Consider the following 72,089-nt stretch of genomic DNA (forward strand, 5'->3'; position numbering starts at 1 on the left):
CACTAACAGATAGTAGCATTCTTATGTTTAGAGATAGTCTATGTGTTCCCAAGGATGATCAGCTAAGAAAGGAAGTGTTGGCTGAGGCACATGAATCTCCTTACTCAATTCACCCAGGTAGTACTAAAATGTACAGGGACCTGAAAGGACATTATTGGTGGAGCGGAATGAAGAGGGATGTAGCTGAATATATAGCTTGGTGTCTCACTTGTCAGCAAGTGAAGGCGGATAGGCAACGTCCCCATGGCCTGTTGCAGTCATTACCTATGCCAGAATGGAAATGGGAACTTGTTGCTATGGACTTTGTCACAGGATTACCCCGTATGCCCAGGGGCGTTGATTCTATATGGATCGTTGTGGATAGGTTGACAAAGATGACTCATTTCATCCCCATCAAAGTCACCTATTCTATGGATAGATTGGCCCGCTTATACATTGATAACGTGGTTCGCCTTCATAGAGTTCCAGTGAGCATTATCTCAGATTGGGATCCCAAGTTCACTTTCAAATTCTGGGGTGGATTTCAGAGATCTATGGGTACCTTGTTGAGCTTTAGCACTGCCTTCCACCCACAGATCGACGGTCAGTCGGAAAAAATAATACAGACATTAGAGGACATGCTTCGAGCTTGTGCCATCAATATGCAGGGCAGCTGGGATGAGCACATTTCACTTATCGAGTTCGCCTATAACAACAGTTACCAAGCTACTATTGGGATGGCACCCTTTGAAGCACAGTATGGGAAGAAGTGTCGAACTCCCTTGTATTGGGACAAAGTAGGTGAGCAGCGCATTCTTGGGCCGAAGCTAATCCAAGCAAAATGTGGAAAAGTAGATTTGATCTGTGAAAGAATTAAAGCTGCCCTATCTAGGTAGAAGGGCTATGCAGATCAAAGGCGAAAGGATCTGGAGTTCCTTATTGGTGACAAGGTATTTCTCAAAGTGTCACCTACAAAAGGTGTGATGCGGTTCAGCAAGAAGGGCAAATTAAGCCCGAGATATGTTGGGCCCTATGAGATTCTTACAAAGGTTGGACCGGTGGCGTATCGGTTAGCACTTCCACCATCTCTCAATGGCATACATGATGTCTTTCACATATCTATGTTGCAGAAGTATGTACATGACCCTAGTCATATCCTATCTCAGGAGCCACTAGAGCTGGCGACAGATATGTCTTATAAGGAACAGCCTGAGAAGATTTTAGACAGTAAGGTGGTGAATCTCCACAACCGACCTATTCATTATGTGAAAGTAAAGTGGTGCAACCACACGGAAGAAGAAGCCTCTTGGGAAGCAGAGGTGGAATTGCGAGTGAAATACCCTTCCCTTGGATTCCTATAAGGTACGACAATTTTGAGGATGAAATTCTTGTAAGGTGGGGAGGATGTTACACCCGCGCCTGGATTTATGATTTAATAATGTTTTCTCTCTCGTGTGACATGTAGATTCTACTGTCGTGTATGTTGGCAAACTATTTTCGCTTGTGGTCAAACTTAGCCACAAGATCGTTGACCACATCACGGGCCTACCTGTGGAAGAGAGGTTCCTTAACTAGCAGTGGGGAAGATTTATCGATGGTGATTTCATCGATCATCCTCCCAGCACAAGTTTGCAAAGTGAGGAGTACCGAAAGGAGTACCCCGTGTCCCCACAGTTAGATACCTCCATTGGCGATGAGCTTAGTATCGCGATCGAAAAGCTATTTGGGATCACGAAGGATACATTGTGACGGTCAAGGGGTAAGATTTTAATCTTGTAAATGATACTGTACCTTACTCTACTTGACCTCGAAGTGTGGGCCAAAGTCCGACCCTTTTCCCTTATGTTTTTGCCCTTATAGCAGCAACGAACGCATGAGCAGACTCATCAACACTGCATCCGTCCGTTAGTCTGCCTGTGCTGTCTTTGGGTTTTGTGCATTTTCCTTGTGTGGGACCTATACCCAGTACCTAAGACACCCTAGTTCAGTCTCTTGGACGAGGGTGGTCTCATCCTTGTCTTTCCTTGGTTTGTAGGGTTGCCTTTGGGTGGACCCATTGGCTAAATAAGCCTTTTAATGAGTTTGACTCATTAAGCTCCAGACCAAACAGGCCTTAAGAGGGAGATTAGTCTTAAAACCAAGACATAACCCCCAAGTCTCAAAACACTTCTCCTTTCACCTACCCAAATCGTTGGAGCAGTGGGAGCATTGAAGGCTTGGAGAAGAAGGGCTTGAGAGGCTGTGGAGGTGGAAGACATCGATTGGTTCAACCTTAAGGTAAATGACCTCACCTACCTCTTCCTCTCTCCCATTTCTAGGTTCAAAGATTCCATTGGGATCAGTTCTAAGCCCGAGGGTTCTCTTGGGAACACATCAAACTTCATTAATTGATCCCTTTGAGACCTATAATCCCTCCTCTTGGTGCATTCATAACCTTGAATGACCTTATACTGTTAAATCATTGGACACCTAGCTTAGGTTGGGAAGAATCTTGGGAATGGACCTAAAATCCCCAAATCCCCTTATCTTTGCGTATGGCTACATGTATGGGACCTCCTATGAAGGTTTGAGCTCACCTCCCCAACTCTAAAACCCTAATAGATCCATGAATAAAGGGCTAGAAGTGATGCTCTTCGTAGTTGTTCAAATGAGGGTCAGCAGACGAACAACCGGACTCACTGTTGTGTATCTGTTCGTTAGTCCGTTCAGCCTAATATGGCTCTCCTCCTGAGCGGAGTTATGAGCGGACCCACCTAAGTGAATCCGCCTGAAACCAGAATCCTTAAGTTGCTCTCGGGCGTGTCTCAGGGTTGGAACGGATCTATGAGCGGACTCACGTTCTGCATCCACCCGTGAGTCCCTTCCATATATTTTCAGGGCATGACCTGGGCGGATCCACGATCGGATTCACCCGTCTGGTTCCGTTCCTTCATCCATTCCTCCTGTCTTGACCCAAATCCCATTCATTTGTAGGGATCTTTTATGGGACCCACCTATACACTTCTAACATCGTTCCCATACATTCACAGACCTTAGAATCTGCATAAAAATGTGTGTCGTAGAGTAAACCTTTCCAAACACCCCGATGGACAATCAAGCAATCGATGAGTGGGCATTGGGTGATGTTTGGGATTGATATATATGATATAGGGATGCATTATCTAGATTAATATATTCTTTTGTGTGATTACATTCATTCTCGTTATGTTGCACCTTGCATATGAAACCTGTGGATATGAATTGATGAGATGTGAGCATGATGTTTTATATTGTGACATTGGGTTACGGTGCCGGTTACATTGGTACCAGAACCCCGTGACTTTTATAATTATAATAATTACTTATTTGCCATCCTGGTCTATATGTGTCGTGCCATGCTGGTACCCGTGTACTAGATGGAATGGGACATTGATGCACCCAGAATACCTCTCAGGACGATAGAAATGCATGTAGTATATTTGTGGTTAGGATCTACCGTACCCTATGCTACGACCCTTGCCAACAGGGGTTTAGGTGTTGGATAGTCTGAGCACCTGTGGTCTGTGGAGGTGGGAGAGGCCAGGATAGGGTAGTGATGGCTATCGAGGTCTACCACTGGGTGGTCATGATGGCTTCTACCGGCGCAGGTCCCATGTGATAATTGAGGTTTCACTGGGGTGATAGGATAAGTGACCCTCAGTGACTCCCGAGTTATTACAGTAGCATATGCCATGACTTAGATTGCTTGCTAGGTGGAAAATATGAATTTAACATTTCATGCATTATGAACTATGTGTGATTGTATGTATGTGCACTCTCCTTTCCCCTCACTAGCTCAGTGGAGCTAACCCCCTGTGTACACAACTTTTTAGACTTTGATGCAGGTGATGGATACTTAGCCGGCCTGGATGTACAGCCGGCGGAGTACGGTTGCCCCTGTGATGATTGTGCTTACGGGCACTGACACTTTTAGGGATACTTCCCTAACTTTTGATTCTTTTGGGGTATTGTACCCGTTATAAACTTTTCTGTAATAACTTATTATAGTTTTGAGTAGTTATGTCATGGTCAACTGGCGTCAGTACTACTACTATGTTATCACTTAGATGGCTGAACATACTGTAACTGCTTATGTAATTAATGCTTCTGCTCATTATTGCTCTGACAAATATTGGAATTGCATTTCTTTTTACTCAATGTATATATATTGGGTAGGTCCTTGGGTGATGATCATGCGCTAGGACACTGTGTCGTTGATCCTAGTAGGTATTGGGGTGACGTGTGCATCCCAATCACCCTCTTGACTGTACTTGTAGCATAAGCTCAAGATAGGGGTGTGACATCTACCTTCCTCGTCCTCGTCAGACCCCTCCTCCTCATCATCATCGTCACCATCTTCACCATCCTCGCCCTCTTCATCCTCTTCGCTCTCCTCTCTCTCCTCGTTGACCCTCGCCTCATGGCCATCAATGGGATCATTGATCCCAATCATTGGAGACTGTGGCACTTGAACCTCTATAACTGGGGCAGGTTGAGTAGCAACCAAGGCCTCATCTCTTTCCTTTTAGAGCCGGTAAGTAGTTGCCTTATACCTCAGAATGTCACCCTCCTACATTACATGTCAAGCACTAGCATTATCATACATTTCCTATTATGTACTAACCATGTAAGAAGCAACACAAGAGAACAAACAACTCACTAGCTGGAGAATCCGCTCGCTCTGAGAGGTAGCAAGCTCCTTCAGACCAATGACCATCCCCAATAGGTCATCGTACCTATAGCCGGGAACCTACACCAAAATCAATGGTTCGCCTATCATAAAGAAAGGAAGATGCAAACATAAAACAAAATACATTGCTTACAAAGTCAAATCCGCAAGGTTAGCCGGCCATGGAAGAAGAAGGACAAGGAATGGGCACCTCCCTCCCTTGATAGATGAACAACCACCCTAGCACCAGGAAGAAAGCATCCAGCACCTTGTGCAAACATGAAGGTGCTGAAGATGATCTAGCCCCAGTCTCACCAGTTAGAGGGCTGTCGTCCTAGGAGTGGACTCAAACGAGGTGGCCTCACGAGTCGAGGCACCACCAGCAACAGCAGCATTAGTCGCCTCCCTAGCCTCGTAAGGCTCAACACCAGTGAGGGCCTAAACACATATAAGAATAAGTCAGAAACAAGTTGGGAATCCGAGAAGCAAGAAGCAAAAGAATTAATGACTTACCCGTGGACCCGAAGGAGTGAGCCAAATGCACACCAACTCCTTCGCCCTGTACCTGCAATAACGTCCCCATGAGTTTGCCTTAATGAAGGGCCATGCATCGATGCCCTTCAGGGACCGGTTCATCTCCTTCTTAGAGAGTCTCTCTGGCTCGAGCATGAAGCGTTGAGGCCTCATAGGAATGAAAGGCCTCTCGACACCGGGCACCTGATAAGCACATCAAAGTCAAAACCATGCAAAGAAAAATAGAAACCAGAATCCAAATGGATTTTACCTCCTATGGGGAAAGTCGGTCCAACATCTCTCTGACCATCAATACCGGAACAACCCTCTCCTTGGGACGGGCATTGTCAGTTAACCACATCCCCGCCCTCAAAAAGTAAGTATCATCCTGAGATCTCAGTCTGGGAGCTCATATCCTAAGATGGTCATAGGACCAACACTACAATCAAGTTAAAGGAAGAGTAAGAATAGAAGGATCAAAATAGAGCAAATGCAAAACAAATACAAGGAAAGAGTAATGGATTACCTCTAGTACAAACCAAGTGCCATCAATGCATTGGGTGCACCGCAAGGCCCAGGAATCCAACATCCTCAGCATATAGGCGTATGTAGACACCTCATTTTGTCTTTCCCCCTGGAGGTTTCCCGTAACGATGATGAGCACCCTCCAAGGCCTAGAGCCGGCATATCTGTGGATGTAGTGTTAGTGTACACTGCCCGAACCCATCTACCGATCACCCACTCCCCTTGTTGGATCCCGAACCAGAGCCTCCAAGCCCTCCAAGTACCCCTGGAAGGCTAGCCCTGACCCAGACCCCTTGGAATCAGCCTGGCTTAGCCCAAAACCTGGCCCCAAATAGTCAAAACCATGCCCATCGACACCTAAACCTACCTCGACACTCAAAGGTCCCGAGTCAACACTAAGCCTACCCAGCCTCGACATCGAGCCATGTCCTCCCATTCTCAAACAGTGCATTTTTACTATCTATCTCACTTCAACATTCAACCTATGGCACTCGACACCAGATCCATTTCCCTCAATGTCGAGTCATGTTCATTGACAACCACTCGATGTCAAGTGTACCCCCCTTCGATGTCGACTCAGGCACTTTCACTGTCAAATAACTGCTGATCTAAGAAGTCCAAACCTTCCATATTTTGCTCCGATTGTAATTCCTTTTGTGTCCCAGCTTATTTTTAGCACTTTAGATCTCAATCTTGGCTCCCTTAGGCCCCAAGAAACACCCCAAAGGTAACTAAACACTTACCATCCATCCATTGGTCTTTACCTTGGCTTTACACCTGTCGTCGATGTAAAGACCCCCCATTTGGACGACCTAGATTAACCTGACCATAACTACACGAATTTGGAAGTGCACAAACCCCTTTACATCTATAAATACACCCCCTCTCATGTTGAGTAGGGTTACACAACCCTTGCATAAGCTAGAGTTGGCCATATACACCTTGCTTGCACCCCCTCTCAAGTTTTTTGGAGTCCCATGCCTTGGCCTTGACTCAGCTTTAGTTCATTGTCTCTCCAACACTTAAATACCACAATCCACCATTGAAACCCCCCAACACCAAGACTTAAAGACACCAAATCGAAAGTTTTGGTGCTTGGTCAACGAAGCATTTAAGTACAAGAGACAAGAGAACCCACAACAAGCGGCGAAACTTGCTCCTACGTACGAATCTCCTGAGTTTCACAAGGGAAACCTCAACATCGATCTCCATTTTGATCTCTTTCAACTAGATAGGTCTCTCTTTCTTTTAATCTTATTTGACATACTTTGACTTTGCTTTTTTTCGTTTTGCATCTTCGGAGGAAAGTGGTCCCACCTCTCTAGGTGGCGATCACCTTACTCCCTGTTGTTCTTTTGTTTTGTATCCTGTTATATCTCATGCATGCATCTTCACATGATCCCTATCCCTATTCCTATATTCTCCTTTCATATGTGTTAAATTACCATCTTTGTTCACATGCATTCATCATGCTTAACTTAGAGTCGATCATATTTAGATTTCTTTACTTTTACATTCCGATATACTAACTGTGCCTTGCAGCCAAACCTCTGGGTATGTATTCTCTTCGTTCCCTCCTTGTATCTTACTTTCCCATAATTTTACTTGCATTTTGTACTCTACCAAAGCATGTTATGCCATTCCCTAATGCCTAGCAATAGAAGATCGGCAAGTCCGGGCGGACTAGGGTACCTAATACCATCCCCAGACCATAAATTGACCCGTTTACCCAAACCAATGGACCATTTGTCCTAAAAGGGCATTTTATGAGAGTCATTACATTATAATCTTTGGTCCTAGACCCTCCTCTAGGTGGCCACTCCAACATTCAATTCACTTCTCTCTTCTCCACAAAAGAAGGATGAAGTGGAGGACACGTGGCGATCCCCCGCCATGCGGTCATTGTCCTCATAGTGACGACTCCGTTGGGGACCACTTTTACTTGTGTAAAATAGGTCAGATACCTCTAATGAATTCTGCTAGGCCACCTCTCCTTGCACCTTATCAGCAACCCCCTAGGTTTACCAATGTTGGAGAGGTGGCAAGAATAAGTGAGCTTGAGAAAAGCATGGCCCTTCTCATGATAAGCCATAACAATATGGAAAAGCAACTCACCCAGCTTGTTAGAATCATACATGAGAGGGAAAAAGGGAAATTGCCTAGCTAACTTGAGCTGAATCCTAGACATCAGGCTCTGATTCAATAAGGAACCCAAGCTCCTCAGCTCAATGTTGCACAAGGTTAACAACATCTAGGGCCCTCCAGCCAGATTAATGCAGTGTATGCTTTAGGGAGTGGCCGTGAGTATCAACAGGTTAGTACCCCTCCGTCTTTACCATCTGACATTCCTGTTGACTTTCCCCTACTGATGAGGTTCTTGTAGTGCCTTCTGTTCTAGGTTCATCTGATGAGCCTGAAGAAATTCAAGATGATGTGGTTGAGGAAACCAAAGATGATTCTTTTGATAATGTGAAAAGGACCACCCTGGAAAGAGTGTATACCCCACCTGCCCTATTCCCAAATAGGTTGGTTAGCAAGAAATCTCCTTCTGTGGAGAAAATTCTTGATGTTTTTAAATAGGTTTAGGTGAACATCCCTTTGTTGGATGCTATAGCCCAGGTCCCTGCTTATGTTAAAGTCCTCAAAGACTTATATACCCAAAAGTGGACCACCATTGTGCCCAAAAAGGCATTCTTGGCTGCTCACATTAGTTTTCTCATTGCACAGCCAGTAGCAGCCAAGCATAAGGATCCAAGAAGCCCCACCTTATCTTTCACTATAGGCAACACCACTATTGATCATGCTTTATTGGACCTTGGTGCACATGTGAACTTACTACCTTTTCATGTCTATCAACAATTGGGATTGGGAGAGCTGAAACCCACTATAATCACCCTTCAGCTTGCGGATAGATCGGTAAAAACTCCTAAGGGGATGATTGACGATGTCCCATTTACGGTTGGGGAATTTGTATTCCCTGTGGATTTCATTGTACTAGATACCCAACCTACTACAAACTTCAAGGATCAAATCCCTATCATCTTGGGTAGACCATTCCTTGCTACCAGTAATGCTTTAATCAATTGTAGGAATGGTCTCATAAAATTATCTTGTGGCAACACATCTGTGGACTTTAATGTGTTTAGGTTGGGCAAGCAACCCGATATAGATGAAGTGGCGCATATGCTTCAGGGACTCCTCGATGATGTTGAGACTTTCTTTGAGATTGATTTTGATTCTGGATTTCAGGAGTATATGAAGGAATTAGAAGGTGTTGATGATATCACCTTATCCAAGGTCTAGAGCATCCAACCACCATTGGAGCCCCTTGGACCCCTATCAACCTCCATTCCTAAATCCTCCATTATTGAGCCCCCCCCCCCCCCACATTAGAGTTGAAAGCGTTATCCTCTAACCTAAAATATGCCTTCCTAGGACAAGATCAAACTCTTCTTGTCATTATTGCTTCTGATATGATGTCTAGTCAAAAAGAAGAGTTGATTAAGCTTCTAACAAAAAAATAAGAAAGCCATAGGTTGGACCATGTCAGACATCAAAGGTATTAGTCTCTCCATTGTTCAGCATCATATTCATCTGATGGAGAGTTCCAATCCTTCTAGAAAACCCCAAAGAAGGGCTAATCCTATGATGAAAGAGGTAATTAAGAAGGAGATCCTAAAGTGCTTGGATCATGGCATAATTTATCCCATTTTTTATAGCCAATGGGTGAGTCCTGTGCAGGTTGTGCCTAAGAAAGGAGGAGTTACTGTAGTTGATAATGAAAATAATGAACTGATTCCAACCCGTATCCAAACGGGATAGAGAGTGTGCATTGACTATAGGAAGCTGAATGCGGCAACATGGAAGGACCACTTCCCCTTACCTTTCATTGATCAAATATTAGAGAGACTAGCTGACCACGAGTATTATTGTTTTCTTGATGGATATGCTGGCTATAACCAAATCCCTATTGCTTTGGAGGACCAACATAAGACCACATTTACATACCCTAATAGAACTTTTACTTATCGGCGTATGCCTTTTGGGCTTTGTAATGTCCCTGCTACTTTCCAAAGGTGCATGATGAGTATCTTTTCTGATATGGTAGAGCATTTTTTAGAGGTGTTTATGGATGATTTTTCTATTCACGCTTCTACTTTTTCTAATTGCATGCACTATCTTTTCTTGGTTCTCAAGAGATGCATAGAAAAGAACTTGGTCTTGAACTAGGAGAAGTGCCACTTCATGGTGAAGCAAGGCATAGTTCTTGATCACATTGTTTCCAAAGATGGGATTCAGGTTGATAGATCTAAGGTAGACCTTATTGTCAATTTACCTCCACCCAAGAGTGTGAAGGATATTAGATCTTTTTTGGGTCATGCTGGCTTCTATAGAAGATTCATCAAAGACTTTAGCCAGATAGTTAGACCTCTAACTACCCTATTGGTAAAGGACCGCCCCTTTGGTTTCTCCTTTGAGTGTCATAAGAGCTTTGAGCAATTAAAAAGAGAGTTGACCTCAGCACCCATTATTCAAGTCCCAAAATGGACAGTGTCATTCGAGCTTATGTGTGATGCCTTTGATTTTGCTATTGGGGTTGTTCTTGGGCAGAGAATCAATAAACTACCCCATGTCATTTATTATGCAAGTAGGACTCTAGATGATGCATAACATAATTATACCACTACTGAAAAATAATTTTTAGCTGTTGTATTTGCATTAGAGAAGTTCAGGCCCTACTTAATAGGCTCACATGTGATTATGTACACTGACCATGCAGCTATCAAATATCTTGTGCAGAAGAAAGATGCCAAGGCTCGACTCATTAAGTGGGTCCTCTCGTTGCAAGAATTTGATTTTAAAATTAGGGATGAGAAGGGTAGTGAAAATTTGGTTGCAGACCATCTATCCCGGGAATCAAATTCCTTGACTGATGATTCTCCAATCAACGAGAACTTTCTTGATGAGTATCTGATGATAATATCTAGTAAACCTTGGTTCGCTAACATTGTTAATTATCTAGTTACGGGTGTGACACATGCACATTGGTCCACCCAAGATAAGAATCGTTTCTTTTCTCAAGTTAAATATGTCTTTTGGGACGATCCTTATCTTTTTAAGACCTGTTCGGATCAAGTCATCCGAAAGTGTGTTTCTAATCATGAGCAACACTCTATCTTATCTTTTTGCCATGATCAGGCTTGTGGAGGTCATTTTGGGCCCAATAAGACAGCGATCAAGGTTTTATAATACGGATTTTATTGGCCTAGTCTTTTTAAAGACGTTTTTACTTATTGCAAGGCGAGTTATTCAAGCCAATCTTTAGGGCGTCTCTCCAGGAGGAATATGATGGCCCTCAATCGAATTCTGGTGGATGAGGTGTTTAATGTATGGGGTATAGATTTCATGGGGTTTTTCCCTAATTCTTTTGGTAACCTGTACATTTTACTTGCTGTGGACTATGTGTCCAAGTGGATTGAAACAGTTGCTTGCAAGACCAATGACCACAAGATGGTGATCAAATTCCTAAAGGAGAACATTTTCTCCCATTTTGGTACTCCTCGCGCTATCATTAGTGATCGGACCAAGTATTTTTGCAACCGTCCCTTGGAGGCTCTCATGAGAAAATATGGTGTCATCCACAAGTTGGCCATGCCCTACCATCCTCAGACCAGTGGCCAAATTGAGATTTTAAATTGGCAAATAAAATAAATTCTTGAGAAAACCATGAACCCGAACCGCAAGGATTGGTCTATTAATTTGGTAGATGCCTTGTGGGCCCATAGGACCACCTTTAAGACCAACCTTGGTCAATCTCCATACTGTCTGGTGTATGGAAAGATGTATCACTTACCTGTTGAGCTAGAGCACAAAGCCTTTTGGGCTATTAAAAAGCTTTACTTTGATCTACCTACTGTGGGTACCCTTAGGAAACTCCAACTATCTGAGTTAGAAGAGCTGAGAAATGATACATATGAGAATGCACAGATTTACAAGGTGAAGACCAAGGCCTTCCATGACAGACATATTTTGAGAAAATCTTTTGAGGTAGGTCAGAAAGTGTTGTTGTACAACTCTCGTTTACACATCTTTCCGGGTAAGTTGTGCTCTAGATGGGATGGCCCTTATATTGTTCAAACTATTTATCCTCATGGGGTTATTGACGTCATCAATCCAAGTACAAGTGCTACTTTTAAAGTGAATGGCCAACGTTTGAAGCCATGCATTGAGATGCCCATTCCAGTTGTGGAAGAGGTCATGGATCTCCATGGGCCTCTTTACCTTGATGATTGATCTCCTGGTATGTCTACCCTCCCTTGTCCTTATTCTTTATTTTTTCCATGCATTGAGGACACTGCATGAACTAAGTGTGTGTGGGGGGGGGTGTGAACTTAATTGCTGAATTTTGATTGTGGTGGTAATTTTGGTTTTGCGCATACGTTTCTTTGATTGTGAAGCGAGAGAACGAGGGAATTAGGTGCCCTAGCATGCGAAATAATAAAAAAATCCCTTTTTGAGGATGGTAATTAGTACGTATCCAATGATGGGGACTAAGTTAGAAAATATGAGCACCATTTCATTTGATGGCTAGATTCCTGTGTGTGTTTTATGGACCCTTTGATCTTTTGGCTAGAAGCTGAGACTAATTTGTTTGTAGCAAGGCATGAAAGAAAAAAAAAATAAAAAAAAAAAATAAAAATAAAAAATAAAAAAAAAAGAGAAGAAAGGAAAGTGGAATTCCTTGAAACTAGACAGGGCACTGGTGCCTCAGGAAGCAGGGTGACTTGTTCGAAATTCCTAGGAATGAAACTCAAAAAAAAAAAAAAAAAAAAAAAAAACTCTAGCATCAATGTCTAAATGTCTTTATAGATATATGCAAAAAGCGAAGCTACAAAGTACTTGGGTGTCTGGTGTATGCTCCACCATGTCATTCAGGGAACAGTAGTGGAGTAGAAATAGAATTCACTGTTTGAAGAGAAAGAAAAGCTATTACCTTAATGCCTGAAAAGAAAGTATGATAAAAAATGCTCAAAGCCTGAGTCTTTGGTTCCATCGATGCTATGACTAGTTTACCTAAAGGTGAGTAGTGTTCAAAAGATATGAGGAGATCCCTTAATCTTGATACATGCTTGTTGCTTGAATTGATGCGGGATAATAAAATTCAAGTGTGGGGGAACCTTTGGCTCCTTTATCTTTAGTTGAGCATTTTTAGAGATTATGTGCACTATCCTACCTATGCCATAATTAAAATTTACAACATGTTTTTTTGACTTATTGAATTTTGGGTGTACATTCACTACAAACACCCATGAGACAACTCGTCCATTAGGGGTAACCTAGGGGTTTAAAGGCTTATTGCACATGCTAAGTGCAACCATGATTCCTACAAAAAGTGAGTTAGGGCTTTTGCATTTTAGGATAAGTTTTGTTTTGTTTACTTGAGGACAAGCAAAGTCTAAGTATGGGGGAATCTAATGAGCACATTTATGTGTGAAATCTTAGGGCCATAAAACATGCATTTTTATACTTGGAACAGAGCTACTCGAGGTTTTTGTTTGTGTTTTCAGGTTTTAGGTGAATTCTTGTGAAAATGGAGCAAATGATGCTAAGGAACCATTTTTAAGCTATTTAGTGGTGTTTGGCAGTAGCCGAAAGCGCCCAGGAGTCGAGAAAATCAAGTTTGGATTGAGCACTGAAAGAATCACGCTAATTAGTCAAATTTGAACATGAGTACAGTGGGCCCCTTAGCATAATTTTGAGGTGTTAATAGTATGGATGCATAGCCCGTCGAGTTAGCTTTACAACGATTTAAACGGCACTTGATTCCGAGTTGAAATGAAGAAGTTACGGCCGTTTCCGTAACAACACGCGAAAATGGCATGCCACTGTTTTCATTTTTTATGATAGGGGTTTATTCGTAATTATCAAAAATCGGCCGGGGATAAAGTAAAGTGAAAGTTCAGATTCGAGGGGCCATATTACAATTATCAAAAGTTATCTTAAAATTCAAGTAGCCACCGATCCGAAGGCTGATATCAAGTTCGATTCTTAGAGGTAGATCTGACGGCCCAAAATGGTGCTATGGTGCAAAAATTTCACGTACGCGCCTATATCGTGATAAATCCGGAATTGACTTTTCTGTGAGCCGAAAGATTCTATTTGAAAGGCTCTGAAGCAGTCCAACTTCAACTTGAGATATCGTGGGCTCCCGAATTCCAAGTTGGACGAAATTTGGGTCTATTTTGGGTGATTTTTTGCAAGGGACGTAACAATGAGGCCTGTTTAAGCACCCCATGAGCCACATTTTTTTGAAGGACAGAATGGGAATTTAATTAATTCTTGAAGAAAGGAATCCCAGTCATCACACACTCTCTCTCTCTCCACCAAAATTTTAAGGGCAATTATGGAAATTTGACTAGTGATAGATATCTTGTGAGGAATATTCTCTCATCCTTAGAAAGTTGAAAAGTCAAAGATTGGAGATAGCCTTGTTCACATTACTTGGAGAAGACACCTGGAAGAAAAAGGAAACACAAGAGTCAAATTGGAAAGCACTCTTTTTAAAAAATAGCAGGTATATTAAGCTAGGAACTTGTATCTTCTACTGTCCATTTTTTTTTATTTTTCTTGGCAACTAAGCTTTGATGTAAATGGAAGTTGGGGCCCACTCAAAATCGTGGAGATCCTCCTTTTTTTTCTCTCTCTTCCCCTCTCTTCCTTCTCCTTTAACTATAAATACATAGGGGGTTGGGGCTGTTTAGAGTGTTCATTGCTATGAGAATTCTAGTCTTCTTCTTACTTTTGGCTTCTAGTTTTCTAGCTTTGTTTTTCTGAATTTTACTTCAATGGTTGTAATTTCTTTTTATGCAAGTTTAATTCAAGGTTTGTTCTTCAATTATGGTTGTAATCTCTTCAATATTTAGCTTCTAGTTTTTGTTTTAAGCTTTTTAGTTCTAGATTTCTAATTCTTGTAAGAGGATTTAGAGATTTGGAAGAGGAAGGGATGCAAGTTAATTCAAGTTTTTGAAGCTTCATCAACAACTTTCATCCAATGCTCATTCAACACATTCAATTGCTTGTTTGGTAGAAGGGAGTATCGATCCTTTTTTTTTTCTTTCTCTTATTCTTATTCTCTTATTTCTTCCATTCTCTTTATTTTATTCTCACTCTCATCCCCTCCTTTTCCTCCATTCTATTAGGATTTCATTTTATTTTTTCTACTCTCACCCTCATGTCTTATGTTAGATTCTTAGTTTAATAATTTTTATTTTATTTTTCAGATTTGGTAGATGAGAATTCAAGTGTGGTAGAGAAAGCTAATCAAGTTCAGTCCAGTCAAACAATCTTCGGGTTTTATTTCTTTGATCACTTGGATTTATTTTTCTTTATTTGTCTGTGGCTGTGGTGATTTTAATTCGTCAATCTCATAATCTGCGTTAGTTTTTAATAGGTTAGATAATGAATGGTTAGGATGTCAATTCGGTAGATGCATGTGTAGGACTGTTAATTTAGTTTAATCATCTTAATTTGGTTCACTTTACGTCACTTTAAATGAGTAAGATAGAGTAGCTTATCTCCTTGTGTTCGACCCGTAGCTACGATTGACCCGTATGCTTGCGATATTATTTCTTGACAAACATTGGGGAATATATCTTCCAATGGACTGGTTTCAAGGATGGGATGTACTAACAAATGATCAGCGATTGCTCGTCCTTTAATTGACTTTTGTGTCATATGTTTGACATCAAACTCTGATAATAAGAGCAACCATCTTGCTAATCTCCCTGTTGCGGGTTTCTTGAATAAGTATTTGATCTGATCCATCCTTGAGATAAGAAGTATTTGGTGGGCTATCATGTAATGCCTCAACCGCCTTATGGACCAAATCAAACAGGTGCAGACTTTCTCTAATGGTGTATATCTAGTCTCATAGTCCACGAATTTCTTGCTCAAGTAGTAAATGGCCTGTCCTATCTTGCCATCATCTTGGTGTTGCTCTAGCATGGCTCCCATGGTTGTGTTTGTTATGGATAGGTACAATAGCAGTGGTTTTCCAGATATCGGGGGTGCCAATACTGGTGGGTTGGCCAAGTATTCTTTGATTGCATCGAATGTAGCCTGACATTGCTCATTCCATTCATTTGGCTCATTCTTTTTGAGTAACTTGAAGATTGGTTCGCACACCATGGTTAACTGGGAAATGAATCTATTGATGTATTGGATTCTTCCAAGAAAATGCCTGATCTCTTTTTCGATTTTGGGTGGTGGCATGTCCACAATCGCCTTAATCTTGGTAGGGTCTACCTCAATGCCCCTGTGGCTGATTATGAATCCTAAAAGTTTCCAGCTATGGTTCCAAACACACACTTCTAGGGGTTGAGCCTTAGTTTGTATGTATTAATTCTTTCAAAGAATTTTCTTAAGGCTTCAACATGTCTTTCGCGTTCTTTTGACTTGAAGATCATATCATCAACATAGACCTCAACCTCTTTATGCATTAGGTCCTGTAAAATGGTGGTCGCCGCCCTTTGATAGGTTGCCTCATTATTCTTAAGTCCAAATGGCATTACTTAGTAACAGTATGTTCCCCACTAAGTTATGAAGGATGTTTTTTGCATGTCTTCGGGTGCCATCTTGATTTTTTTATACCCTGAAAACCCGTCCATAAAAGATAGAAGGGTGTGTTTGGCTGCATTGTCCACAAGTATAGCAATGTGTGGCAAAGGAAAGTCATCCTATGGGCTTGTTTTGTTCAAATCCATAAAGTCTACACGCATTCAGAATCGTCCATCTTTTTTGGGTACCGGCACAATGTTGGCCAACCATTCAAGGTATTCCTTCACTTTTAAGAATCCTGCTTCGAGTTGCTTAGTGACTTCTTCTTTGATTTTTAAGATCCATTCTGGTCTCATCCGTCTGAGTTTTTCTTTTACTGGTTTCATCCTAGGGTATAAAGGTAGATGGTGTGTGACAATGTTGGTATCAATTTCGGGTATGTCATCGTATGACCATGCGAACACTTCCATGTATTCCTTTAAGAGTTCAATCAGAGGTTGGACCACTTCTTCGTTCAAAGTTGAGCTGATTTTTGTTTCTCTTGGCAATTCTGGTGATCCTAAATTGATGATTTTAAGTTTTCAGGAATTGGTTGAGCTCTTTCCTCTTCATCTTATTGTATTGTTTTTAGGAGATCAAGTGGAGGATCACTGAACATTTCATCTTCATCGATGTAAGCAAGAAGAGGCACAATATAACCAGAAGAAAGTAATTCATTGAAATCAAACTCAATGTCTACATTAGACTCTGACATGGACTCGAAAGAACTAGAAGAATAACTGGATTCAGAACTGGAACTAGAAGAACTGAAATGTAAACTAGGACTAGGGCCAGAACTGTCGATGCCTCCATAGAAGCGGTATTCTAAAAACTGGATCCAATTGGGGATGACTCCTTTAGCTAGGTAGATCATTGTTTGCGGATTTGGGTTCCAATCTTTAAGGCCGTCTAGTGTAGCGATCACTCCTTCAAATAGGACTTCAAGTTGGAAAGAAGCCTCTTCATCTTTTCAGTCTTTGTTGGAGTCCACACGACCTTCTTGCAGGATCTCCAACCAGCCCGTTTGATCTATAAAGAAGATTTCAAGACCTGCCATTAGTCATTGAGAAATTTCATAGTACCATGGTTTGTTAAATCCATAATAAGGGAGGATATCCCCTTCTTTGATGAAATATCCATTAAGAGTTTTTGGGTAAGGTGTAATGATGTTTACCTTAGCTTTTGGGCTTTTTGACTTCTTCACCCTCTTGTACTTCTCGGGGTCCTCTTTATATAGCTTTTTCATGTAAGCTTGGCTCCTCTTCTATTTCTATTTCTGGACCCATTCAAAGAGATCCTCTTTGGTTGGGTTGTAACCTAGACCATGGTACTCTTTGTTATAACAGGGTAAGATGAGTTCTGACATTCCTTGGTGAGACTTTTCACGGCCCATAATCGGAAAATACCCCATTTTCTTGAGCATGCTTGGAACTACTACATTATGGCTATTCAAATGGGTAAGGGGAAACCTTTCCCTCAAGGGTCATGCCGGGTATGAAGCACACATAGTGTTGAACTGAAAACCAACTAGATGGGAGTCTGATTCCTTGCTAGTTTCTACGTTGGCCAGCATGCTTATCATTTTAGGATCAACTAGAATGGTGACGACCTTATTGTTGATTATCAATTGAGCTTCTGGTGGAGAGAAGATGGTACTACACCAGCTACATAAAGCCATGGCCTTCCGAGGAGCATGTTGAAAGATGAAGGTATGTCAATGACTTGGAATTCGACTTGGAATTTGGTTGGGCCCATAGTAATCTCAATGCTTAGAATTCCAATTACATTCCTTCGAGTGTTATCGTAGGCTCTCACTCCTTGTGTGGAAGGCTATAGCTTTGATGGGTCAATCCCTATGTGCTGGATGGTGCGTAGTGGGCAGACATTTAGGGCTGAGCCATTGTCCACTAAGACTTGAGGGATTCAACTCCCGTTGCAATCAATGGTGACCTAAAGTGCCTCGGTATGATTTGGTCCTTCAGATGGAAGATCCTTGTCAGAGAACATGATGGGCCTTAACCGCATAGAGAGCTCCTACTATATTGGTTAGTTGGGCTGGTTCAGTTTCAATCGGCACATGTATGCTAGGCAATGCTTTTAGGATTGCCTCTCTATGGGTTCGAGAACCTGTTAACAACCCCCAGATTGAGATATTGGCTTGAGTTTTCTTAAGTTGTTATAGAACCTCATTTTTTGGCTTGATGGTAGCATGTTTCTGGTTCTAGTTCTGGTTTCTCGCCAATTCAGAGGGGTTGTCAACATGGAGCCGGGCTGGTTTGAAAATTTTCTCGCTTCTAGTGTTGGCATTGTTACATTCTTCATCATATGGGAAATAGAGCTTAGAATCAAACTGGGCTAGGAGGTGGTCAATAACTTGATCAGACTCATCCGATTCCCCATCACTAATGATGATCATGTTGATTTTGGGTTCATTGGTAGTCGGAGTGAGTTCTTGAAGCCTATCGCATAATGCTCATACCATAGCTTCAATTGTTCGGGTTTCCTCATCTAATTCTTTGAGTTGATCAAAGATCTCATCTTCATGGCAAGGAAAGGGTAGGCTAGTTTGCCACCTCGAGCTTAAATTAAGTCCTCTAGGCACATTTCTGCAAATGTATGCATTGGACCCTTGGATTAGTTCATTGATGGCCGTGATTTGATCTCAGACACTATTCCAAAGGTAGGTGTGCCTATCCCATAGTCTCCAATATCGTTCGTCCATCCTTCAATTGACATCACAGAGTTCTTCCATTCGCTCTTTTTGGGCCGCAATAATGTTCCAGCTCTCTTAAACTAATTCCTCATTTTGATCCCGACGTTCTCTAAAGAATGTTCGCATGCCTTGCCGATGATTGTACATGTCCCTAGTATGTCCTCGAATGAATTGGGTCTGATTCTTTAGTTCTTGAGCTATCCCTAGTAAGGACCTTATGTCTTCGACTCTCTCATATTGCTAGTATGCTCTCCGACTATGGTGTCCAAATGGATGTGGGCTCTTTGCAACATGGGCCCTAAGAGATGAGTCGGCTTCTTTTATGATGTGGTAAGTCCTTTCTAAGATGTTGTACAGGTTCTCATCTTGTTTGCGATGACCATGATTGAGTGCTATGATTGCATGTCTCAGTTGTTGGATGGTTATGGCAAGCCCATCCCTTTCTTAGGTATGATCATGTAACATAGTAACTTCAATTGGGCCAAAAGGTGGATCACGAGGTGGGTCATAGAATTGCTCGTTAGTAATAACATCAACATAGTAGCCTTCTTGGCCTTCCTCATTTAGGCATCTTCTGGTATTGACTCATCGGGGATTTCTTCCTCTGGATGGGATCCTCATCAGATTCATGAGAATCTTCATCACTGTCAACTCCTATGTTTATCATGAGGACATCATCAAGTAGAGCTTTTTCCAAAATGAGAGCGGTTAAGGCTTGGACCAATTCTTCAGTCCATTCTGTGATAAGAGGATCAGGTTGGTTCTCGACTGGTGTGATCAGGGCTTGCAAATTAATGGGCCAGTCCTCTTCTTCAAGATTGTTAATGGACTTGGAATTTTCGTCATACTGCAGAAGGGGATTGTTTTAAACATTGGGCTGATTTGGCTGAACTGCAAACTTCCCTTCATCAAGCAGATCTTCAACCGCATGTTTTAGTTGGTAGCACTCATCGGTTGAATGCCCATTTTGTTGATGGTACTCACAGAAGAGGTTGGACTTGTACCATTTTGGTAATGGGTTCGGCAAGTTAGCCGGGTGGATCTTGGTTAGGAGTCCTTTTTTAATCAACTTCTTGAGGACTAAACTCAAAGGCATGCCTATGTCTGTAAACTGTCTTCTCTGTCGGTTCGCCCCTGCCCTTGGGGCATTATTCTCAATCATAAGTGGAGTCTTTATGGTCGATGCTACCGCATTAACCTCAGTATTCTTATTTGGGAAAGTTTTCTTTCTAGCCCCAGTTCGCTGATTATTCAGAGTCACACCTTGTTTTGGGTTCTCTTGGATTAATTTAGGAGGGTTTAAGGAGTCTTCAACTTGCTGACCCGCTCAAACAAGGCCTTAAAGGTAATCAAAGGTTGAGCAAATAGATGAGTCGTGTAGGACATTTGGAGATTCTTAATGATCATCTTAACCTGTTCCTTCTCCGTGGGCCGGTCCCACATCAACACAGCCTTGGACGTGAACATCATCAGCTATTGGGTGAACCCTTCATTAATCTCTTATTTGGTAGTTTCCAAATCCTGACGGGTTAACTTCATCTAGTGTTGTATGAATATTGGTTCTTAAAGGCTTTCACCATGTCATCCTAGTGCGGGTTTGAGATGAGTCTAAGGACATGAGCCATCTCAAAGCAGGCCCAGTTAGAGACATTTGGAATGCTTGGCCCATCTGTTGTTCAAAAAATTTTTAGATTCTCATCTGGCCGACGTACGCTCTAAGGTGGGCTCGCGGGTCTCCAGTTCCATCAAACTTCTTAGATTTCCACTTGAAACCCTTGGGCAGTCGTGCCTCAGGGATGAAACAGAGTCCCTCATCATCAATCATTGGTCTTCCATCCCTTTCACATTTTTTATGGCATGCTCTACTTTCTCGACCTTTTGTTTCAATAGTCGGGTTTCGACTGAGTCTAGTCCAAAAGTAATGACCTCATGCTCTAAGGCCAAATTAGGGTTTTTTGAGGATCCTCCATGAAGTCGAGTACGACTTTGATCTAGACTAGTTAGAACGGGAATACTTGTTGATAGCTTCATCACTAGGACCATTAACTGTTGCATCTGGGTCTTGAGTTCCTCAAAATCAGCCTGGATGGCTTTGTCAAGCATTTTCGATTCTAGTGAATAGAGTCAGGATTAGACCAAAAGGTAGGTAGGGAAAGGAGTGGTTCTGTGGTGAACCTCGTACCCCTAATACGTCATCCTAAGGAGGGTATAATATGCAACATGATGCGCAAACAAATTCATAACAAACACGCAAATCCCAAACAAGGGTTAGTAAGTGTAGGCACTAAGTTGATCAAGTTCTAAGTTGGCCCAAATGTCAAAGGCTGCAATATGGCGAAGCAAGCCCAAGACAAGATCAAGGTTGATTAGGCCGGTTAAGAACGAGTTCAACAAAGTGCCAGTTCAGTTCTCAAACAATATTACAGTTAGTGTGTCATAACTTAAGCGTTGGGCTCTAGATCCCTACATGATGTATGCTGGTTTAGAGGATAATAGGACCCAAAAAAGGGTTCTCATAGTAAGGTGCTCCTATATACCTCTCACCACTCCTACAAGTAAGATGATCAAACGGTACGGTGGTGCAAGCCTATTTAATATACCAAACGGTACGGTGCTAAGAGTTGTAGTTTCACCAAAGGTAAGCCGTGTGCCTACACACAGGGCCTAGGGTTACGCTATGAGGTGTGAGTAATGGGGTTGAACTTTGCAGTAGTCGGATGACCAACGGTGTATGATAGTGTATGCAATTATGATGCAAAGTTAGTGCATAGAAGTTAACATCCAAAAACACACAATAAAATAAAAAGCATGTTATTACAATACAACATATATGCTACCTACGTGCGACTCCAAGTGGATTCTGATGTAGAATAGAGGACTACTATCCATTTTTGTTTCCAAACAAAGGCACTCACTATGTTGTTTTCCTGTTATCAAAATTGGTTACCTCTAAAAATAGGTCACGTGCCAATCCAAATCACCCAAACGAATCAAGGGGCAGCGTCATAGGTGATGAAATCCCATGAGGTACACCAAGATTGGCAGGGTTTGGGCATATGAGAAATTTTCGATTGAGCGCACATTCTTTGAAACAGAAGAGAAACAAGATGAGGTTTTCTCTTTCTTTTATAAAAAAAAGAAAAAGAAAAAGAAAATAAAGCACTTCGATTTACCTAAAGATAAGAAAAATAAAGTGGATAATTATCTCCCCGGCAACGGCACCAAAAACTTGTTGGTCAAGAAATAATACCACAAGCGTATGACTCAATCGTAGCTACGGGTCAAACACAAAGAGATAAGCCACTCTATCTTACTCATTTAAAGTAATGCAAAGTGAACCAGATTAAGATGATTAAACTAAATTAATGATTAAACTAAATTAACGGTCTTACACATGCATCTACCGAATTGACGTCCTAACCATTCATCATCTAACCTATTAAAAACTAACACGGATTACGAGATTGATGGATTAAAACCACCACAGCCACAGACAAACAAAGAAAAATAAATCCAAGAGATCAAAGAAATAAAACCCGAAGATTGCTTGACCAGACTAAACTTGATTAGCTTTCTCTACCACACTTGAATTCGCATCTACCAAATCTGAAAAATAAAATAAAAATTATTAAACTAAGAATCTAACATAAGACATGAGGGTGAGAGTAGAAAAAAAAATCCTAACAGAATGGAGGAAAAGGAGGGGATGAGAGTGAATAAAATAAAGAGAATGGAAGAAATAAGAGAATAAGAATAAGAGAAAGCAAAAAAAATGGATCGATACTCCCTTCTACCAAACAAGCAATTGAATGTGTTGAATGAGCATTGGATGAAAGTTGTTGATGAAGCTTTAAAAACTTGAATTAACTTGCATGCCTTCCTCTTCCAAATCTCTAAGTCCTCTCATAAGAATTAGAAACCTAGAACTAGAAAGCTTAAAACAAAAACTAGAAGCTAAATATTGAAGAGATTACAACCATAATTAAATAACAAACCTTGAATTAAACTTGCATAAAAAAAAATTACAACCATTGAAATAAAATTCATAAAAGCAAAGCTAAAAAACTAGAAGCCAAAAGTAAGAAGAAGACTAGAATTCTCATAGCAATGAACACTCTAAATAGCCCCAACCCCCTATGTATTTATAGGGAAAGGAGAAGGAAGAGAGGGGAAGAGAGAGAGGAGGGAGGATCTCCACAATTTTGAGTGGGCCCCAACTTCCTTTTATATCAAAGCTTAGTTGCCAAGAAAAATAAAAAAAATGGAAAGTAGAAGATACAAGTTCCTAGCTCAATACACCTACTATTTTCTAAAAAGAGAGCTTTCCAATTTGACTCTTGTGTTTCCTTTTTCTTGTAGGTGTCTTCTCCAAGTAATGTGACAAGGCTATCTCCAATCTTTGACTTTTTAACTTTCCAAGGATGAGAGAATATTCCTCACAAGATATCTATCACTAGTCAAATTCCCATAATGCCCTTAAAAATTTGGTGGAGAGAGAGTGTGTGTGATGACTGGGATTCTTTTCTTCAAGAATTAATTAAATTTCCATTCTGTCCTTCAAAAAAACATGATGCATGGGGTGCTTATATAAGCCTCACTGTTGAGTTCCTTGCGAAAAATCACCCAAATTAGACCCAAATTTTGTCCAATTTGGAATTCGGGAGCCCAAGATATCTCAAGTTGAAATTGGACTGCTCCAGAGCCTTCCAAATGGAATCTTTCGGCTAACAGAAAAATCAATTCCAGATTTATCGCGATATAGGTGCATACGCGGAACTTTCGTGCCACAACACCATTCTGGGCCGTCAGATCTGCCTCTAAGAATTGGACTTGATATCAGCCTTCGGATCGGCGACTACTTGAATTTTAAGATAACTTCTGATATTTGCAATACGGCCCCTCGAATCCGAACTTCTGCTTTACTTTGTCCTCGGCCAATTTTTGATAATTATAAATAAACCCCGGTCATAAAAAATGAAAACAGTGGCATGCCATTTTCGCGTGTCATTACGGAAACGGCCGTAACTTCTTCATTTCAACTCGGAATCAAGTGTTGTTTGAACTGTTGCAAAGCTGATTCAACGGGCTATACATCCATACTTTTAACACCTCAAAATTATGCTAAGGGGCCCACTGTACTCACATTCAAATTTGACTGATTGGCGTGATTCTTTCAGTGCTCAATCCAAACTTGATTTTCTCGACTCTTGGGCACTTTCTGCTACTGCCAAACACCACTAAACAGCTTAAAAACGGCTCCTTAGCATCATTTGCTCCATTTTCACAAGAATTCACCTAAAACCTGAAAATACAAACAAAAACCTCAAGTAGCCCCGTTCCAAGTATAAAAATGCATGCTTTATGATCCTAAGATTTCACACATAAATGTGCTCATCACTCGACAAGGACATTGCACAATTGAAATAAAAAAAATACCGATACGGTTCGATAATTGCTATTTGACGGAGTAGCAAATCACAAGGGTTATGGAGCCGGCATATTACTAATTACTCCAAACTGAACCTATATGCCCTGGGTGTTTAAGCTAAACTTTGAATGCACAAACAATATAGCTAAATACGAAGTTTGCGCCATAGGACTTTAGGCCGCCTTATCCATAGGACTCAAGAGACTAGAAGTCTATGGAGATTATTCCTTGGTCATATGCCAAATGCAAGGAAGATGGAAAACTAAAGATGAGAAGTTGATATCCTATCAGGAACATGTTGAGATGCTATTAAGAGAGTTCAAAGATATTACCTTCTCCTACCTACCAAGAGATGGCAATCGATTCGCCAATGTACTGGCTATACTAGCATCCATGGTTGAGATGGAATTCGAAACAAAAGTTCACCCATTCTCGATCAATCTAAGACATCAACCGGCATACATCAGTCATATCCATACATTGACGGCTGATGGAAGACCATGGTATGCAAACATAGTGGATTTCATCAGAGAAGGACGATACCCTAAAGACACTACGACCAAAGAAAAGTGTTTCTTGAGGGGATACACTACACAATTGATTCTATTAGAAGACATCATGTACAAGAGGTCGTATAATGGAGTACAACTATTATGTGTTGATGAAGAACAGTCAAAATCAATCATGGATCAAATTCACCAAGACATATGTCGGCCTCACATGAATGCAAGGATGATGGCCAAAAAGATCCTCAGACTAGGGTACTACTGGAATACCATGGAAGCTGACTGCACACAATATGTGAAAAAATGTCACAAATGTCAGATATTTGGCAATCTCATACATACACCACCTACAGAGCTACATACTCTAAGCTCTCCTTGGCCATTCGCCACTTGGGGTATCGATGTCATCGGCCAAGTGATCCCTAAATCATCTAATGGTCATGAGTATATTCTGGTAGCCATTGATTACTTCACCAAATGGGTAGAAGCGCAGTCCTATGCCAAGCTAACGACAGCCAAGGTGGCTAGTTCATAAGCAATAACATCTTGTGCTGGTATGGAGTCCCCCACAAACTCATATCAGATCAAGGGTCTCATTTCAGAGGAGAAGTGAAGAAACTATGTGACGAGAGGAACATTCAAAGACATACATCATCACCTTACAAACCTCAAACTAATGGTGCAGTGGGGCCAACAAGAACATCAAGCAGATAATACAGAAAATGGTTGATAAGCACAATGATTGGGCCGACAAGTTACCCTACGCATATTGGGCGTACAGAACATCCATCCAAACTTCGACTGGGGCAACACCCTACTCATTAGTCTATGGAATGGAAGCCCTTCTAGTCAAATTGGAGATACCCTCTCTTCGGGTCATGATGGATAGTGAAATCCTAGAAGCAGAATGGGTCGAGAAAAGATTCCAAGAACTAAACCTCATTGACAAGAAAAGGATGCGCGCCATTGATAACATGATAAAATACCAACAAAGGATGACACAAACATTCAACAAGAAGGTAGTGCCACACCAACTATCGGTTAGTGATCTAGTACTTAAGAAGCAACGAGCCCCTATACATGATCCATGAAGCAAATTTAAGCCTAATTGGAGTGGCCCTTACATGATCAAGGAGATACTACCCAACCAAGCAGTACGAGTAGTAGATCTAGATGGGATCGAGCTCTCCTACTTAATAAACATGGATCAGCTCAAGAAGTACTATGTCTAGAAATTCTTAAATGAAGGAACTACGTTCGATCTGATCCCTTAAAAACTTAAGGGTATGTAGGCATCTTGGTGGAATAACATCAGGACCGGTCACATCACATAACAAAAAAACGGGGTTCAAATCAAAGTTAAAGTTCAATCACAATGTCAAAGTTCAGGAGCCCACACCAATGTTCAAAACAAAAACAAAAACAAAAAAAGAAAGTAAAGCACTACTCTTGGCAATCAAAACATCTTAATAACTCAAGTCTTCCACCTACTTCTGCAACTTTGCAATCCTTGCCTTCAAAACCACTAGATCATCCATGCCTTCATTACCATCTTCTTCCACTTCTCTGGAACATTTGGAACTTGAAGAGCTTGAAGTTCCCTTCCGATCCCATGTCAATCGCCTCCTTGCAGTCTTCTCTTTCTTCTTTCTTTGAGACTTTACCCAGTCTTCGAGTCAATCCGAACTATCGACGCAATCAATTAGGTATGTAGAAAGAAGTGTGACTTAACCCCATCAAGCGCATATAGTTATACTCAGAAGAATTTAACACTGGGGCATCAACGATCCACCATGAACATCGCCAATGGATATCACCAGAAGAAATGCGGGATAGAGCACACTCCCAAGAGTCCCAATGATGATACTCCATTACTATTGAGCGGAGACGATAATGTTTGATCTTAAAATCTCCCCTCATTGGCTTCCAAAATTGCAATCTCTCACAAAGCCAAACCTGCCATACAAATGGAAGTAAGGGTTATTCCAAACGCATGGTAGAGAGAAGGAAAATCACAAAGAGAGGAATACCTTTAGCAAATAGGGGCTACCAGTAACATCTTCACTACGAGGAGTATGACTCCCACTCAAGATATCCAACCCCCTCATTGTTTCTGCCAAAACAATAAGAACAATGTCACCACCCCGTTGGATTTGCTTAACTGCTCCATCAACACAAGAGAGGCACCTCGAGTGCTAGAACGAAGAAGAAATTGAGCAATCACACAAAACAGAAAGGCTCTCTTCCTACACTCCATGAAACCATGGTCACCCTTACGTTGAACCGTAAAGAGGCGAATGATCGCCAGAACATCAATACGGTGACCATGCATAAAGTGGGGAAGACGTCCCTTTTCCAACCCAAAGAAGGACATCATGTCTTTGGAATAGTCATCCTTCAAAAGGGGACGTATCATAGCACCATGACGAGGAGAAAGCAGACATGCACAGAATTCTTCATAAGTTGGACATACCTCAACAATGCCAAATCGGAGCACGTGTACCTCATGGATCCAATAGTGAGAGACACCTCAAAGCAAGTCCCATGCAACCATCATGTTCTTCAAACCCATCACAGGCTGGAGATACACTCTCCCCAAGGCTTCATGATCATCCCTCAACATGGAATCCATCCATGAACTCAAAGCCTTGTCCATTACTTGAAGAATAACACAAAAAAACTCTAAAACAAAGCAAAAGAGAAAACTTCTTGAGAAGAAATACCTAAGAGCAAAGAAAGAACAAGAACAAGGGATTTAACACTCCCCAAGTCCCTAAATATAGCCTCAAGGATGAGCAAGGGCCTAAGAAGGGAAGGGAGATCGAAAAATCTCACAACTAGGCATTCCAAAAAGGAAACAAATCAGAATTAGAAACACGGAGTCGACACTGAGAGACCCCGATTCGATAGCAAACCATGTCCCATCGACATCGAGGCCCTGTCAAAGAAACCACTTTGATGTCGAGCCTAGAGGGTTCACTGTTGAACAATGTACCTTTACTGTCTAACTTGAGTCGACAGTTAGTCAATAGTACTCGACATCCACATAATCATCTTCGATGTCGAAGGATCCCCCTTCAATGTCGATCGACACTACTTCGATGTCGGTACTGTACTTTTACAGCTTATGTTAAGATTGCACATTTTTGGGCAGTCCACATAGGACTAGTGGGCCCCTGCCATTCCTGCAAGTCATCCTATACCCTAGGGTCATGATGGACCATTCCACAACACACTCACATCCACGCAATCCATTTTCACCATTCACAGTCAATTGATCAAAAATCCTAAACTTGGATTAAAACAATTCAAACATCCAAAATCATCCAAAACATTTACAGGGCTCAAAGGCCCAAAATTGTTCATCATCCAAAAAAAAAATCTACTCACCTGCCTCATCCTCAGACTCATCACCATCCTCATCATCATCGCCATCACTCTCCTCCTAATCATTATCGACCTGTGCCCCATGGCCACCAACTGGATCATCAATTTGGATCATCGGAGATCGTGACACCGGAACCTCTACAACTCGGGCAGGTTAGGCAACAGCCAAAGCCTCATCCCTTTCCTTTTTGGAGCCGATTAGCGATCACCTCGTACCCTAGAATGTCGCCCTCTTGCATCACATAACAAGCATTAGCATCCATGTATTACCATATATATATTAACCATACAGGTACTAGCACAATAAGTACCAACTGTAGGATCCTCTCACCCTGCAAGGCAGTCAACTCCTTCAAACTGACAACCACCTCCTTCAAGCTGGCAACCATCCCCAATAGGTCATCATATCTATAACCAGGGACCTGCACCAAACAACGATGGTCAGCCATTACAAAGAGAAAAAGAAAAGGCAAACCCAAAGCAAAGTAAGACACTCACAAAGTCAAATCCGCATGGACAGTCGGCCACAGAAGAAGAAGGACGAGGGATAGGCACCTCCTTGCCCTAATATAGAAGAGACTACCCAGGTGCCGAGAAAAAAGTGCCAGGTACCTTGTGAGAACATATGGGTACTGAAGACGACCTAGCGCCAGCCTTGCCAAAAGGGGAAGGTACCGCCTGAGGAGCAAACTCGAATGAGGTGGCCTCACGATCCGAGGTGCCAGCACCACCAGTAGCAGCAGTGGTCTCCCCAACCTCATAAGGCTCAATGCCGGTTGGAGCCTAAGCACACTTGAAGTTAGCAACCAAGACGCAAATTGGAAGCTAGAGAAAGAAGCAAAGAGATTCAAACCTTACCCGCGGACCCGAAGGAGTGAGCCATACACACATCAGCTCCTTCGCCCGATACCAACGGTAATGGCCCCACAAGTTAGGCTCAACAAAGGGCTGAGCATCGTCACCCCTGATGAACCGGTTCATTTCCCATTTAGAGAGTCTCTCCGGCTTAAGCATGAAGCGAGGAGGCCTCACAGGAATACAAGGTCTCTCAACATCGAGCCATTGCCTAAAAGCCCGATCCCCTAGATACTAGGCGTACCCAGATGGTCCAGCAAAGACCATACGCTGTGGCATGAGCCTCCTCGCAGCCTCCAAACGAGACTGCACTCCCAGCTCGAGGGATTCAAATGGCTGCCATACAACCTATCAATAAAGCACATCCTAGTCAAAATCAAATCAAATGCAAAGAAACACAGGCAAAACACCCAATCAAGTTCTCACCTCTTATGGGGAAAGTCGGTCTGTAGACAGTGATTTTTGTCACCCCCTGATCGACGATGATGACAACGGAATATGGATGATGGATGACGCACTTTCCCTCTTTCTGGACCTAAGATACCTGACCCATAAATCCGAGAACCATTTTAAACACAAAATGACCCATTTTAGGCCCAAAAATAAGGAAAAATGGCATTGCGCCCCCACGGCGCCGTGGGCTCCTTCCCACGGCACCATGGGGATGTGTACCAGATTTCCACGGTGCCATGAGGGGGTGTGACATCAGCTTACTGACGTCACCCACGATGCCATGGAAAAGTCCCCCACGGCGTCGTGGAGGACTTATCTGGCCAGGAGAGAGAGGGGACCCCTCCCTATAAATAGGAGGGTCCCCCTACCCCAAAAAATAAGGAATTCTGGGTAGAGGAACCCTCCCCAAGTGATTTCCACCTTGTTTTCCTCATTTTTCACCTTCCTTTCTCCCCTTTCTCCTATGAGAGTGTGAGTGAGTGAAATTTTCTTGGTGGTGGATAGATCCTTCGATTATCCCTTCGAGCATAGAGCACTTCTACTCCTAAACATTGTTATCCCGTCAGTGTATGGCTAGCAATCAAAACCCCTTTATTCCAGACGTTATTTTGTGTATTTCCTCCTCTTCAAACCATCTGAAAGAGCTGTTACTCTGCCCAGAAAGAATTGGCATCAGTCCATTCGTCTATCTCCCCCGAGCCAAGGGAATACGACTGTATAGGTATAATTACTGCACTCTTGTTGATTCAAAGTAGTCCTTTCATATTTCATTGTTTTGGTCTGTATTTTTCATATATGTAATGTAGTTTATTATGTTCTAGTTCAATTTATAACATTTGAATGTAGTTCATAATATCTCCCATCCTCGTAATAAAAGAGAGAGAACATGCGTCCTTATGTAGCATTTAAGACAGAGAGACCGGCTTCGGCCAGGCGAGGTGGGTGTCTTAACACCTTCCCACACTCGTAACCTAACCCCTTACCTGAACCTCTGGTCAGACCATATGGAGTCACGTAGCCCGATTCCATTCACAATGGATAGGGCTACACCTAATGGGTCCTAGGCCCTAACCCTAGGTGGCGACTTCACATTATGTTAGCATATTTTAATGCATGATCCCAATCCCCATTTATCCACATTATACATTTGACATTATTATCTGTATCAATAAGATACGGTCTTTAAGAAGAGGCTGAGGAAACCCTCATTGGAGCTTGGGAGGACCACGATACTTACAGTGGTGACTCCACTGGGGACATGTGGACAAAAGTTCACTCAAGGTCAAACTTTCTAAATAGATGCTACTAATAAATGACAGAATGTTCTCTCCAAACTCTTGTGTGAAAATAAAATAAATAAATAAATACCATAATATGTTTGTCTGGCTAACCCTTATGTGTGTACTAACCGCATCATGTATAGTGCTCGAAGTGAAATCAAACGGCGAGGGTACTACCCGCCGTGCCTTTACCCCTGGGGAGGTGAGGCACGTCATACTAAGTACTCTGAGATCGGATGATAGCCGCTTCCTGTACCACTCTCTTGCACACAAGCACTGCATGGGAACCCCTCTTACCCCCGTAGTTAGTCATTGGACCTCATGAGTAGTCATGGGTAATTCGCAGTGAAGCTACAGCCCTTGATATTTACTGTATGAGTGTAGAATTACCAGCGAGGGTATTCACGTGTGTGTTGTGGAGTGCTTTTGCTACTCAAAAAAGGCACTAGCTCGATTACTCTAAGTTTGTGTGACCTATCCTCCAGGTATATCAAAAGAACCACATGCCTACAATTCACGGCCATGAGCGATAGGTATATCGGTTCTGTCAAGGGTGACCTTGTTCTGTCCTATGGAAGCCTACCCATTGCATGCATCATGTAGGAAAATAGACCATATACGATTAGGGTACGACACAAACTAACCTTGTTAGCTGTAAGAAAGACCCAGTTTAGGGTCACTTGACAATTAACTGAGATTCAATACGAGATGCCACCAAAGGTAAGGAATTCCATAGTCCCACGATGGTCCCTCAAAGAAATATGGAAGTCCACTTCCGTATGATGGAACCTTACATGTCTCTCAAAATAAGGGCATCTCATGTTGATCTCAAGCACAATCATCAGTAACCCAATAACTCGGATTTTTCTTTTGTTTGTTTTTTATGTTGTGTTCAAAAATGCTTGGGCAATGACGGCATTCAAAGTCCGCAGTCAGAGAGGTCCAATTAAAACTCTGATGACAACTTCGATTACTTGAGCCAAACAAAAATAAAAAATGTTACAAAAATAAATAAAAAATTAATAATAATAAAAAAATGAATATATATGTATGATAAAAAAAAAAAGAGAAATAAAATAAAAAATCTTCTACTGAATAAGATTTTTTCTCTTCTTAGGACCTGAACTAGATCTTCTTCTTTTTTTCGTAGAAGCACAATTTCGTCCTTGCCCATCTGGATCCGACGCGGTGGAAGGCTGACTCGGGCCAGCCCACCATTCTTCTCAACATCCCCAACCTCTTCTCATTCCTCTTGTTCATCAACTGAGATATCACTTGTGAGTAACATGGATCCTACGAAGGACCACTTGTCTGAAAGTCACGTCGAAAATCGAGTGGATAAGCTGCAAGCAGACATGGCTGAAATGCAATAACTCATGGCACAACTAGTACAGTTAGTCAACGAACTATCTAAAGGCGGATCTGTATCTGGGCCAATGGAACAGGAAGTTCAAAAAACCAACTCCACGACCCCTAAAACTCCAATCACCATACTGGTAGAAGAAGGGGAGGACAGTCACCCTTCGGACCCTCCTAAGACTGAAAGGGAGAAGAAGATGAGAGAAAAAGTAGCTGAACTGGAAGTGGTTGTCAAGGGCAAAGCCAAAGAAAAAGATGAGGAAGACCTGGTGTTCTTTCCCGAAGGAAAAATCCCAGAAGATTTCAAGTGGAAATTGGACAAGTTCGATGGATCGGGAGATCCTAGGGCATACCTTAAGATTTTCACCACCATTGCCAGATCATTGGGACTTTCTGAAAACCAAATGGGACAGGCGTTCTTGTATTCTTTGGCCAGATATGCTTTGAGGTGGTTAACACAGATCGATCACACTCAAACCCAGTCATGGGCCTCTGTGGTTAAAACGTTCATGAAGCAGTATTCGTACAATACTGAGATGGATATTACTCGAAGAGAATTGGAGACCTTGAGGCAAGAATCAAGTGAAGAGTTTTCAAACTACATCATAAGGTTCCGAGAGAAGGCCACGAAGATGTGGAACCGCCCCACTAAAGAGGAACAGGTTGAGATATTGTTAGAAAATCTGTACGAGGAGTACCGTGAGAAGATATACTACCAACATATCAAGACATTTGATGCTCTTATGACGATTGGGAAGAAGATTGAAGACAAGATCTTCAAACAAAGGTAGAATCAGGGTTTGACCCGTGAAGTCTCAGGAAGCTATTCAGCAAGGAAGAGTCCAAGAGCCAAAGGAGGAAATGCAACAGGAATAAGCAACCAAGCGGCAGAAGTCCAGGTGGTAATCGTGGGATCCACCCCTCTTGTGATCCAAACTGAACCCGAAGCACCCAAGAGGACTTTCAACTTTGGAGGAATGACACCATCGTTGTTATTCACCAAGCTCAAGAAGCAGGGAATGATCAATTCAGTTCCCCCTAGGCCTGTGGATTTGATCAACCCACCTGCCTGGTATAAGCCCAATCAGTACTGTCATTATCATGACCAACAAGGCCATCACACTAATAGATGCCTATTTCTTAAGCATGCGATCCAGGACTTGATTGACGAGGGCAAAATTGAACTTCAGAAGAAGCAGCCGCCAAATGTCACCACAAATCCTTTGCCTAATCATGGGGTAAATATGCTTTAAGAAGATGCTAAGCATATAGATCGTACAGCTTTGATTCACCTAGTCGGGAAGAGGAAGCTAATAAAGGCACATGTGTATATAGCAATGTTGACCAAAAAACTCAAAGGAGAAAAGATGCAATAGACTCCGCAGGAGAGGTCTCAGGAAGTAGATCGACCCAATTCCCCTTTCTATCATCCAAAGTCAAAAGGTGCCACCTGGGCGGATTACCCGATGCCTGCATGGAATGTCTCACAACCACTGGTGAAAGGGACCTATTCTCCAGAATCATCTACAGGATCAGTAACACATGTTACAGGAAGAAGCACCATTCCAAGATCCTACTACACTGATCCATCCCATTCCATGGTATTTAGGGAAAGATGAGCAGTCACGATAAGTACGGGCAGAGAAGATGCAGGTCTGCATATATTACGCAAGAACTAACTCTGACGGGAATGTTCGAACAGGCGGACAGCCATGTGATCATGGCAGAAGCATAGTGTCCATCAATCGACTCCAAAAATTGGATTTCTTGGAGTTTGGACTAGAAGGTCTCGAGTCAATGACGCCATTATGCAAATATGGCTTCTCACCATCCAAAGTATGCCACCTGATCCCTGAAGAAGAAGGAAATAAAATTACCAGAGTTACACCCCAACTCCTCAAAGCAGTGTCAGCACTGGCTATTGGCCAAGCTCTGTCAGAAGAAGTCTCTCTTATTCATATAGGGGGAGATACTGACGATAGCTCAGATGAGGTGGACGACCAAGAAATCCACAAGGAATGGATAGAGTATACCGAGCAGAGTCCGATGATGGATGATGAAGGAGTGGTTGTAATGGATTGGGTGAATAACATCGAGAGCGATGATAACAGTGACCCAACCAATCTAATCTAGCCCGTACATCAGATGAGGACGAAAGCAAGGATGACGAGGAGATAACCTCACCAGAAGTCCCCAAAAGTGATTGGACAGTGTCTAGAGAAGATTTTGAGCGTTGGAGCATGAGCGTATTCTACCAGGTGGCAAATATATTGGATGTTTCCACCAATACTCAAGAGATCCTTTACAAGGCCACTTCTCTATTCCCAGACCTCGTGTGCAGCAATTTTGCAACACGATGTGAGAAATTGGTGATGCCAAATGAGAGTGATGTACTCGTTGGGACCCTCCACGAGCTGCAAAACATGACTTGGTTAGCCAATGCTTTGGCTCGGGACCTATTTGGAACTCCTCCTGAAGATCTAACCCTGTATTCGGATTCATTCTCCTATCCGTACCCACCTCGAAGAAGTGAGACATGGGACGCATGGATCAATGATATCAGTCTCAGGGAATTTCAGAGTGACCCCACTAGAGGCATCTTTCCTATGAACATCGATAATGAAAGGGAAGAGCAGTTAGAAGAAGAACAATCATCTGAAGAAGATGAAAGTGAGCAAGAATCTGCATCAGAAGAATCCGATGATGAAGAATCCAAAGGGGAAGAAGAAACAGAGGATGAGGAACCTTGGCAACCAAGGACGCTTCTAGAAAAGTATGAAAACATCTGCGGACCCGCACCATGGGCTTTGTCATTCTAGGTGGACAAGATCCATCAGGATGTAGACAAGATCCAGGGAATGCTTATGAGAATGGTGGTCTTGGATGATAAGTACCAAGAAGAGCTTCAATAGCTAGAACCAGTCAAAGAGTAGTGGTCACTCCCTCAAGTAATCCATCATTTGGAGAACTCTGTAACGCTAACTTTAGCTCTGGTACAAGACCTATGTGGGACTCCTCCTTCGTCCCTAAATCAGGGCAACAGAGAATACCGTGCATGGGCAAGAGCACATGATGATTGCCATATGTGTCATGTCAATGAGGAAGGAATGGTTAATGACCCAACAGGGAACATCCACCCAGTTATTTCAAGCCCTGAAGAGAGTTCCGAAAGTTTAGGTTCTCAAGGGGAAAGGAAAGATCGCAACTTCTACAAGTCATTGGCAGAAGCAAGAAAGATGTACCAAGCGGCTTTGGAAGCTTTTCACGCCGTTAGCCAATTGATACCGAAAGATTCTCACACAATCCAACAAGTGGCTAAGAAGCAAGAAACCCTATCAGGAATCCTAGATCAGGCCCAAAAGTCTATTGTAGCTTTGTCTAATAAGGAAGCTGAAATCCGAACTTATCCCCGGGGTCCCGTTACCATCACTGATAGTGACGAAGAGAATGGTGACTTTTATCCAGTCAAGTTGGTCATCAAAGGAAGAGAGTCAGAAGTTGCGGAAACCAGGAGTGGCCGAAACTTCAAGAATAAGGATTTGACAGTGGAAAAATATCGGTCTAGCCAATCAACAGTGGTCGTTGAGCCAGAAAACTGAGTACTAGACCAATTAAAGAAGGCCCAAGCCAACATCTCAATCTGGGGATTACTAATGGCGTCACCAACCCACCGAGAAGCTATTTTGAAAGCCCTCACCAAGGTTCAAGTGCCCATAGAAATGGGACCTGAAGAATTATCTCATATAGTGGGGGCCACCTATGCCATTCAGTCGCTCTTTTTCTCAGAAGAGGACTTACCCTCGGGAGGAAAGAATCACAACCGGGCACTCTACATTACTGTGGCATATAACAAGAATCAGGTCCCCCAAGTTCTGATAGACAATGGGTCCGCCCTCAATGTAATGCCTCTTAAAGTAGTAAGATGCATGGGTTTATCTCTAGACAAGATGAAGTCATCCAGTCAAACCATCAAGGCATACGACAATTCCAGGAGGGAGGTAATTGGGATTCTTACCACCAATGTCAAGATTGGGCCAGCCCACTTTATCATAGACTTCCAAGTCATTGACATTCAAGCATCCTTCAATATGTTGCTTGGAAGGCCATGGCTGCATTCAACAGGAGCCTTAGCATCAAGTCTTCATCAGAAGTTGAAGTTCATACATGACCAGAAAGCGATTACCATTTTCGGAGACCCAGAAATGGTGCACACTTTGGTCAACATTGAAGTAGGTGGTTCACCCTCACAAGAAGTATAGTTGGGTGGGTTTGAAATTGGCCACATTCGCACTACCTCTGCAAATGGAGAAGATTGGAGTCTAGAAAAATTCCCGATGATATGGAGCAAGGCCTCTATAAAGATCATGAAAAAGATGAAGTACTTTTCAGGAGTGGGGTTAGGAAAGAACCAACAAGGGATACCAGCATTCCCAGGAATATAGGCCAATGCTAATTGTTGTGGATTAGGGTTTAACCTGAAGGACCCAAAGAAGAAAGCCACAGGACGGAAGAACAATGCAGCGAATGGTACGCCGTACTTCAAGACTTTGAACGGGTACTTCGTGAAAGAGGGAGAAGACTTCCCTTTCTATGGAAATCAAGAACCATGGTTCAATCAAGAGCAGGGCAAACATCTACCAGGGCTTGAAATATTCTTCGAGAATGAAGTGGATTGGGTAGCCATGAAATTGGATCAAGCCAGCAAGAAAGAAGCTCAAGAAGATCATGGGATCGGAGAGCTGTTCAAAGTGGCGGTGAACATTGAAGAAGAGGAAGAAGGACCAGCACCACATCTTCTCATACTACACCTCCAAGGATCCATAGCAAATTGGGCAAGAATGATGGAAGATTTCTGTATTAATGAATCTGAAGTTATAACCAGCTCTAGCATAGTTCTGTCTAACTCTATCCCTGAGTCTATATCTAAGTCCCGTGGCAATGTTCAGTCTGCTGGGTCTATCTATACCTTTCCCCTTATCATGAATGAAATTGCTGATTCTGAGTATGCTTCTTCTTCTTCTTCTTCTTCCTGTTCTTCTGATGATTATAATGTCCTAGAACATCGTCACCTGTTAGAACAATTGGAGCAAAGAAGAGCCCAACCTATCCGAGAGGACACCAATCTCCTAAATATAGGGACCGACCAATGCCTTCGAATGATAAAAATTGGTTCTTCTCTTAATAATGACAAAATGTCCCAAACGATCTCTCTCCTCAAGGAATTTGATGAAGTTTTTGCCTGGTCTTACAAGGATATGCCTGGTATCGATCCAAGGATCGTACAACATAAACTGCCGACATATCCCGATGCTCGTCCAGTCAAGCAGAAGCTGAGAAGAATGCGGCCGGAATGGAGTGAGAAGATCAGAGAAGAGGTCATCAAGCAATGGAATGCAGGATTTCTCCAAGTAACTCAATACCCTCAATGGTTGTCCAATATTGTCCCAGTTCCTAAGAAAGATGGGAAAGTCAGGATGTGTGTGGATTTTCGTGATCTGAACAGGGTCAGCCCTAAGGATGATTTTTCGTTGCCCCACATCGACATCTTGGTGGATAATACTGCAAGCCATGCTTTGCTATCCTTCATGGATGGTTTCTCAGGATATAACCAAATCAGCATGTGCCCAAAGGACAGGGAGAAGACTACCTTTACCACACCGTGGGGAACATTTTGCTACAAGGTAACGGCTTTTGGGTTGAAAAATGCAGGGGCAACATATCAAAGAGCGGCCACGGCTATCCTCCATGACATTATACATAAAGAAGTAGAGGTGTATGTCGATGATATGATAGTTAAATCTGTTGACCGACAGGGCCACTTTGTAGCCCTCAGGAAGTTCTTTGAAAGAATAAAAGAATACAAGCTGAGGTTGAATCCTCAAAAGTGTGTATTTGGGGCGAGAGCAGGAAATCTGCTAGGTTTCCTCGTCAGTGAGAGAGGGATAGAAGTGGACCCTGATAAATGCCACCACCCCGGACAGAAAAAGAGGTACGAGGTTTCTTAGGCTGCATTCAATACATTAGTAGGTTCATAACTCAGTTGACATCCACTTGTGAACCTATCTTCAAACTCCTAAGGAAGAAAGAGCCGAAAGAGTGGAATGAGAAATGCCAAGATGCCTTTATGAAAATCAAAGAGTACTCTCTCCCCCTATACTTGTCCCTCTAGTGCTTGGTGAACCTTTGCTCCTATATTTGTCAGTAAGAGAAATAGCGGTCGGATCAATGATGGCCCAAATTGGCAAGACAGATAGAGAAGAACACGCAATTTACTATGTGAGTAGGAAATTGTTGGAGTATGAAACTCGATATGCTCCTGTGGAGAAAACATGCACATCCCTGGTTTGGATAACTAAGCGTCTAAGGCATTACATAGTATCACATCCCGTCAAGTTGATCTCACAAATGGATCCAATTAAGTACCTTTTTGAGAAACCAACATTGACAGGGAGGATGGCTAGGTGATTGTTGCTATTATCAGAATTTGACATAACTTATGTCAATCAAAAATCTGTGAAAGGGCGAGCAATTTCTAACCATCTGGCAGCATTTCCCTTAGAAGTTGAATCCTGAGCAACAGAGAACCTTTTCCCAGATGAAGATTTGCACTCCATAGAAGCGGAACCAAATGAAGTGTGGCAATTGTACTTTGATGGAGCCGCCAATCAAAAAGGATTTGGCACAGGGGTATTACTATAACCCCAGGTGATTTTTACTTACCAATGGCCTTCCGGTTAGAATTCAGTTGCACTAATAACATAGCAGAGTATGAAGCTTGTGCTATTGGGTTAGAAATGGCTTTGTCTGTAGGGGTGGACAAAATTAAAGTTTACGGAGATTCCTCCATTGTGATCTGTCAAACACAAGGAAAGTGGAAGACTAAGGATGAGAAGTTAAAGCCCTACCAAGTTTATTTGGAGCAACTGATCCAATGCTTCAAGGAAGTCTCTTTTGAGTATCTACCCAGGGTTAGCAATCGGTTCGTTGATGGTTTAGCCACTTTGGCGTCCATGGTAGAATGTGATACTCAGGACAAGATCCAGCCGTTCCTAATAGAAAGGAGGACCCGCCCAGCATATGGAGAACCAGTCAATGCACTCACCGAGGATGGAAGGCCTTGGTATGCTCCCGTGATTGATTACATCAAGGAAAGGAGGTACCCTGAAGAGTTTTCAGAAAAAGAGAAGAGGCATTTGTGAAAATATGCTACTCAATTCATCCTCCAAGGAAACTTGTTGTACAAGAGGTCTTATGATAGTATCCATCTATTATGTGTAGATGAGGATTAGGCTCAAACCATTATGGAAGAAATCCATCAAGGAATATGCGGACCACACATGAATGCAAGGATGTTGGCCAAAAAAATTCTCAGGATGTGATATTATTGGGCCACTATGGAAGCTAAGTGTGCCACCTTCATCAAACGATGCCATAAATGCCAGATATTTGTGAATATTATCCACATTCCTCCAACAGAGCTACACTCGTTGAATGCCCTTTGGCCATTTTCTACTTGGGGAATCGATGTAGTGGGTAAAATAACCCCAAAAGCTTCTAATGGACACCAATTCGTATTAGTCACCATCGACTATTTCACAAAGTGGGTAGAAGCCCAGTCTTATGCAGTCTTGACCTCAGCTAAAGTGGAAAAATTCATAAAAGACAATATCATCTGCAGATACGGTGTCCCTCAGCAATTGATCTCGGATCAAGGCTTGCACTTCAGGGGAAAAGTGGAGGAACTCTGCAATAGGTTTGGTATCAAGAGGCATAAGTCTGCTACTTACCATCCACAGACTAATGGAGCAGTAGAAGCAGCCAACAAAAATATGAAGGTTATACTGCAAAAGATGGCAGATATACACAATGACTGGGCGGAGAAGCTTCCACTAGCCCTATGGGCATATCGGACTTCTATCCGGACCTCCACCGGAGCTACCCCATACTCTCTTGTGTATAGAGTAGAAGCTGTGTTGCCTGTAGAAATTCAAGTCCCCTCTCTTCAAGTTTTACTCGATAGTCAGTTACCTGAAGGAGAATGGGTAAGGAACAGATATGAAGAGCTCAATCTCCTGGATGAAAAAAGGATGAAAGCCATGGACAATCTCAAGAAATATCAACAAAGAATGGCTAGGGCGTTCAATAAAGGTGTACGCACTCGAAGCATTAAAGAAGGAGATTTGGTTCTGAGAGAGCAGCGAGCTTCTGTTCATGATCCGAGGGGAAAGTTCCGGCCCAACTGGAGCGGACCTTACAAAGTCAAGACCATATTGCCAGGCCAGGCGGTTCAACTCTCTGACCTTGATGGAGAAGATCTTCAGGGATTAATCAACATGGACCAATTGAAGACGTATTTCGTCTGAGTCACTTGAAGTGACTTGAACTATGTTCGATCTGATTCCTCCCAAGGAATACGTAGGCAACTCGATATATCCAAGTCCGGTCTTTAAAAATAAAAATAAAAAGGGGGACATTGTATTGGTTCCCTTCTATAAACTCTGCCAACTGGCATCCCCTGTATGTATGGGTAAATCTCGCCACTTGGCCTTCTATTCATTGACTTAGCTTAGGTGAAAAATCATCTAGAGTTGGTTATTAACAAAGGATTTATTCATTCTATGCCACAAAATGCTAACCCGATCCTTCATGCAGGTAGTGTGAGGGGACCAAAAAAAGAAGGGTTGGATGAACAGTTGCACCAGTGGACCCTCCGAATGAATGTGGATGAGCCCACACTTCTAGAGGATCTCCATCTAACCGTGCTGGGAAGAATCGATTGTTTCAAACTCTATCATGACTTACTCAAAGAAGGGTCGAAGTGCTGGAATCCCGAATTACATGCATTTCGCTTCAAAAAAATTTGGCTGGCTCCGACCATTGAAGAATTCCAGGCTTGCATGATGGCACCCCCTCGAGGAAAATTGTTCCTCCCAACCATAAAGAAAGAACAGCTTTTCAAAGGTTTGGAAGATTTCTTTGCCATGAATAAGAAGGAGGTAAAGCAAGTTCTCAATTATGACAAGGTAGATGCGTTGAAAGTTGTGAAGATCTTCAACAACAATAGGTTTGAAGAGGAAGGACAGATCAGATGCAGAAAGCGGGCATACTTGTTTTGTATGATTGGGAGGTACCTATTAGCATCTCCAGGAAGAGGCATGACTCCAATGATTGCGAAAGTAGTTAAACAGATTGAAGGAGGATGCGACATCGCTCCCACCATTTTACCAGAAACATTCAAAGGGTTTGATACCATGAGTCAATCTTAAAAATACGGAACAGACTTCTTTCATGGATCTCCGGCAGTGTTCCAAATGTGGTTGATGGAAAAATTAAAGTTGGTAGCACCAATTCCATGTCCTCACCTCTGACCCATGCATTACCAAATAAAAAGGGAAAAGCCAGAATTCCACAAGATCCAAGACTGGAAGAAATATATGGAGGAGGGAGATGTTCAAGAAATCAAGTGGGATTGCCCCTAGATGAAGGCCAAGGTAGAAGAACCAAAAACCCTCGGGTGCAATTATGTGAGATTCATAGGTCTGACTCATACCAGTTTTTACATCCCTTCCTTAGTATCTCTAAGGCAAGAACAGTCCAAGTTGAAGAATGTCAGAACCCCAGAGATATTGACACAAGAAGTGGTGGTTTTGTTGTCCGAAATGTGGAAAAATGTTGTAAACAAGTGATATCAGTCCAATGTTCCCATCTTCATTTGTTTTCCTTTCTCATGTAATGGAACCATTGATCAATGGAATTCGTGCTTCTAAGGAAAAGGATTGAGTCATGTGTGCATTTCAAAGAAAGAAGTATCCAATGAATTCATGCAATAATGTGTACACAACTTGTTTACAAGTATAAAAGAATAAAGTGTACAAAACAAAAAAAAAGCATAGCGCATCTGTACAATGAAAAATAAATAAATAAATAATATCATACAAACAAAAAATAAATCAACAAAAAAGAGTAAATGAACATAGCTGTGCCGATAAAAAAAAATATAGAGGAAATCATGGCTCAGGGGAGTAATCGTCGACATCCAGGCCTCCCCCCTCCCTGCTCTGAGACATCCTCAGGCCATCTCTCTCGACCTCGACTCGCGTGAGGTTGAGCTACAGCTGCTCGTTCGCAAGCCTCAATCTCTCGACCTCTCTTCGATAGTGGTCAAACTCAACCCTCTGGAAAAAAAAATAAGCATTAAAATAGAAATAAATAAAAAAAAAACAAAAAAAGAGAAAAAAGAAAGAGGGGCGAAGCATTACCATCCAATGGCCCGCATCCACGCGAGATATGATCATCTCATCCATGCTTGCCTTCATACGCCTCATGTCGACGTATCGGCTCGCATCCACCTAGACAAGATATCCATTTGAAATGTCAAAAATTTGAATGGATAAGTGTTAGGAAGGTTAGATGTGCTCACCCCATCATAAGGAAGAGGGAGGCCAAGGTCAGCATCTGCAGCCTGAGGAGGTGGCAAGATGACCTCGACCATCCCAGGCTCGTGGTGGCGGATAAACCACGAACAATATCCTGGAATGTGGTATTCTGGACCAGCAATCCGCAAGGCTAGGGCCTCTCCAGAAGGCCGAACGCCTGACTCCGCCTCCACTGCTCGAGAGGCGCGGGAAGAACTCCCACCACCGTAGACCCCTGGGACCACAGGGCGGCCTGGGAACTGTCAAAAGAAGAACAAAACAAGAGTTAGCTTAACAATCTAATGAGTAAATAGAAAGTGAGAAAAATGGAGAAAATCTCACCAGAGGCCCCTCTCGGGTGAGGGGGATGCAGATCGTCTCTCGGTAAAGAAAGGCGGTGTAGTCTATCTCGACTAACACCAGCCCAATCCCAGGCTCACCCGCCCTCCAATGGTTGATCTCCTCTCGATCCATCAGGGCCAGCTCATGAACTCTGGCTGGAGGAAGGCAGGGTACCAAGCGAGCCATGGACTACTGCAGGGACACTCGCTCTCCCAAGTAAAAGGTAAATCCCCACAGGCCCTCAAAGAGGACCCTACGGGTGGAGAGAGCTGAGGCCCTAGCAAACAGGTCTGGATCTAAAATCACCTCCCCTAAGTAAGGGCAAAGAGAAGCCTATCAAGTAAAAGTCAAGATCAATACAAAAACAAAAAAAGAAGAAAAGAGAAAATAAGATGAACAATCAGCTTAGATTTACCTCAGCAGGCTGCAGCTCATCAAGGAGGTCGCGACTGGACTCAAGGTCCTTATGGCGACCACTCTTGAGCAAGTGGGACTTACGCCACCATGTAGATTTGGGAAAAGTGGTTCCAGGGTCATCCCTAGGTCTGAAGGTGGGGACCCGAAACCATAAAATCTCGTAGCTCCATATCTGTAATAGATGGTTGTGAGTTACCAAAGCGAGCTCAAATAAACAAAAATAAAACAAAAGAAAAAAAAGGGGGGGGCAAAGTTGAGGAAGCTTACCCAAAGGACATAGCAACATCCGATCAGGTTTGGCGACCCCACAACCAGATAATCCATCATATCCAGGAAGTAGGCGTACGTCGAACCACCCCAATCATAGTCTACGACTACTTCGAAGTCCTCAAAAAAGCAAACATATGCGGCATCGGCTGTCACCGTACCCGTCATATCGCTGAAAATCACCTCCGCCAGCAAGAAGAGGAGGAAGCATCGATCCTGCTAATCCTGAAGATCGGACGACGACTGGTCTGTAATGACCCTCTCGTCCCAGGAACCCCTCAGGACCGACGTGGGGATCTCTCTCCCCGTAACAGCGATCCCCAGCTGCTGCCTGTAATACTCCAGGCGCTCTGACGACTCCATCGAGGCTATAACCCTCTCCACCGAAGCCAAGGTCATGGGTACCCCTCCAAAGGGTAACCCCGTGATCATGTAGAAGTCTAAAGGGGTGACCGTCGCCTCGCCAAATGGAAGGTGATACGTATGGGTGCTTGGCCACCACCTCTCTATCAAAGCCCTCATAATTGGGCTGTCCAACTCGCGGGCTAGAGATGCGATGATGTGTCCCAACCCGGTCCGAATCACCCGCGACTGTACTATCGAGCAGAGTGAGCGGTACCACTCCGAAACAGCCTCCAGCCCATAATACTTCTTGGGCGAAAGGAGGGGCTTGCCCTGCAAAGAAAAATAAGGCAAATGGTCAGTCAAAATAGTTGGGAGAATAGTCAAGATCAATACAAAAAAAAAGAGAGACTATGAAAATAAATAAGGGGCATCACCTCCATTTGCGCGCCAAAATACACTTAGGGTAGTGTCTAATGGCCTCGCCTTAATTTGCATGTCATTGGGTGCCTAAGGTGGTATCTAGGGGCATCGCCTCCATTTACGTGCCAAAAGACACTTACGGTAGTGTCTAATGGCCTTGCCTTGATTTATGTGTCACTGGGTGCCTAAGGTGGTATCTAGGGCCATCGCCTCGATTTACATGCCAAAAGACACTTAGGGTAGTGTCTAATGGCCTCGCCTTGATTTCCATGTCACTGGGTGCCTAAGGTGGTATCTAGGGGCATCGCCTCGATTTGCATGCCAAAAGATACTTAGGGTAGTGTCTAATAGCCTCGCCTTGATTTACGTGTCACTGGGTGCCTAAGGTGGTATCTAGGGGCATTGCCTCGATTTGTGTGCCAAAAGATACTTAGGGTAGTGTCTAATGGCCTCACCTTAATTTGTGTGTCACTGGGTGCCTAAGGTGGTATCTAGGGGCATTGCCTCCATTTGCGTGCCAAAAGACATTTAGGGTAGTGTCTAATGGCCTCGCCTTGATTTGCATGTCACTGGGTGCCTAAGGTGGTATCTAGGGGTATAGCCTTGATTTATGTGCCAAAAGACACTTAGGGTAGTGTCTAATGGCCTTGCCTTGATTTACGTGTCACTGGGTGCCTAAGGTGGTATCTAGGGGCATCGCCTCCATTTACGTGCCCAAAGACACTTAGGGTAGTGTCTAATGGCCTCGCCTTAATTTACGTGTCACTGGGTGCCTAAGGTGGTATCTAGGAGCATCGCCTCGATTTACATGCCAAAAGACACTTAGGGTATTAACTAATGGCCTCGCCTTGATTTGCATGTCACTGGGTGCCTAAGGTGGTATCTAGGGGCATCGCCCCGATTTGCTTACCAAAAGACACTTAGGGTATTGTCTAATGGCCTCGCTTTGATTTGCATGTCACCAAGTGCCTAAAGATGGTATCTCGAGGCATTGCCTCGATTTGTGCTAACAGATATCTAAGGAAGGGTCTAATGGTCTCGGTTCAATCTGCGTGTTGTGTAGTGCTTAAATGGTATTTTGAGCCATTGCCTCGATTTACATGTCTGGAGACACTTGGTTCTCACTTATAGCCGATAGTCCTAGGTCAAGGTCTAAGGTCTACAGGCTCATCCAGGCGATAAATTAAATAACCTATAAAAATTAAAAGCATAACAGAGTGGGACTACTGACCTAGCCCCATATGGAGCGGCAACCGTGGAGGGCGGTGTCGACTAGGGTAACCCTTAAAGTGTACCATGCAGCTCGTGCGTCTCGAGCAGTAGTGCCAAGCAGTGGCTCCCTGTGAGACTTGCGTCCTCGTCGACAGAAAGACATGGTGAGAATGAGAGTAGGTCACAAAAGGAACAAAAAAGGCAGGGCTCCGCAGCAAAAATGGCAATAGAGAAGTGAGGGGAGGGCACTTCTACTTATAAAAGAAGTCATCGCGCCCACGGCACCGTGGAGATCTCCACGGCCCCGTGAGACAGCAGCCCAAGGCACCGTGGGATTTGGCACGGAGCCATGTATGCGGAGCCATGCAAGCACGGTGCCCCCCATACACGGTGCCGTGTAGACCCCTACACGGCACCGTGGGTCGAAAAGAAAAAAAATACAAAAAAAAAAAAGAAATAGAAGAGAAAGAAAAAAAATAATTAATAAGAAAAAGAAGAAAAAAAAAAGAGAGAAGAAAAAAAAAAAAAAAAATGAAAGAAGAAAAAAAAAGAAATAGAAAAATATATATATACCAACATAAGTCTGAGGATTACTCCTCATGCAAGTACTCATGAGCAAATGGATTATCCGATTACGATGAAAGCCACTTGCAACCCGAATCATGGGGCCTCACGTACAGTTTGACCGAGGTTTCAATTACTTCTGCACTTATGAAAGTCATAAGTCTTCTTTATAGGGCTCACCCATTATTAAACTTTCCTTTTACACATCTGTGGAAGCATCGTAATCCCAGGAAAGTACATCTATCCTAATATTCCTAGTGGTGTACGTGCCATACTAATCCCCAATAAAGTTGTCAAAACCCTATTGAGTAGTGCCTTGTCACCCTCTAAGCTACATATCCCCAGTGGAGTCCTCTAATCCTGATTTCCATTCAGGAAGGTGTCCCTTCACCTTCAAAAGCGGTGCTTCATCACCCTCAGAATCATGCATCCCCAGTGGAGTTGTCAAAGCTATACATCCCCAGTGAAACCCAAAACCTGATCTACGGTCGAGTGGTGCCTTATCACCCTCAAAACTTGATTTTCGGTCGAGTGGTGCCTTATCACCCTCAAAACCTAATCTTTGGTCGAGCGGTGCCTTATCACCCTCATATCTTCGATCGAGTGGTGTCTTATCACCCTCATATCTTTGGTCGAGCGGTGCCTTATCACCCTCATATCTTCGGTCGAGCGGTGTCTTATCACCCTCAAACTTGATCTTTGGTCGAGTGGTGCCTTATCACCCTCATGATTAATCTTCGATCGAGCGGTGCCTTATCACCCTCAAACTTGATCTTTGGTCAAGTGGTGCCTTATCACCCTCATGATTAATCTTCGGTCGAGCGGTGCCTTATCACCCTCAAAACTTGATTTTCGGTCGAGTGGTGCCTTATCACCCTCAAAACCTAATCTTTGGTCGAGCGATGCCTTATCACCCTCATTTTTTCGGTCGAACGGTGCCTTATCACCCTCAAACTTGATCTTTGGTCAAGTGGTGCCTTATCACCCTCATGATTAATCTTCGATCGAGTGGTGCCTTATCACCCTCAAAATTTGATTGAGCAATGCTCGCATGATAGAGATTTGGTTTTTCTAAGTTTTTCCTTTGAGGATTATCGAAAGATTTCATCGTGATTAACCGTCTGTTTTTGGCAACTCTGTTGCCTTTGAGCAAAGCGTCAGTAGTACATGCTCTTGGTGACAAAATTAGTTGGTCTTTTGTCTTTACCCTTCGGCTGTTGGCACAGGCCACGGCCAAAGAGGGGCAAACTGTAGACACTGATTTTTGTCACCCCCTGATCGACGATGATGACAACGGGACATGGATGATGGATGATGAACTTTCCCTCTTTCTAGACCTAAGATACCTGACCCATAAACCCAAGAACCATTCTGAACACAAAATGACCCATTTTAGGCCCAAAAACAAGAAAAAATGGCACTACGCCCCCACGGCTCCGTGGGCTCCTTCCACGACGTCGTAGGCTCCTTCCCACCCATCGTGGGGATGTGAACCAGATTTTCACTGCACCAAGAGGGGATGTGACATCAGCTTGCTGACTTCACCCAAGGCGCCGTGGAAAATTCCCCCACGGCGCCGTGGACATCTCCACGGTGCAGTGGAGGACTTATCTGGCCAGGAAAGAGAGGGGACCCCTCCCTATAAATAGGAGGGTCCCCTTACCCCCAAAAAATAAGGAATTCCAGGTAGAGAGACCCTCCCCAAGTGATTTCCACCTTCTTTTCCTCATTTTTCACCTTCCTTTCTCCCCTTTCTCCTATGAGAGTGTGAGTGAGTGAAATTTTCTTGGTCGTGGATAGATCCTTCGATTATCCCTTCGAGCATAGAGCACTTCTGCTCCTAAGCATTGTTATCCCGTCAGTGTATGGATAGCAATCAAAACCCCTTTATTCCAGATGTTATTTCATCTGTTTGCTCCTCTTCAAACCATCTGAAAGAGCCGTTAGTTTGCCCAGAAAGAATTGGCATCAGTCCATTCGTCCATCTCCCCTGAGCCAAGGGAATACAACCGTACATGTATAATTACTGCACTCTTGTTGATTCAATGTAGTCCTTTCATATTTCATCGTTTTGGTCTGTATTTTTCATATATGTAATGTAATTTATTATGTTCTAGTTCAATTTATAACATTTGAATGTAGTTCATAATATCTCCCATCCCCGCAATAAAAGAGAGAGAACATTCGTCCTTATGTAGCATTTAAGACAGAGAGACCGGCTTCGGCCGGGCGAGGTGGGTGTCTAACACCTTCCCACACTCGTAACCTGACCCCTTACCCGAACCTCTGGTCAGACCATATGGAGTCATGTAGCCTGATTCCGTTCACAACGGATAGGGCTACACCTAATGGGTCCTACGCCCTAACCCTAGGTGGCGACTTCACATTATGTTAGCATATTTTAATGCATGATCCCAATCCCCATTTATCAACATTATACATTTGACATTATTATCCATATCAATAAGCTACGGTCGTTAAGAAGAGGCTGAGGAAACCCTCGCTAGAGCCCGGGAGGACCACAGTACTTACACGATCCAATGCCTCCCTCACCACTGACACAGGAACTCTCCTCTCCTTAGGATGGGTATTGTCAGACAACCATATCCCCACCCTAGGAAAGAAAGAATTGTCTCTAGTTATCAATGTGGGAGCCCGTACCCCCAAGTGATCATAGCACCAGCACTACAATCAAGACAATAGACATTAGTACAAGCAATACAGGCTGATACAATGCAAAGCAAATACAAGAAGGAAATGTTGGACTACCTCTGGTACAAACCAAGTGCCATCGATGCACTGGGTATGCCATATGGCCAAGGAATCCTATGTCCTCAGCATATGGGCATAGCCCGCGGCAGCCCAATTGAATTTCTTCACCCTCAGCAAATATTTGAGGTACCACACCATGGAGATGTGGATCCTCATCCCACTGGTACTGAACAAGGTGTTCCCCAAAAGGTAGAGGATGAAACACCTCGCCTGCTGGTCTAGCTCCTCACGGTTAGACGAGTCGGTCACCATTTTCCCATCCCACTCATGACAGAACCACTGCACCGCCGTGTGAGACTCAGGGGAAACAGACCCAAGCAGCCTCGTCAGCTCCTGATCATTAAATGTCTAGCCACCCGGGCACCCAACCACTGCCTAAGCACTAAAAGAAAGCCCCATATATAGGAAATAGCACAAGGGTGTGATCGTCATCTCACCCATGGGTAGGTGGAAAGTGTGGGTAGTAGGCCATCACTTCTCAACCAAGGCCTGCGCCAAAGATGTATTGAAAGACCTAGTTTGCAGCAGAGCTAAATCCTTGAAACAACCCGCCACAACCCGCTATCGGACAGCCCTGCATAGCTGGCCATACCAACTTAGAATAGTGGAGCGAGACCCATACTTATGATAGGTCACAGGTACCTGCACATCAAGAGTGAGATATAATTCAAGATCAGTCCCAAAATCCCCAGCGGATCAAAACAAGTAATGGTTTCGAAATAGATCAATCCCACACAACACAAGATAAGCAATGACACGGACACATGACAAGCAAATCAGGTGACAAATTTATTGGTTCGACATCAAGATGGGTCAATCCTATACACAGAGACCCATGAAAATGAACCTATGCTACAAATTCCCATGGGAGTTCAATCAAGCAGGGCAAGTTTGATTACCTGGGGTGGCTTTCACGCATTGTTGCAGATGTGCATGGGCGTCTCTCTGAGTAGACGGCCCTCATACCATGGAGCCCTCGATGTCTCCTCACAATCGGTCAATACATCCTTGTCATGGTCAACCTCCGAATGGTGAGCTGAATCGTCTCCTTCCCGAATCACAACTCCCGAACTCCGCAGCCTCTTGGGAAGAGGAGGTGTACCATCAGACCCATTGGTCTCTTGCCTTTGTCTCTCCCGGACATGGTGAAGAACACAAGAAAAGTAATGGAAAAACAAAAAATCCAAGGAAACTTGGGCACTTCTCATAAATCCACACGGATGGAAACTGAGACAAGGCAGATATGATCGATTCAAGCCCTAATACGCATGATTTGATCCACAAACAAGGTCACATGGTCTAAAAATGTGGAAAATCTATATAGAAACCCTAAGCTCTCGAAGAAAATCAAAATAGAAGTCGATTTGGAATGAGACTCTTCATCTTCATAAACGGATTTTTCGTACAGAATTGACATCGAACAACCTCCCCCTCGACATCGAACCACTGTCGAGTAAAGCACCTCGATGTCGATGCGGACTTTCATTATCGAAGAATCCTTTTTCAATGTCAAGCCAGACTTTTTGCCACCAAAGTTTAAATTTTAGGCAAGCGGGTCCACCCCCATGGTGACTTGGCACCCCTAACCCGCTAATGAGCACCTCACACATGGCTCGCGCACGTAATCATGTAAGATTCCCAATCTCCAATCACACCCGCACAATCGGAGATTACCAACATGGGATCTCAATCAGCGTATCATGCATGCCCCTGCACTAGTAAAATGACCAAACTACCCTCACCATAATTGGCACTGAACAGGCACCTGCAAAGTTACAAAACTACCCCTTTACAAAGCACCACGCCCTATCAACGGTAAATTTATCCCTAGGAGTGCTTGTACTATTAGCGGTCCTATACAAACCTCCACGCCAGAACTATTAGTGGCCAACAAATGTACCTTGCCCTTTCAACGGTAGATTATTCCTCAGAGCGCCCATACTATTGGTGATCAACATGTACACCCTTGCCCTATCAACGGCAAGTTTATAACCCTGATGAAAGAGCCCACACTATTAGTCGTCACCCCAGCCAGCGCAGCCCGAACTATTGGCAACCCGAGCATTACTACAGTTCAAACTATGGAGCCACCTACGCAGGTACGCCTCTATCCCCCATAATTCAGTGCCCCTGAGCAAGACACTAGTGAGTTTTCGCTCAAGTCGACGAGACGAAGTGTTCACAAAATCACTTCGTTGACTTACAACTGTGCACAGTCTCAGTCAAAGAGGGGCATTCGGTAGACACCTCATTTTGTCTTTCCGCCCAGAGGTTTTCCATAACGATGATGGGCACCCTCCAAGGCCTAGAGCCGGCATATCTGTGGATGTAGCATCAATGTGCACTGCTCAAACCCGTCTACTGATCACCTACTCCCCTTGTCGGAGCCCAAACCAGAGCCTCCAAGCCCTCTAAGTACCCCTGGAAGGCTAGCCTTGACCCAGACCCCTTGGAATCAGCCTGGCCTAGCCCAAAACCTGGCCCCAAACAGTGAAAACCATGCCCATCGACACCTAAACCTACCTCGACACTCAAAGGCCCGGAGTCTACGCCGAGCCTACCCAGCCTCGACATCGAGCCATGCCCTCCCACTGCCGAATAGTGCATTGCTACTCTCTATCTAACTTTGACATTCAGCCTATGGCACTTGACACCAAATCCATTTCCCTCGATGTCGAGTCATGTTCATCGATAGCCACTCGATGTCGAGTATACCCCCCTTTAATGTTAACTCGGGCACTTTCATTGTCAAATAACTGTTGATCCGAGAAGCCCAAACCTTCCATATTTTGCTCCGATTGTGATTCCTTTCACATCCCAGCTTATTTTGGCACTTTGGATCTTAATCTTGGCTCCCTTAGACCCCCAAGAAACACCCCTAAAGGTAACTAAACACTTGTCATCCATCCATTGGTCTTTACCTTGACTTTACACCTGCCGTCGATGCAAAGACCCACCATTTGGATGACCTAGATTAACCCAGCCATACCTACACAAATTTGGGAGTACACACACCCCTCTACATCTATAAATACACCCCCTCTCACATTGAGGAGGGTTACACAACTCTTGCATAAGCTAGAGTTGGTCATATACACCTTGCTTGCTCCCCCCTCTCAAGTTTTTTGAAGTCCCTTACCTTGGCCTTGACATAGCCTTAGTCCGTTGTCTCTCCAACACTTAAACACCACAATCCACCATTGAAACCCCCCAACACCAAGACTTGAAGACACCAAACCAAAAGTTTCGGTGCTTGGTCAATAAAGCATTCAAGTACGAAACAAGAGTAGCCATAACAAGCAACGAAACTTGCTCCTATGTATGAATCTCCTTAGTTACACAAGGGAAACCTCCACACCTCCATTTTGATCTCTTTCAACTAGGTAGGTCTCTCTTTCTTCTTAATCTTATTCAACATACTTTGCCTTTGCTTTTTTTCATTTTACATCTTTGGAGGAAAGTGGTCCCACCTCTCTAGGTGGCAATCACCTTACTCCCTGTTGTTCTTTTGTTTTGTATCATGTTATATCTCATGCATACATCTTCACATGATCCCTATCCCTATTCCTATGTTCTCCATGCATATGTGTTAAATTACCATCTTTGTTCACATGCATTCATCGCATCATCATGCTTAACTTAGAGTCAGTCATATTTAGATATCTTTACTTTTACATTCCGGTATTCTAACCCTTACCTCTGGGTATGTATTCCCTTCGTTCCCTCCTTGTATCTTACTTTCCCATAATTTTACTTTCATTTTATACTCTACCAAAGCATATTACTCCATTCCATAATACCTAGCAATAGAAGACCGGCAAGTCCGGGCAGACAGGGGTGCCTAATACCTTCCCCAGACCGTAACTTGACCTGTACCCAGACCAACGGACCATTTGTCCCCAAAAGGGCATTTTATGAGAGTCATTACATTACAATCTTGGGTCCTAGACCCTCCTCTAGGTGGCGACTCGAACATTTGATTCACTTCTCTCTTCTCCATAAAAGAAGGATGAGATGGAGGACACGTGGCGATCCCCTGCCATGCGGTCATTGTCTTCACAGCGTAGCCTGCCCTAGCCCAATCGAAGGCCTTCACCTTGGATAGATCTCTGAGGTACCACACCAAAGAAATGTGGATCCTCATGTCATTGGTGCTAAACAAAGTGTTCCCCAAGAGATAGAGGATGAAACACCTGGGGCCTGTTGATCCAGCTTATTGCGGCTAAAGGAGTCGATCACCGTATTCTTCACCCACTCACGACAGAACCATTGCACCGCTACATTCAACTTAGGGGGAAGGGACCCAAGCTGCCTCCTCAGCTCCTCCTCACTGTACTCCCAGGTGCCTAGACTGTCATCGCCTCACCACCAAATGAGAGGCCCATGTACAAGAAATAGTAGCGGGGTGTGATTGCCATCTCACCCATAAGCAAGTGGAATGTGTGGGTAGTGGGCCACCACCTCTCAGCCAGCGCCTGAGCCAACGACGTATCAAAAGACCTAGTTTGAAGAAGAACCAAGTCCTCAAAGCCGGCAATCGTGACTCACTGGAGAACAGCACTAGAAAGCCAGCTATACCAGCTCAAGACAGTCGACCGCGACCCATACTTATGATAAGTCACTGGATCCTGCACAACAAAAACAAGGCAAAATCCAAAGATCAGTTCTAAAATTCCCAATAAGCTAGGCAAAAATTACAAGCAAAGGTTTCAAGATAGATTCATCCTACCCAGCGGAAATCCATAGAATAACCTAATAATCAGAGTACCCCAAACAAATCCTGGCCATCAATGAAAATTTTTTAAGCCAAGTACAATTGGGAATTACAAGCACAACGGGCAATAGAATTGAATTATAATGGACCCCGACAAGACAATGCAAGCATTCATAATCAACAAAGTTCAAAGATTGAGAAGGCTTGGCAAGAAAGCCTAGTGACATTCAGGGCAGAACCAACACAGGCCAAGAACTATGTTAGCACTGGTTCCAAAATGGGTTATCCCATACACGAACCCAAGCTAAAAAATAGATACAAGCAAACAAAGATTCAATCACAACAATCTTGGGTATCACATATTCCAATAACAAGGGGGTATAAGCGATTCTAACCAGTCCCAGTAGACCCTAATAGGTCAATACAAGAACAACAAAGACCAAAACAATTGACAGGCTCAAATGGATTGATGCATATAAATTTTCATGGCACGAACCATACAAGAATACATGAACAAGGCAAAGTAAGCAAAATGACATTCCAAATCACGTCAAGAATTCAAAATTGAGAATCGAAGGCTTACCCTAGGTGGCTTCCATCCGTTGCCATAGATGTGCAGGGGCGTGTCTCGAAGGAGGTGGCCCTCATACCACAGAGCCCTCGAGGACTCTTCACAATCATCATCAACCTCTGGACGATGAGCGGGATCATCTCCTTCCTATATCACAATACTTGAACTCTGTGGCCTCTTGGGAGGAGGAGTACCACTAGGCAACATGGGCCTCTTGCCCCTATCTTGGCCAGACATGGTGAAGAAGAACAAAGAAGAAAATGAGGAGAATAAGAAAACTCACAAAAAGAAGATCTCCTTCCAAATTCCACTTGGATAGGAAGGAAGAGGAAGAGAGCGTGATCGTTTTAAGCCCAAGATCACTTGATTTGGTCCACAATAGGTCTCACATGGCCTCAAATGGGGAAAAATTCACTTTGGAACCTTAAGCTCTCAAAGAAAATCAAGTTCAGAATGATTTTGAAATGAGACTCCTCGCATTCATAAACAATAATTTTTGCCTAGAATCGACATCGAACAGGGTACCCCTCGGCATCGAACCATTGTCGAGTAAAGCATTTTGATGTCTACACAGGCTCTCACTGTTGAAGAAGCCTTTTTCAGTGTCGAATCACACACCTTGCCACCAAGTTCAAATTTTGAACAAATGGGTCCAACCCCATAGTGACTTGGCATCCCTAGCACGCCAATGCGCACCTTACACGTGGCCCACGCTAGTAATCAAGCAAGATTCCCAATCTCCAATCACGCCCGCACAATCGGCAATTACTAACTTGGGATCTTAACCAGTGTATCCCGCACTCTCATGCACCAACAAAATTCCCAATCTGCCCTCACCATGGCCAGAGTTGTACAGCCACCTGTGGCGATTATGAAACTACCCCTACACCATGCTCCGTCAATTGCGAATTACTCCCCAAAAGCGCCCGTACCATTGGTGATTACACACTGCCCTATCAACGACAAGTTTCCCAGTATGCCCATACCATGGCAAAAATTGTTCACAATCCCGACTGAAGCTCCTGCACTATCGGCCAGTCTCGTCACACCAGCTAGCGTAGCCTGAACTATTGGCAGCCTAAGCATTACTACAAGTTCAACCGATGGAGCCACCTACACAGGTATGACTCTATCCCACGCACTCCAGTGTCCCTAAGCAAGGCACTGGTGAGTTTTTGCTCAACCCGATGAGGCGAAGTATCCACAAAATTACTTCTTTGACTTACAACTGTTGCACAGTCTCAGTCAAAGAGGGGCATTCTATAGACTATTATTATCTGCTCTTTTCCCCTTATTATTATTAAGAGCCCTTTTCCCCTTATTATTACTATTCCTCCCATTACTTCTATTACGAGCTTGAGCGCTAACTTGCTTTTCTGGCAGTAACTAGTTCTATACATCTGCCCCTCTCAAACCAGGAAATCCCATCTATTATATACGTGCCAACAACTATACGGCGGGCAAGAATTCGCCCTTAACACTAACTCCCTTTGAGACTCTATTCTTCTACCTTTTCTGCCACAATAAATAAGCCTCATTTTATCTTTTCTCCTCAGAGATTTCCCATAACGATGATGAGTACCCTCTAAGGCCTAGAGCCGGTATATCTGTGGATATAGCATCAATGTGTACTGCCTGAATCCATTTATTGATCGTCGATTCCTCTCACCGAAGCTCAAACCAAATCCTCCAAGCCCTCCAAGAACCCCTGAAAAGGCTAACCCTGACCCAAACCCCTTGGAATCAGCCTAGCCAAGCACAGAACCTAACCCAAATAGCCCTTTTCATCCATGTTGACACTAAAACCTAGGTCGACACTCAAAGGCCTTGAGTCGACATCAAACCCACCTACCATCGAAATCTTGCCATACCCTTTCACTGGCTAGCAGTGCATTTCTATTGTCTAACCTACCTTGACATTCAAACAATGACATTCAACACCAAAACACCAACCCTCAATGTCGAGTGTTGTTCATTGACAGCCACTCGATGTTGACCTCACCCCACTTCAATGTCGAATCGGGCAATTTCAATGTCGAATATGTGTAAATCCAAGAAGCCAAAACTTACCATGTTTAGCTCAGATCTCGATTACTTTCACAACCAAGCTCATTTTTGGGAACATGGATCTCAATCTTGGCTCCCTTAGGCCCCAAGAAACACTTCCTAAGGCAACTAAACACTTGCCCACACCCCATTGGACCTTACTTTGACTTTACACCCACCATCGATGCAAAGACCCCTCTCTTAGACGATCCGGATCAACTCAGCCATCCCTACATGAATTTAGGAGTGCACACACTCCTCTACATCTATAAAGACACCCCCTTTCATGTTGATGAGGGTTACATGAACTAGAATTGGCCATATGCACCTTGTTCCCCCTTCCAAGTGTTTTTGAGTCTCTAGCCTTTGGCCTCTCACTTGGACTTTGCCTATTGCCTTCCCCCCACCTCTTAAGTACTACAATCTTACTTGAGACTTCAAGATCAAGGCTTGGAGACACCAATCCGGTAAACTCAGTGCTTGACTACGAAGTGCTATTTACAAAGAGACAAGAAAAGCCACCACAAGCGACGATACTTGCTCAACGTACAAATATCCTGAGTTACAAAAGGGAAACCTCCACACTTTTGTTTTGATCTTCTTCTACTAGGTAGGTTCTTCATCTTCAAATATTATTTAACCTAAGTTGTCTTCGCTTTTATTTCTTTTTGCATCTCCGGAGGAAAGTGATCCCATCTCTCTAGATGGTGATCACACATACTCTTTGTTTTTCTTATTGTTTTTACATTATACCTTATTTCCATGCATGCATGTTCGCATGACCCTCATCCCCCGTAGTCTAAGACTCCCTCGTGCATTCGGTCTTATCAATCTTTTCACATACCATGCACACGTACTTTCATGCTTCATTATCGATTTCCATCGTTCCACCATGCTTGACTTAGAGTCATTCATGCTTATGTTATTTAGGTTTTAAGTCCTTTATTTTACCTTCTTGTATACTGACCCCTATCTTGCAACCAAACCTCTGGGTATGTGTTTCTCCACTTTCCCTTGCATTTTACTCTATTACGGTGTTCTTATATTTTACTCCCTTTCAAAAGCATGTTATGACCCAATTGTGCCTAGCCAAGTAATAGGAAGATCGGCTTGATCAGGAGGATTGGGGTACCTAATACCTTTCCCAAACCGTAACTTGACCCATGCCCAGACCAACGGACCATTATTCCCCAAAATGGAGTTGCATGAGCAATACGTTTACAATCTTGGATCCTAGATCCTCATCTATGTGGTGACTCCAACATATAATTCACCTCTCTCTTCTCCTCCAAAGAGGGATGAGGTGGAGGACACGTGGCAATCCCTTGCAATGCCATTGTCCTCACAAGAACACCATGTCCTAATCTACATATAGGATCGTTTCGGTCTATAAACTGAATGGCTGGTGGGCGGGTTATAGAGGTAACCACTACGACGAAGAAAATGGAACAAGGTCAGTCCCGAACCAGAACAAGGGGAAAGGGATTCTTATAAGTGGCGATGAAGAATCAAAAGATACCTTTGTAATGCTCAATGATGGACGGATCAAGACAATGTTCAACAAAGAAGGTTACGATAGAGGAAATCATGTTAAGGTCGAAGTATTGACCGAGGGGAATGATCTTACCGCAGTCACTTCGGAAGTAGCCGTCCACTTTCCCCTACCCGATGACGATAAAGAGGATCTCGAAGAATAGAATTGTTCCACTAATTTGATTACTACAGATGTATTGCAGATTCATTAGCTGGATTAACCTAGAGAGTTGACAAAAAAGATGATTCAAGCATGCCGCGTTGAAGATGCAGGTGGTGTAAGTAAAAACTTCTCGCTTGACCGTAAGGCGATGGAGCTTGGCCACCAACCTAATGTGCCCAATCAAGCACACATTCGTAGTTAGTATTTTTTATAATCGTTTGGTTTGTGTTTCATTTTTTGAGACATGTTCTATGAGCAAAAAACAAGACGATTATAAAAGTAGAGACAATCAAACAATAAGGTAAAGGAACGGTCAATATCAAGACCATGATAACTACCGAACAAAAGTCCAAAAAAAAATTGGTAAACATCAAGTTCCCTGGAAGTATTTGATGGAAAGTTACCAAAAGTCAGCATGCCATCGAATATTTACTCAGGATGCAGTGAGAGCCACGCTCTTCCTAGAGTACTTTCAATCTCAGCCAGCTCCACTTTGGCTCGCCTAACATTGTTCGCCCAATCAGGAGAAGGAAACATCTCGTGTAAGACAACTCCACTTTCATAGGCTTCCTTGTAAGCCTCTGACATCACAATGGAGTTGGCTGCTTTCGCTATCTCAATGAACTTTCTCTTTTCCATCAAGCTTTTTATCTCCTCATCCAAGACAGCCAATTGAGCATCATAAGAGGTTTCAGCATCACGACAGCCATCAATGATTGATCGGAGTTTATGCACCTTTTCTGAAAGTTGTTTCTCTCGGTCAACGGCTTCTGTGGCTTGATCTAAATTTCAAGGCAAGCAGAGAGTGTTACATCTGCACCCGATATTTTGATGGTTTATCTCTAACCTCGTGACATACAGATGGTGCTTCCATGTATGCTAGTGAGCTATTCTCGATGATGGTCAAACCCGGCTACAAGATCATTGACTATGACACGGGTTTGCCCGTCGAGGAGAGGTTTCTCAACCGGGAGTGGGGGAAATTCTTCAACAGCAACTTCACCGACTATCCTCCTAGTACAAGCCCTAAGAGCAAAGAGTACTGGAGGGAACACCCAATGTCGTGCCATATCGATACTTCGTCTCTCGATGAAGTTAGCACCGCTGTGAGGAAACTCTTTGGGGTCACAGAAGACACACCGTGACGGGCGAGGGATAAGCTATTGACCCTATTACTACTTGTTACTACCGTCTCATAATTTTAAAGGTCTGGGCCAGCCTATGGAGCTTTGACAAAAGGGTCGAGATAAGGACGTAAGCCCAGTGGCCAAATTCTGCTACTCTGGCAGATTGACACTTGTTTAATTAAAATGGCATAACTTCTTCTTCTGAACCTCTTTTGCTTTGATTTTAATTTTGTTAGAAACTAGATTCATATATATTCATTTTATTAGAAGGAACCATTGTCCAATTCTTTCTCCAGGTGATCTAAAATTCTACTTCAAACCCAAATTTTCCAACTGTTGCACTACTGGTCGATTGCCACTAGTCGATCCGGATCAACCACTTCGATAGACCAGTGCTACTGTCATGTGTAAATTTCACACCCGATGTGTGGGGCCTAGTGTATCGCACTCCAAATCATCTCCCCACACATAATTTAACCCGTGGGAATATTACCCCAGTAATGTGACCATGAGGGGCCCACTTATAGGCTTAAGTGCTTAGGAATAGGCTATAGAATGTGTTTTTCTTTAAAACTAACCTAGCCAAACAGACCCTAGGTCTACTACCTATATAAACTATCTTAAACTCTAGTAATCTTTCCCTGTTCATTTCATTGAGAGGAGAAGGAGAGAAAGAGAAAGAAGGGAGAGGAAAGGGAAGAGAAGGAGAAGAGAAGTGTTTGGAGAAAGCTTGGATTCCTTCCTTGTGCTTGAGATCATCAAGGTAAACCCCTTCACATCAATTGTTCTTTAGTCTCTAAGTTGTTCCTAGGATTTGTGCATGATCAACTTCTTGTTTTTGTCATATAGCTATGAACCACCATGTAACATGAAGTTATTTCATGATCTTCCTTGTGTAGGAGCTATGATCTTCACATGCATGTCAAATTCTATCTTTCTAGACCTTTCATATGTTTCTTCCTGTTCTCAGACTTCTGCAATTACCTATTCCAGCCTAACAATGGCCATCTACCATGCCATATAGTAAGCTTGGGTTGCAGTTCCATGAAGTTAGACTTATTTTCCCTCATTGCATGTTGATTCCATGCTGAATAATTACCTGTACTTCCTGATCATTAATTCTAGCTTTGGATTTGTAAAACTAAGCCAAAATACTGAAACCATACAAATTTTTGAGCTATACTTGTACTGGTCGATTGCCACTGGTCCATCCACTACCAGAAACCTTGCCCAAATGCAAGCTTGGTCAGCCCATGGCCGGTAAAACCTTGTGTTAGGCCTTTTATGTTGTACCCATGACCTTTCCCCTAAAACCCTTTTCAATTTTTGCAGTTGTGATCCTACTGGTTCATTGGATGGACCAGTACCAATTGAACACTACAGGGATCTTGGACCTGTGTTGCCTCTAACCTACCCCAAGGTCTTGAACATCTTGCTAAGAGTCATTTGTGTGATCCATGTTGTGAACCATGCCATTCCAGTCCTGTTCTTGTATTTTGAGCAATGGGTTGATTGCCACTGGTCCATTGGATAGACCAGTCTAATTAACTAGTACAAACCTTGATTGAAAGACCTGACTTTAGTATAGGGAATTGCTTAGAACAGTACCTAGGGACCCTTTTGGTGTGAAACCATGACCCCTTTTCTCAATTTTACTGTTGCAGCCCTACTGGTCCATTGCCACTGCTCCATTGGATGGACCAGTACCAATCGACCACTACTACTATCTTTCTAGTTTTGAGTCTGGCCTTGGTTTAAAACTTAAACCAAGGGAACCCCTAGACTCCATAGCCATTTACATATCTCTTAATGTTTGCTTTTGATTTAATTAAACCTAGGCTTTAACAACTTGTCCACCGACGCGTATCGGAGTGCAAATAGATCTTAGCCAAGGTGATTGGGTTTTGGGTGATTGTTTGAGTTTGTTTACATTATTAAACATATAATATTTATGTTGTTCGCATCATTATCATGCATGCTGCATCTTGCATTTTATCTCTTACTTGATTGATGTGATGTTGATATGGATTGTATATCCTTACTTACATTGGGCTACGGTGTCGGGTGGTACTGGCATCGAAATCCCCAAAAATATGTTAACTTCTATTGCGTCCCATGATGACCTATATGTGTTCTGTTGTGCTAGTACCCAAGTGTTAGATGGTATGGGATGTTGATACACTTGGAATACCTCTAGACACGATAGGACTCTTGTAATATAACTGTAGTAGGTTCAGTTCTCTATGCTACGACCCTTACCAACAGGGTTTTAGGTGTTGGATAACCAATACACCTGCCACCTATGGAGTGTGAGAGAGGCCAAGCCAGGGATAGTGTTTGAGTTAAAATAATACCGCAAGCGTACGGGTCAATCGTAGCTACGGGTCGAACACGAGGAGATATATGCCACTCTATTTAATTAACTTAAAAGTAATGCAAAGTGGACCAAATTAAAGTGTTAAATTAAACTAATTAAACTAATGAAAATTAATGCATCCTAACTCATAAGCATCTAACAAAATTAAGGGATTAAATTGACGTCCTAACGCATGAGCATCTAACCTATCAAACTAAAGCGAATTGAAAGGAATAATAAAAACGCAGCCACACTTCATAATCACATAAAAAGAAATAAGGGAATAAAAGTGCATCCACATACCACAACCATATAAAAAAAATAAAAGAAATAGAGGGAGAAGAAGAAGAAAATAGAGAGAGATATAGGAAAGGGAGAATGAGATTAAGGGTTTAGAGAATGAGATACCTTGATGTGCTTGAATACTTGAATAAACTCACCATGGCTTCCTCTTCTAAATCTCCATGTCTTGTCATCAACATAGGAACTTAGACTAGAAAGCTTTAAACTAAAACTATTACAACCATTAAACTAGACTTATGAAATCAAAACTAAGAACTTGAAATCAAAACTAAGAACTTAAGCCAAAAATAGGAAAAAAAGAGAAAATTTCACTAAGTGAATGAAATAAAAATTACACTAAAAAACTGAATTAAAATTGAACTAGAAACTAACTAAAAACTGAACTAAAAAACTACTAACTCCTTACAACCCAAAGGGTAAGGGGTATTTATAAGAGGAAGAGAGGAGAAGAGAGAAGAGGGAAGTGTAGGAGAAATATTCCCTAAGAAAAGAGAATATTCTCTTCTCCTTCCTCTTTTACAATGCCTTGAATCCTAAGAAAAAAGAAAAAAATAGAAAGAAGAAGAAGAGAAGATTGTTTACATAGACCTTCTATTTCTAGAAAAGTAAACTTTCAATTCTAACAAGTGCTTCCTTTTCTTTGTAGATATCTTCTCCAAGCAATAAAATCAAAGCATCTTTGATTTTTCAACTTTCCATAGGTGAGAGAATATCTTTCAAAATAAATCTATCCCAAGTAGAATTTCAGAAGTGCCCTTGAGAAGTTGGAGGAGAGAGAGAGTAAGGGTGATGACTAGGATTCCTTCAAGAATAAATAAAATACCCATTCTGTCCTTTAGAAAACGTGGAGCATGGGGTGCTTATATAGGCCTCACCATTGTGTTCCTTACGAAAAATCACCCAAAATGGACCCAAATTTCGTCCAATTTGGAGTTCGGGAGCCCAAGATATCTCAAGTTGAAGTTGGACTGTCCAGAGCCCTCCAAATGGAATCTTTCGGGTACAGGAAATATAACTTCTGGTTATTACGTTAAGGCCCCTAGAATCCGAACTTTCGCTTCACTTTGTCTCCGGTCGACTGTCAATAATTGCAAATAAACCCCTATAGACCATTTTCGCGCTTCGTTACAGAAACGGCCATAACTTCTTCGTTTCAACTCGGAATCAAGTGCCGTTTGAACCGTTACGAAGCTGACTCGATGGGCTACACATCCAAGCCATTAACACCTTTAAAAAACTTAAAAACATTTCTTTAGCATCATCTCTTCCATTTTCTCAAGAATTCACCTAAAACCTGAAAAGCACAAGAAAGCACCGAGTAACTTTGTCCAATGTGGTAAAATGTATGCTTTATGTCCTAAGATTTCACACATAAATGTGGTCATCAGATAGTCATTGGTTATCGGGGTCTGCCTCTGGGTGGTACTGGGGGCTACGAACGGCGTGGGCCCCATGGCAACGATTGAGGTTTCACTGTGGTGATAAGCTAAGTGACCCACGATGTCTCCTGAGTCATTGTAGTAGCATTTACCCTCGACTTAGATTTGTGTGTTAGGTAAAAAATGAACAAATAATTATATGCATCATGGACTTAGTGAATTATTTATATGCGCACTCCCCATCCCCTCACTATCTCAGTGGAGCTAACCCCCTTGTACGCACCTTTTTAGATGTTGATGCAGGTGATGGTTGTCTCACTGGTCTCGAGGTACAGACCTCAGATTACGATGACATTGAACTGAGGATCCAGAGGCGATGACTAAGGAGCACTGCAATGGATGCCCTTGCGATGACTGTGCCTTCAGGGCATACTGATGGCTGGGACTTGGTCCCTTTATATTTTGCCTTTTGGGGCCTTAAGCCTTGTAATAACATTGTTTGTCTTACTTAAAGTTTTATGTAGTTACCTCATGGTCTGCTCAAGAAAGAAACTATTAACTATATCTATCACTCAGTAGTTTGAACATGATTTAACTTTTATGGTAAACGTTTTCGCTTGTATTTCCTGATCTTTGGAATATAATATTCCTTATCTTTCGCACTCTGATATTATTATGTACTAATGTTAGTTAGTGACTGTGTATTGGGACACTGCATTCGTGATCCTGGTAGCTTATTGGGATGACATGTGTCATCCTAGTCACCCCTTTAATGTATTTTATTCCTTGTCAAGATGGGGGCATAACAATGTGGTATCAGAGCGTGATGCACCCCACCGGCCATAGTCTAGTGGAAGGCACTTGATTTACTCTCCACAACTAGGTTCTAACTTAAAAACTTCAAGAGAATAATTGAAGTGTGTGCATACCTAGGGAGAAGACTAACTAGGTGTGAAAGCCAAGAACAGTAGAATATAATAAGAGAATGGAACATGGTAACGAGAAAATAAACTTCTGTTAGTAATCCCAGTTGATATTACAATGACCTCCTATAGAAGCATTTACAATATTTCAGCTGTTTAAAATTTCCTTGACCATACAAGTGCGCAAACTATGAGATGGATCACTTTCCCTTGAGTTATCCAATGCTTAAATGCAGTAATGGTCTTCAACCTGAACAGGTATCCGCCATGGTTAACACCCGTTCAAATAGGAATCATTCCCCTCCTCGGGAAGATGTCGAAGATGCTTTGGACAAGGCCTTACCGGCACCTCCGCCTATCAACAATAATGCGAATGTTGCCACATTGTTGGGGAACATGTTGCGTGTCATACAACAGGAGCACCATGAGGCACAGCAAGAGTACCACAACGCACAATAGGAACAACGCGCGTTTATGCAAACCATGACCACTCAACTGCAAGACATTGTCAGGGAGAGACAGCAAGTGCCCCCTCCAGTGCATGAGTCCCCTCCTCCACCAGTCCCCGCAACTGGTACTGTGCATGGTACTCCCCCTCCTATTCCGAAAGTTCCACAAGCCCCAGTAATGGCACTAGCATATACGGATCCCTCCAGGCTTTCATAAAAGTTTCAGAAGCATCGCCCTCCTACCTTTGATCGGATGGCTAATGATACCTTACTCCCAACCCACTGGATCCGGGATCTAGAGAGGATTTTCAAAGTGCTTCAATGCACCGACACTAAAAAGATAAGATGTGCAGTGTTCCAGTCTTGAGGTGACGCCGATGCTTTGTGGCGCTCCTCCAAGGAAAAATTTTGGGCAACATACTCAAATGCAACATGGGCTCAGTTCTCCAAAGTATTCCATAAGAACTACTTCCCCCGAAACTTTTGAGATAAGAAGAAAGTAGAGTTCATGAAGTTGTATCAGGGGTCTAGGTCAGTCCTCGACTATCAGCAGCTGTTTGAGGAACTGTTTTACTTTGCACCTACACACCAGAAGCGTGATGATGTCAAGGCCAGAAAGTTTGAGAAAGGTCTGAGGCCCAGTATCAGTACCTTTGTGGTGTTGCATGAGTACCCTACTTATGCATAGGTGGTCCAGGTCGCCAAAGTTATAGAGGACCAATAAAGAGAGAACTATCGGGCTATACAAGCTGGCAAGGGGCCCATGGGTTCTTCTAATTTCAAGGGATCCAGCAAATTCCAGCAGGGGTCTTACTCCACTGCATCTCTAACCAGGTACCGCAAGCTTGACACAGCCCAAGCACCCAAGACAGCACCAGTGCCTCATTACGGAACTCAGACACTCACTTGCTACAACTGCGGTGAGACTGCGCACATGATTAGGGATTGCTCACATCCCCGTCAAGTAGGTACTTTGACTGCTCTATCTTACAAAGCACCCCAAGCTAAGGCAGTCGTTCGCGCTCTCCTCCCTTCCCCGACCAACAGAACTCAAGGGCGTGTGTACTCTGTCACCAATAAGGAAGCCCAGGCTGATCCCAGCATTATTACAGGTACTGCACTTGACTCTTGGGATGTGCATTCATGTCGGTTATTGTTGTTATGATTGGTTTGTTTGGTGTCCGTCAGGTATGATTTTTGTTTTTTCTCAACCTACCTATGCTTTGTCTAATTCGGGGGCGTCACATTCTTTTGTATCCCCTTCTTTTGCTAAGAAAATGCCGATCAAACCAAAGCAAATGGCCTAGAACCTGGTAGTCAGTACACCAACGGGTAGTAAGGTAGAACTTAGCATGATTTATGATCCTTGCCCTGTATATGTGTGTGACCAGGGGCTAGAAGCAAGTTTGATAGTTCTGGACATGAAGGATTCGACGTTATTTTGGGTATGGATTGGTTATCCACCCATGGAGTCAATCTAATCTATTCAGAAAGGAAGATCCTATTCAAACCAGAAGAAGGTGAAGGATTCGTGTTCAAGGGCATTAGACGGGAGATGCCCAAGAAGGCCATTATCTCTGCTCTCCAAGTCCAGAAGTTATTGGATGAGGGATGTCAAGGTTACCTGACATCCGTGGTAGATACTGAAGTAAAGGTCAGACCACTAGAGGAGATAAATGTAGTAAAGGACTTTTCGGATGTCTTTCTGGAAGACCTGACATGGTTGCCATCAGATCGTTAGATGGAGTTCATGATAGATCTGGTACCTGGCGTAGCCCCAGTGGCTAAGGCCCCCTACAGGATGGCCCCAACTGAGTTTAAGGAGCTACAGGAACAACTTAAAGACCTGTTGAAGAAAGGCTTCATTAGACCTAGTGTATCACCTTGGGGAGCACCTGTGTTGTTTGTGAAGAAGAAGGACAGTAGTATGAGGATGTGCATAGACTACCGTGGACTCAATAAGTTGACAATCAAGAACCGGTACCCTTTGCCCAAGATCGATGACTTGTTCGATCAACTATAAGATGCCAAGGTGTTTTAAAAGATTGACCTTTGATCGGGGTACCATCAATTAAAAATCAGGGATAACAACATTAGCAAGACAGCATTCAGATCTCGCTATGGTCACTACAAATTCTTGGTCATGTCCTTTGGATTGACTAATGCCCCAGTTGCCTTCTTGGAGTTAGTAAACTGGGTGTTTCATGATGTCCTAGATAAGTATGTTATCGTCTTCATCGATGACATCTTGATCTACTCCAAGAGTGAAGAAGAGCATGTAGACCATCTCCGTCTGGTGTTACAGTGCTTGAGAGAAAAGCAATTGTATGCCAAATTCAGTAAGTGTGAATTTTGGTTGCAGCAAGTGGCATTTCTGGGACACCTTGTTTCTACCAAGGGAATTGAAGTAGACCCCGGCAAGGTGAAGTCGGTAGTTGATTGGGAGACTCCCAAGAATATAGTAGACATTCGTAGTTTCTTGAACTTAGCCGATTAGTACAGGAGATTCATTGAGAATTTTGGCTCCGATGACTCGACTGACTCAAAAGGGAGTGCAGTTTGACTGGTCTGACACTTGTGAGAAGAGCTTCTAGGAGTTGAAGAAGAGATTGGTTTTCGCTCCAGTATTTACCATTCCTAATGGTACTGGAGGGATGATGGTATATAGTGATGCATCCAAGATGGGCTTGGGTTGTATTCTGATGCAAGATGGGAAAGTAGTAGCCTATGCTTCTCAGCAATTGAAAGACTATGAGAAGAATTACCCAACCCATGATTTAGAACTTGCAGTTGTTGTTTTCGCTCTAAAGATCTGGAGACATTACCTGTATGGTGAAAAGAGTGAGATCTACAGTGATCACAAGAATCTCAAGTATTTCTTCACACAGAAGGAACTTAACATGAGACAATGGTGGTGGTTGGAGTTGATGAAGGATTATGACTGCACCACCCATTACCACCCCAGTAAGGCAAATGCAGTAGCGGATGCGCTGAGCCAGAAATCTCAAACCTTGTCACTGGCATCGCTGGCTATCAGTGAAAGGCTTGTTGAGGAAGCAAGGAGGTTGGACCTGGAATTACTAGTAGAGGGTGTTACCTTATCTTTGGCAGCCTTAGCAGTACAATCAACACTTGCGAAAAGGATCCAATCAGCCCAAGCTTCCGATGAGGAATTTAAAAACGTCATTGAAGCTATTCGGGATGATGCATAGTGGGATCTAGACTTTACATTGACTGAGGATGGTATCCTCATGTTTAGAGATCGGCTATGTGTTCCTAGCGACGAGCAGTTGAGGAAGGAAGTGTTGTCAGAAGCCCCCAACTCTCCTTATTCAATCCATCCAGGCAGCACAAAAATGTATAGGGATTTGAAAGGGCACTACTTGTGGAGTGGAATGAAAAGAGATGTGGTTGAGTTTGTGGCAAGATGTCTCACTTGTCAGCAGGTGAAGGCCGACAGGCAACGACCTCATGGTCTTTCATAGTCCTTGCCCATCCCGGAATGGAAATGGAAGCATGTTACTATGGACATCATCACCGAGTTACCCCGTACACCTAGAAGTGTCGATGCCATATGGGTTGTTGTGGATCGATTGACGAAGACAGCTCACTTCATCCCTATGAAAATTTCCTACAAGATGGATAAGCTGGCCCGCTTATACATTGATAATGAGGTTCGCTTACATGGAGTCCCAGTTAGTATCATCTCTGACCGAGATCCCAGATTTACATCTAGATTTTAGGGTGGATTCTAGAAGGCTATGGGTACATTGTTGAGTTTTAGTATAGCCTTCCATCCTTAGACAGATGGACAGTCAGAAAGGATCATATAGACATTGGAAGACATGCTCCGAGCCTGTACCATTGACATGCAAGGCAGCTGGGATGAGCACATCTCACTCATTGAGTTTGCTTATAATAATAGTTACCAAGCTACAATTGGTATGGCACCATTTGAAGCTTAGTATGGGAAGAAGTGTTGAACACCTTTGTACTGGGATGAGGCAGGAGAATGGCGTATTCTTGGACCCGAATTGATCCAGGCAACTTGTGAGAAGGTGGACTTGATTCGTGAGCGAATCAAGGTAGCCCAATCTAGACAGAAGGGTTATACGGATCAGAGGCGAAAGGACCTGGACTTCTCTATCGGCGACAAAGTGTTTCTCAAGTTGTCACCCACCAAAGGGGTGATGCGATTCAGCAAGAAGGGCAAACTGAGTCCGAGGTTCATCGAACCTTATGAGATCCTGGCAAGAATTAGGCTGATGGCTTATCGGTTGGTACTCCCTCCATCCTTAAAGGGTATGCATGACGTCTTTCACGTGTCCATGTTGCAGAAGTACGTTTACAATCCAAGTCATGTTCTATCAGGAGAACCACCAGAGCTCGCAGCTGATATGTCTTACAAAGAGCAGCCCGAGAAGATCTTGGACAGCAAGATTGTTAACCTTCGCAACCAACCTATTCACTATATGAAAGTGAAATGGTGTAACCATCCTGTGGAGGGACATCTTGGGAAGTAGAAGTAGAGTTGCGACCGAAGTACCCTTCCTTGGGTTTCTTAGATGGTACGTCAAATTTTGAGGATGAAATTTCTTGTAAGGTTGGGGGAATGTTACATCTACACCCAAGATTCTAATGGTTTATCTCTAACCTCGTGACGGGTACATGGTGTTGCCATGCATGCTGGTGAGCTGTTCTCGATGATGGTCAAACCCAGCTACAAGATCATTGACTTTGACACTAGTTTGCCCGTTGAGGAGAGGTTTCTCAATCGGGAGTGGGGGAAATTTGTCGACGGCGACTTCACCGACTATCCTCCCAGTACAAGCCCTAAAAGCGAAGAGTACCGGAGGGAACACCCCGTGTCGTGCCATATCGACACTTCGTCTCTCGATGAAGTTAGCATCGCTGTGAGGAAACTCTTTGGGGTCATGGAAGACACACCATGACGGGCGATGGGTAAGCTACTGACCTTATTTACTACTTGTTACTACCCTCTCGTAATTTTGAAGGTCCGGGCCAGCCTGTGGAGCTTTGACAGAAGGGTCGAGATAAGGACGTAAGCCCACTGGTCAAATTCTGCTATTCTGGCAGATTGACCCTTATTTAATTAAAATGGCATAACTTCTTCTTCCGAAACTCTTTTGCTTTGATTCCAATTTTGTTAAAAACTAAATTCATATATCTCCATTTTATTAGAAGGAACCATTGTCCAATTCTGCCTCCAGGTGATCTAAAATTCCACTTCAAACCCAAATTTTCTTGTTGTTGCACTACTAGTCGATTGCCACTGGTCGATACAGATCAACCACTTCGATAGACCAGTGCTGCTGTCATGTCTAAATTTCACACCCGATGTGTGGGGCCCAGTGTCTCGCACCCCGAATCATCTCCCCGCACCTAATTTGATCCATGGGAATATTACCCCAGCAATGTGACCATGAGGGGCCCACTTTTAGGCTTAAGTGCTTAGGAATAGGCTATAGAATGTGTTTTTCTTTAAAACTAACCTAGCCAAACAGACCCTAGGTTTACTACCTATATAAACTATCTTAAACTGCAGAAATCTTTCCCTGTTCATTTCGTTAAGAGGAGAAGGAGAGAAAGAGAAAAAGGGAGAGGAAAGGAAAGAGATGGAAAAGAGAAGTGTTTGGAGAAAGCTTGGATTCCTTCCTTGTGTTGAGATCATCAAGGTAAACCCCTTCCCCATCAATTGTTCTTTAGTCTCTAAGTTGTTCCTAGGATTTGTGCATGATCAACTTCTAGTTCTTGTCATATAGCTGTGAAACACTATGTAACATGAAGTTATTTCGTGATTTTCCTTGTGTCGGAACTAAGATCTTCACATGGATGTCAAAATCTACCTTTCTAGACCTTTTATATGTTTCTTCCTATTCTCGGACTTCTGCATTTATCTATTCTAGCCTAACAATGGCCATCTAGCATGCCATATAGTAAGCTCAGGTTGTAGTTCCATGAAGTTAGACTTATTTTCCCTCATTGCATGTTGATTCCATGACCAAACATATATAGCAGTACTGATTTTGAGTTAATCAAACTCTTCTTTAACTGATTTCTACAGATTCATGTGTATGGAACCCATGCATGTTGGCTATGTGAGCCATAAACCCCAAAACCCCTATGCATGTTAGATTTTCCATTTGGATTATGAAATTTGTCATAGAAGTAACCTACCTGTACTTCCTAATCATTAATTCTAGCTTTGGATTTGTAAAACTAAGCCAAAACTCTGAAACCATACAAATTTCTGAGCGTACTTGTACTGGTCGATTGCCACTAGTCCATTGTATGGACCAGTACCAATCGACACTACCAGAAACCTTGCCCAAATGCAAGCTTGGTCAGCCCATGGCCTATAAAACCTTATGTTATGCCTTTTATGTTGAACCCATGATCTTTCCCCTAAAACCCTTTTCAATTTTTACAGTTGTGATCCTACTGGTCCATTGCGACTGGTCCATCCAATGGACCAGTACCAATCGACCACTATAGGGATCTTGGACCTGTGTTGCCTCTGACCTACCCCAAGGTCTGGAACATCTTGCTAAGAGTCATTTGTGTGATCCATGTTGTGAACCATGCCATTCTAGTCTTGTTTTTGTATTTTGAGCAATGGGTTAATTGTCACTGGTCCATTAGATAGACTAGTCCAATCAACTAGTACAAAGCTTGATTGAAAGACCTGACTTTAGCATGGGGAATTTCTTAAAATAGTATCTAGGGGCCCTCTTGGTGTGAAACCATGTCCCCTTTTCTGAATTTTACTGCTACAGCCCTACTTGTCCATTGCCACTGCTCCATTGGATGGACCAGTACCAATCGACCACTATTGCTGTCTTTCTAGTTTTAAGTCTGGCCTTGGTTTAAAACTTAAACCAAGGGTACCCCTAGACTCCATAGCCATTTACATATCTCTTAATGTTTGCTTTTGATTTAATTAACCCTAGGCTTTAACAACTTGTCCGCCGACGCGTATTGGAGTGCTTTTGAGGACCAACAGTCCTTCGAGCAAATAGATCTTAGCCAAGGTGAGTGGGTTTTGGGTGATTGTTTGAGTTTGTTTACATTATTAAACATATAATATTTATGTTGTTCGCATCATTATCATGCATGCTGCATCTTGCATTTTATCTCTTACTTGATTGATGTGATGTTGATATGGATTGTATATCCTAACTTACATTGGGCTACGGTGTCGGGTGGTACCGGCATCAGAATCCCCAAAAATATGTTAACTTCTATTGTATGCCATGATGACCTGTATGTGTCGTGTTGTGCTAGTACCCAGATGTTAGATGGTATGGGACGTTGATATACCTGGAATACCTCTCGACACGATAGGACTCATGTAGTATAACTGTGGTAGGTTCAGTTCCCTATGCTACGACCCTTACCAACAGGGGTGTAGGTGTTGGGTAACCAATACACCTGTCGCCTGTGGAGTGTGAGAGAGGCCAGACCAGGGA

Source organism: Telopea speciosissima, chromosome 2 (assembly GCF_018873765.1).
Source record: "Telopea speciosissima isolate NSW1024214 ecotype Mountain lineage chromosome 2, Tspe_v1, whole genome shotgun sequence".
Classification (NCBI taxonomy): domain Eukaryota; kingdom Viridiplantae; phylum Streptophyta; class Magnoliopsida; order Proteales; family Proteaceae; genus Telopea; species Telopea speciosissima.